This window comes from Pseudopipra pipra, chromosome W (assembly GCF_036250125.1).
Source record: "Pseudopipra pipra isolate bDixPip1 chromosome W, bDixPip1.hap1, whole genome shotgun sequence".
Classification (NCBI taxonomy): domain Eukaryota; kingdom Metazoa; phylum Chordata; class Aves; order Passeriformes; family Pipridae; genus Pseudopipra; species Pseudopipra pipra.
This window is the reverse complement of record NC_087580.1, coordinates 15,783,507-15,853,707: the sequence shown is the minus strand read 5'-3', so window position 1 is coordinate 15,853,707 and position 70,201 is coordinate 15,783,507. Positions and strand designations below refer to the sequence as shown.

Genomic DNA, 70,201 nt, shown 5'->3' with positions numbered 1-70,201 from the left:
CAGTAAAGACGCCAAGCTGGAAAGGCGGGGGGCGAAGAGGAAGGGGGGCTCTGAGCCAGGGCCTGCCATCAAGATCAAGGCTCCCGCAGCCGGGGCTGGGGCAGGAAGATTGGCTTAGGCCTGTTAAAGGGATAGGTCGTTTGGGGACCTATCCCTGTTTGAGGGATAGGTCGTTTGGGGACCTATCCCAGGTTGAGGCATAGATCGTTTGGGGATCTATGCCAGTTGGAGGGATAGATCGTTTGGGGATCTATCCCAGCGGGAGGGAGGGAGGGTGTTTATGTGGGGAAGATGTAGATAGAGATGTAGGGAAGATGTAGAGATAGATGTAGACGTAGATGTCGGTGGACAGAAATTGTGTGAACAATTTCAGTTGCATTTCTGAGACCTTCCCCTTGGCATGGCTGGGTGCAGAGAGTAAAAAATACTGCGCCACTAATATGGCGCAGGCCTTGTGCCAAGGTGAAGGAGGAGTTGTTCTGGCAGGAAAACAAGGCTTATGGACACCTGCTGATATCCAATTAGTACTGTACACCACAGTATGTTTGCCTTATGTATCCAATGTAACCTGGGGAAGAACCACATGTCTGTGTGTCGCAGGCAGCATATGAGCTGTCTGTCCTCTAATAAAGCGGACATTTTTGCCAATCCTGTTGATTTGTGTGCATTTCTGTCTGACCCCCTCCGCCGTTCCGTAGATATAGTTAACAGTTTTCTTCTGGTTACGGAAGAAAAGATTTTATTCCAACACCTGCCTGTGTCTGCCTGGAATGGGGAGGGAGTGCAGGGTGGCCCCAGCAAATGGCAGCAAGCAGATCCAGCAAGGCCCAAAGGGCACCAAGGGCACCCAAAGGGCACCCCGGGCCTGAGTCACTGCCAGAGGTGCAGGCTCTCACGCAGGGTCACTCCCCTGTCCCCTTCGCCTGGGGAAGCAGCCCTTTGGCGTGGCAGCCAGGACACATGGGTCCCGTGCAGGACTCGCGCAGACGGCCCCACGCCCAAAGCAGCCCTGAGCAGAGCCTGGGCACCATCCTGCCGCTCTGGGGCTTTGGAAGGCTGCTCCCAGTGAGCCCACCGTGTCCCCGGTCACCCCAGCGCAGCCTCAGACAGGGCTCCTCCGGGCTGCCCTGGGGCTGCATTGGACAGGGCCCATAAGGGAGAGGGAAGAATGCGCTGGCAACCACATGCGGGGCCTCACAGGAGCCCAGGGAGACGACATCCGTAGATCTCGGGGAGGTGACACTCGGAAGGTCTCGACCTCTGTCTTGGGGGGGATGGCGAGCCACTCAGGAGTTGATGGGTCAGGATCAAAGGGCGGGCAGGCTGGGAATGGGCACACTGCTGTGGGGGTTTGCTCCAGGCCTCCTGAGCAGGAGCAAGATGGGGAGGAGACCTCTACAGGCAGCTTGAAGCAGCCTCCAGGTCACAGTCCCTGCTTCTCGTGGAGACTTCAACTGCCCTGGTGCTTTCCCCGGAGGGTGGTCGGGCACTGGAACGGGCTGCCCAGGGCAGTGGTCACGGCCCCAAGGCTGCCAGAGCTCAAGGAGCGTTTGGACAACGCTCTCAGGCACACGGTGGGATGGCTGTGCTGTCCTGCACAGGGCCAGGAGTTGGACTGGGCGACCCTTGTGGGTCCCTTCCAAGGCAGGATGTTATGTGATTCGAGCTCTTTGGTTAAGCCTTCCTCTGGCCAGGAAGAGCTGGCAAAGCTGTTGGGGGTGGGGCAGAAGAAGGGAAGTGTGGCAGGAAGAATGTAGCAATGAACCATGGGAGTTGTGGTCTCCCGGGTTCTCAGACAATATTTGATTGTCTTTGGTTAGAGGGTCACGTGACATGTTCAGGCGTGGTATTTAAACCTGGGCAGTTTGAATAAATGGTATTTCTGCTCTGGCACTTGTTCGTGTCAGAGTGGGGTTCGTGCCTTGAACAGCACCTCAAATGGAGCCCGAACAGGGTCTTCAGCAGGTTACCGGCAACCAGGAGCAGAAGCTCTGGGGAACCTGTCCGGGGGTGTCCATATCGCCAAAACCAAAAGGAAGAAAAGAAAGAATTCAGCGCGCTGGGTTACCTCTGCAAAAAGGAACAAAAAAGGAAGAAAAAAGGACCAGAAGAAAGGACAACAGAGCTTCCGCACAGAGGTAACCAAAAATTGGCGAATATGGGAGGGTGGTTTACCCGTCAGGAGGGAATTACTCCAAAAATCAAACAAACAGCAGAAGCTGTCTCTCAACTTTTACAAGAACAACCATAGAAGAAAGTAAGTTATGGGACTTGTTATATTGGATTTCGTTGCCTGAACCTGCATTCCCTCTGACTGGACCTTGTCAAGTGTCATCTTGGAGGAAAATAGGGAACAAAATTATTGAAAAAGCCAGTGAGGGAAAAACAGACGCCCTCAAGAATTTGCCTACATGGAAAGACATTATGATAGCCTTGAATAAGCACTACAGAAAGGCAAATGCACCCGGGAGAGTGGACTTCCCCCCCCTTCACTCCTTTCCCCTCAACCCCCCCCCCTTCAACCCCAGCCCCCCCACCGACCGAGTGGGGCAGGGGGGGAATGCACGTTGGTCAGGGGGGATGAGGGGGAGGGGGAGCCCTTGGGGGGAACAGTGCAGTGGCAGCGTGTGGTGTGAAGGAGCATGGCTTGGGGGCTGGCAGCATGAGCATGGCAGCCGGGGGGGATGCTGGCTTTATGCCAGCGCCCATGGCTGCAGCTGAGACCATGCCATACAGAGCAGCAAGCAGTGCTGTTGGAGCCGAGGACCATTACAGAGCAGCGCCGACCCCTGGACCGTTACGGGGCGACCGCTACACGGTGGTTGCACAGTCAATGTGCAGAAGGAGAGTGGCACCGGAGGCACCGCCATGTTGCCCCTGCCGTGTGCCGGAAGTGAAGCCGCCACCCCCAGGTTCAGGCATTTCGCCGGGAAGGGGGGAGGATGACTGTGACGGACAAATAGACAGCGAGTCTATAGAGGACACAGAAGAGAATCTGCTAGCTCCCTTTAGCCAGGGCGCTCCACTAACACCCTTTGGCTGCGCAGCGACCATGAGACCGCTGCAGAACAACCACGCAGCAACATGGATGCAGCAAGCTTACTCCGGCCGTGAGGCGGAAGTGAAAGTGCCTCTTCCGTCACCACCAGTTCAACCAACTCACAACAAATGCACAACAGTTAAAGCATCACTGTGGCTCTCCTACCCAGAAACCAACCCACAGCCCTCACCAGCCTCAGAACAGCTTCTATGCCGAAGATGGCCTGATGGAGGAGGAAGAAGAGATATTGACTCCCTAGAAAGCTTAGCTGAGCTGTGGCAAACTGAACTCAGTGAGACAAGAGAACCAGAAAAAGGACAAGCAGTTTTGAATCCTGCAAAAGAGGAAGAACAGCAAACATGGCTACGGCTACTACTTCAGCTCGAGGAAGAAGATGTAGACTGGGAAAGCACACAGAACATCTGCCTACCCAAGCCCAGACCATCAGCAAAGTCAAAGCTACCAACGTTGAAGTGGACAGCACGTGTACTGACGGCGTTGCTGGCAATGACAGTGGTTGGTTTTGTACTGCGAGAATTTCAGCTGGGACAACACCATCCACCTCCTGACAGAACCAACAACCTAGAGGTAGCATTGCAAAACCCAGCAGACATACAGCTATCAACTACCATGTTTAATTTTCTAAGTCACAGAAGGGCAACTTTACTAATTGACAGATGATCTGCTATTATAAAAAGTTCTTTTGTGTTACAGAGGGTAAGAATAATAATAAGAGGGGCCCCAAATCAAGTATTTACTTCTCACTATTTTAAAATGCTGTTAGACAAGATGCCATACACAACATGGAAAGCCAAACTTAAACAAGTAGCAAACAAACAACCAGTTACAATTTCAACTGCAGAAACACATAACTCTTTATACACAGTCACTGCAAGAGCCTTGAGAAAGCAAAACAAACAAAACCTTCATACAACACAAGCCCAAAGATGCTCCACAAAGTTGCAACATACAGCAATACACACCTCTAGATCTACTCAAAACACAAACATGCATAAATTGACCTATACCCAAATTGAACAATTAGAATGGGAGGCAAAGACAGGAATATCAAACATCCTGATAGCAGCAAAACACGGGACTGAACTACAATCCACCTTGACTGCCTTAACTGACGCCATCCAAAAAGCAGGTCTGCAGCTTGCCCCAGAAAAAATTCAACGCACCCAACCTTGGACCTACCTCGGATGGAGGATCACTCAACAGGAAATCATGCCACAACCAGTGACTTTCAAAGTAACGGACACTATGACCCTGAATGATTTGCAAGGGCTTTTAGGAGCCATTAACTGGCTGAGGCCTGTCTTGGGCATCACAACAGAGGAATTGCACCCCCTCTTCGAGCTACTTAAAGGCAACCCAACTCTCACATCTATTCGATCCCTAACCCCAGAAGCAAAACAAGCTCTGGAAGTATGCTCCCAAGCTGTCGAAAACAGGCAAAGCAGACGACAACCCCCTGACCTGCACATTCGCCTCGCCATCATATCCAGCAAGTTCCAACCTTTTGCTGTCCTTTTCCAATGGGATCAGGCAGAATCTGACCCTTTGAGAATTCTAGAATGGTTATTTCTTCCCCACTCTCCACCTAAGACTGTTTGGACCGTTAATGACATGCTTGCTAAGCTCATTATGAAAGGTAGAGGACATCTGCAGGAGATGGATGGAAGGGATCCTGAGACGATCTACATTCCAGCCACAAAAGACAACTTAGACTGGCTTCTTGCAGAGGACGCTGGGTTTCAGACTGCATTAGCGGACTTCCACGGTAATATTTCCATTCACTTCCCGAAACATAAACTCTGGGCGGAAATAGGAAATCTACCCCTGATGGCCACGCGTCGCTGCAAACTACGACCAGTAAATGGAGTCACAGTCTTCACTGATGCATCTGGACGATCGAAAAAAGCCATCGTGACATGGAAGAACCCTGCCACAGGACAATGGGACAATAAGGTACAAACCTTGGACCAAGGTTCTGTACAGGTTTTAGAACTAGCAGCTATCCGCATGGCATTTGAATTGTTCCATGATCAACCTATGAATGTTGTCACAGATTCTCACTATGCAGCAGGGTTGGTCTCACGTCTCGAAGCCTCCTTCCTTCGAGATGTCACTAATCCTCACTTATTTACAGAAATTCGTACCATATGGTTTCTTATCAACCACAGAACATTTGATTTTTACATAATGCACACTCGGTCACACACAGAACTTCCAGGACCCATAGCAGAGGGCAATCAAAAAGCTGATGCAACTGCTATGGCAACTACAGTTCCCAAAATTCTGGAACAGGCTAAAGTCTCACACCAGTTCTTCCACCAAAATGCACGTTCATTAAAGAGACAATTCCAAATTACAATAAACCAGACCAGAGACATAATTATGTCATGCTCTGACTGCCAGCGAATTACCCCCATGCCAGCTAAGGAAGGGGTTAATCCCAGGGGCATAACAGCCAATGAAATCTGGCAGACAGACCTTACACATATAGCTGAATTCGGTAAACTAAAATATGTCCATGTTACAGTAGACATGTATTCCAGATACATTAATGCAACAGCACACACGGGAGAAAAAGCCAAAGACGTTATCAGACACTGGCTCAGTTGTTTCGCAATCCTAGGAATTCCAAAAACCATAAAAACCGACAATGGCCCTGCTCATTGTTCTGAAAAAATCAAAACATTTCTCACAGATTGGGGAATACTCCATTCCATAGGTATACCGCATTCACCCACAGGACAAGCGATTGTAGAAAGAGCTCACCGTACACTAAAAGAAATGCTTCAAAGACAAAAAAGAGGGGAGTCGGTATATAGCCCCCAGGAACGCTTACGGAAAGCGTCATATGTTCTAAATTTCTTAAACTGTGATGATACAGACCATAGCAGGTATGAACGCCAACAGAAAACTCAAATACTTTCATCTTCCAAACCACCAGTTATGATCAAAGATCTAATATCTGGGCAATGGTCAGGACCAGTAGATCTCATAACATGGGGAAGGGGATATGCCTGTGTATCCAAGGGTACCAAATTACAATGGGTCCCTTCTAGATGTGTCAGGCCTTATATTAGCCCTCCACCACAACAGGAGCAACCACCAGAAGAAATAAGTGAAGGATTTGGATTAGAAGAAACACGACCAACAATAGTAAACACATCACACAGTGGGGAGAAAAAAAAAAAAAAAAAAAAAGGGGAAAAGAGATATGGGTCTGTTCCCTATGTGTGTAAATCTACATTAACATTTCCTTAAAACAGGGAGAATCACAAAGAAGCAGTAAATGATACAACAGAACCAAAAGAAACATATAAACAGTAACCAAGGCAGAACCAAAAGAAACACATAAACAGTAACCAATACAGAACCAAAACTCCATGAGTCAAACACAATAAAGGGTTTAAGAGTGCATTGTAAGGAGAGAATGAAACGGTGGCCACCGGAGTATGAATGAGAAAGTTGAGTGGAAGCATGTATTTGTGTGTGAAAGCAAGTACACTTTATAGCAAGACATCTTAAACACTACTTCAGACAACACCACCTCAGACACAACATCTACAACCCAACACATTTCCCTTTTAAATAAAGATGATGCCATTACACAAAGTCACCCTCAGATAAAAGGTTATCCACACCTACAAACCCTGGGTAATTTGAGATTGCTTGAATATTGCACGAACCAATAAAGTTGTCAACAGTTCAATAAAGGCCTTGTGACGATAGGCCCTGTTTTTTATAATTAGTTGAAATAAGATTGGTTCTAATAAGAATGTTAAAAACATAGTGTTTCTCAACTTGTTAATAAAAAGAGGAGGGAGATGTGGCAGGAAGAATGTAGCAATGAACCATGGGAGTTGTGGTCTCCCGGGTTCTCAGACAATATTTGATTGTCATTGGTTAGAGGGTCACGTGACATGTTCAGGCGTGGTATTTAAACCTGGGCAGTTTGAATAAACGGTAATTCTGCTCTGGCACTTGTTCGTGTCAGAGTGGGGTTCGTGCCTTGAACAGCACCTCAGGGAAGCCCCAGCATTACTGCTGTCTCTATGACACAATGGGAGGCCCGACATTCCATCCCTGGAGACGCTCCAAGAGGAGCATCCAGACCTGTGTCCAGTCAACAGAAGCGACCGGCCACCGAGCGTGACGGACCATGGCCCTGTCAGCTCTGTGGCGCCGCTCTGTGAGCTGGAGATCAGCCCTGACCCGGCTCGTGCAGCTCTTCCGCTCCCCCCAAAGCTCCGGCACCAAAGGTGAGGACAGAGCCTGACCCCGAAAGCCCCGCAGTGCACGGTGGGGACATTCACAGCCCTTCCTCCCCTGCACCTCGCCCTCCTCCTCCTCCTCCTCAGTCCTCTCAGCGCCTGATGGCCCCAGCTCGGGATGTGACTTCCAGGCTTTGCTCTTTCTCACAGGCTCAGCCAACCTGCCTCCACCAGCCCCACTGGCAAGCAGCCCTGGCGTTGCTGTAACATCCAACACTGCCCGGGGGGGGCCCCAGGGCAGTGGGAAGCCCCTGGCTGGGGCAGACCAACGTGCCCCCCAGGGTCAACTGCAGCCCTACCACCATCAGGGGAGAGCAGTGGCCCCGGTCCCAGCAGCGCGGCACAGCCAGCGCAGCCCTGCCAGTTCAGCCAACCCCTCCGGGACACCCCTGGGCAGTGGCAACCCCCCAGACGGGAGCACCCCCATGGATGTGGACGTCACCCCGGCACTTAACATCAGCCTGGCCAGTGACGTCTCCATGGAGGAGGACGCCCCCCGCGGCTGCGACCTCTCACTGGCCACCGACGTCTCCATGGAGGAGGACGCCCCCCGAGGCTGCGACCTCTCGCTGGCCAGCGATGTCGCCATGGAGGAGGACACCGCCCGCGGCTGCGACCTCTCGCTGGCCAGCGACGTCTCCATGGAGGAGGACGCCCCCCGAGGCTGCGACCTCTCGCTGGCCAGCGATGTCGCCATGGAGGAGGACACCTCCCCGCCCAGGCACACCACCGCCAGCCCCTCAGCCGCACCCCAGCTCCAAGCCACCAGGGAGCCTGGGGTGACTCCAACCAGCCGCGCTCTGCTGAGTGGGAAGGTCCTGCCGCAGGGGACTCAGGGGCACTTGGCTTCCTCCCCGGGGGCTGCAGGGACCAGCCAGGATGGTGGCAGCAGCGTCCCCGCGCCCACGAACAGTGGAGACGCCAAGCTGGAAAGGCGGGGGGCGAAGAGGAAGGGGGGCTCTGAGCCAGGGCCTGCCATCAAGATCAAGGCTCCCGCAGCCGGGGCTGGGGCAGGAAGATTGGCTTAGGCCTGTTAAAGGGATAGGTCGTTTGGGGACCTATCCCTGTTTGAGGGATAGGTCGTTTGGGGACCTATCCCAGGTTGAGGCATAGATCGTTTGGGGATCTATGCCAGTTGGAGGGATAGATCGTTTGGGGATCTATCCCAGCGGGAGGGAGGGAGGGTGTTTATGTGGGGAAGATGTAGATAGAGATGTAGGGAAGATGTAGAGATAGATGTAGACGTAGATGTCGGTGGACAGAAATTGTGTGAACAATTTCAGTTGCATTTCTGAGACCTTCCCCTTGGCATGGCTGGGTGCAGAGAGTAAAAAAATACTGCGCCACTTCTATGGCTGCAGGCCTTGTGCCAAGGTAAAGGAGGAGTTGTTCTGGCAGGAAAACAAGGCTTATGGACACCTGCTGATATCCAATTAGTACTGTACACCACAGTATGTTTGCCTTATGTATCCAATGTAACCTGGGGAAGAACCACATGTCTGTGTGTCGCAGGCAGCATATGAGCTGTCTGTCCTCTAATAAAGCGGACATTTTTGCCAATCCTGTTGATTTGTGTGCATTTCTGTCTGACCCCCTCCGCCGTTCCGTAGATATAGTTAACAGTTTTCTTCTGGTTACGGAAGAAAAGATTTTATTCCAACACCTGCCTGTGTCTGCCTGGAATGGGGAGGGAGTGCAGGGTGGCCCCAGCAAATGGCAGCAAGCAGATCCAGCAAGGCCCAAAGGGCACCAAGGGCACCCAAAGGGCACCCCGGGCCTGAGTCACTGCCAGAGGTGCAGGCTCTCACGCAGGGTCACTCCCCTGTCCCCTTCGCCTGGGGAAGCAGCCCTTTGGCGTGGCAGCCAGGACACATGGGTCCCGTGCAGGACTCGCGCAGACGGCCCCACGCCCAAAGCAGCCCTGAGCAGAGCCTGGGCACCATCCTGCCGCTCTGGGGCTTTGGAAGGCTGCTCCCAGTGAGCCCACCGTGTCCCCAGTCACCCCAGCGCAGCCTCAGACAGGGCTCCTCCGGGCTGCCCTGGGGCTGCATTGGACAGGGCCCATAAGGGAGAGGGAAGAATGCGCTGGCAACCACATGCGGGGCCTCACAGGAGCCCAGGGAGACGACATCCGTAGATCTCGGGGAGGTGACACTCGGAAGGTCTCGACCTCTGTCTTGGGGGGGATGGCGAGCCACTCAGGAGTTGATGGGTCAGGATCAAAGGGCGGGCAGGCTGGGAATGGGCACACTGCTGTGGGGGTTTGCTCCAGGCCTCCTGAGCAGGAGCAAGATGGGGAGGAGACCTCTACAGGCAGCTTGAAGCAGCCTCCAGGTCACAGTCCCTGCTTCTCGTGGAGACTTCAACTGCCCTGGTGCTTTCCCCGGAGGGTGGTCGGGCACTGGAACGGGCTGCCCAGGGCAGTGGTCACGGCCCCAAGGCTGCCAGAGCTCAAGGAGCGTTTGGACAACGCTCTCAGGCACACGGTGGGATGGCTGTGCTGTCCTGCACAGGGCCAGGAGTTGGACTGGGCGACCCTTGTGGGTCCCTTCCAAGGCAGGATGTTATGTGATTCGAGCTCTTTGGTTAAGCCTTCCTCTGGCCAGGAAGAGCTGGCAAAGCTGTTGGGGGTGGGGCAGAAGAAGGGAAGTGTGGCAGGAAGAATGTAGCAATGAACCATGGGAGTTGTGGTCTCCCGGGTTCTCAGACAATATTTGATTGTCTTTGGTTAGAGGGTCACGTGACATGTTCAGGCGTGGTATTTAAACCTGGGCAGTTTGAATAAATGGTATTTCTGCTCTGGCACTTGTTCGTGTCAGAGTGGGGTTCGTGCCTTGAACAGCACCTCAAATGGAGCCCGAACAGGGTCTTCAGCAGGTTACCGGCAACCAGGAGCAGAAGCTCTGGGGAACCTGTCCGGGGGTGTCCATATCGCCAAAACCAAAAGGAAGAAAAGAAAGAATTCAGCGCGCTGGGTTACCTCTGCAAAAAGGAACAAAAAAGGAAGAAAAAAGGACCAGAAGAAAGGACAACAGAGCTTCCGCACAGAGGTAACCAAAAATTGGCGAATATGGGAGGGTGGTTTACCCGTCAGGAGGGAATTACTCCAAAAATCAAACAAACAGCTGAAGCTGTCTCTCAACTTTTACAAGAACAACCATAGAAGAAAGTAAGTTATGGGACTTGTTATATTGGATTTCGTTGCCTGAACCTGCATTCCCTCTGACTGGACCTTGTCAAGTGTCATCTTGGAGGAAAATAGGGAACAAAATTATTGAAAAAGCCAGTGAGGGAAAAACAGACGCCCTCAAGAATTTGCCTACATGGAAAGACATTATGATAGCCTTGAATAAGCACTACAGAAAGGCAAATGCACCCGGGAGAGTGGACTTCCCCCCCCTTCACTCCTTTCCCCTCAACCCCTCCCCCTTCAACCCCAGCCCCCCCACCGACCGAGTGGGGCAGGGGGGGAATGCACGTTGGTCAGGGGGGATGAGGGGGAGGGGGAGCCCTTGGGGGGAACAGTGCAGTGGCAGCGTGTGGTGTGAAGGAGCATGGCTTGGGGGCTGGCAGCATGAGCATGGCAGCCGGGGGGGATGCTGGCTTTATGCCAGCGCCCATGGCTGCAGCTGAGACCATGCCATACAGAGCAGCAAGCAGTGCTGTTGGAGCCGAGGACCATTACAGAGCAGTGCCGACCCCTGGACCGTTACGGGGCGACCGCTACACGGTGGTTGCACAGTCAATGTGCAGAAGGAGAGTGGCACCGGAGGCACCGCCATGTTGCCCCTGCCGTGTGCCGGAAGTGAAGCCGCCACCCCCAGGTTCAGGCATTTCGCCGGGAAGGGGGGAGGATGACTGTGACGGACAAATAGACAGCGAGTCTATAGAGGACACAGAAGAGAATCTGCTAGCTCCCTTTAGCCAGGGCGCTCCACTAACACCCTTTGGCTGCGCAGCGGCCATGAGACCGCTGCAGAACAACCACGCAGCAACATGGATGCAGCAAGCTTACTCCGGCCGTGAGGCGGAAGTGAAAGTGCCTCTTCCGTCACCACCAGTTCAACCAACTCACAACAAATGCACAACAGTTAAAGCATCACTGTGGCTCTCCTACCCAGAAACCAACCCACAGCCCTCACCAGCCTCAGAACAGCTTCTATGCCGAAGATGGCCTGATGGAGGAGGAAGAAGAGATATTGACTCCCTAGAAAGCTTAGCTGAGCTGTGGCAAACTGAACTCAGTGAGACAAGAGAACCAGAAAAAGGACAAGCAGTTTTGAATCCTGCAAAAGAGGAAGAACAGCAAACATGGCTACGGCTACTACTTCAGCTCGAGGAAGAAGATGTAGACTGGGAAAGCACACAGAACATCTGCCTACCCAAGCCCAGACCATCAGCAAAGTCAAAGCTACCAACGTTGAAGTGGACAGCACGTGTACTGACGGCGTTGCTGGCAATGACAGTGGTTGGTTTTGTACTGCGAGAATTTCAGCTGGGACAACACCATCCACCTCCTGACAGAACCAACAACCTAGAGGTAGCATTGCAAAACCCAGCAGACATACAGCTATCAACTACCATGTTTAATTTTCTAAGTCACAGAAGGACAACTTTACTAATTGACAGATGATCTGCTATTATAAAAAGTTCTTTTGTGTTACAGAGGGTAAGAATAATAATAAGAGGGGCCCCAAATCAAGTATTTACTTCTCACTATTTTAAAATGCTGTTAGACAATATGCCATACACAACATGGAAAGCCAAACTTAAACAAGTAGCAAGCAAACAACCAGTTACAATTTCAACTGCAGAAACACATAACTCTTTATACACAGTCACTGCAAGAGCCTTGAGAAAGCAAAACAAACAAAACCTTCATACAACACAAGCCCAAAGATGCTCCACAAAGTTGCAACATACAGCAATACACACCTCTAGATCTACTCAAAACACAAACATGCATAAATTGACCTATACCCAAATTGAACAATTAGAATGGGAGGCAAAGACAGGAATATCAAACATCCTGATAGCAGCAAAACACGGGACTGAACTACAATCCACCTTGACTGCCTTAACTGACGCCATCCAAAAAGCAGGTCTGCAGCTTGCCCCAGAAAAAATTCAACGCACCCAACCTTGGACCTACCTCGGATGGAGGATCACTCAACAGGAAATCATGCCACAACCAGTGACTTTCAAAGTAACGGACACTATGACCCTGAATGATTTGCAAGGGCTTTTAGGAGCCATTAACTGGCTGAGGCCTGTCTTGGGCATCACAACAGAGGAATTGCACCCCCTCTTCGAGCTACTTAAAGGTGACCCAACTCTCACATCTATTCGATCCCTAACCCCAGAAGCAAAACAAGCTCTGGAAGTATGCTCCCAAGCTGTCGAAAACAGGCAAAGCAGACGACAACCCCCTGACCTGCACATTCGCCTCGCCATCATATCCAGCAAGTTCCAACCTTTTGCTGTCCTTTTCCAATGGGATCAGGCAGAATCTGACCCTTTGAGAATTCTAGAATGGTTATTTCTTCCCCACTCTCCACCTAAGACTGTTTGGACCGTTAATGACATGCTTGCTAAGCTCATTATGAAAGGTAGAGGACATCTGCAGGAGATGGATGGAAGGGATCCTGAGACGATCTACATTCCAGCCACAAAAGACAACTTAGACTGGCTTCTTGCAGAGGACGCTGGGTTTCAGACTGCATTAGCGGACTTCCACGGTAATATTTCCATTCACTTCCCGAAACATAAACTCTGGGCGGAAATAGGAAATCTACCCCTGATGGCCACGCGTCGCTGCAAACTACGACCAGTAAATGGAGTCACAGTCTTCACTGATGCATCTGGACGATCGAAAAAAGCCATCGTGACATGGAAGAACCCTGCCACAGGACAATGGGACAATAAGGTACAAACCTTGGACCAAGGTTCTGTACAGGTTTTAGAACTAGCAGCTATCCGCATGGCATTTGAATTGTTCCATGATCAACCTATGAATGTTGTCACAGATTCTCACTATGCAGCAGGGTTGGTCTCACGTCTCGAAGCCCCCTTCCTTCGAGATGTCACTAATCCTCACTTATTTACAGAAATTCGTACCATATGGTTTCTTATCAACCACAGAAAATTTGATTTTTACATAATGCACACTCGGTCACACACAGAACTTCCAGGACCCATAGCAGAGGGCAATCAAAAAGCTGATGCAACTGCTATGGCAACTACAGTTCCCAAAATTCTGGAACAGGCTAAAGTCTCACACCAGTTCTTCCACCAAAATGCACGTTCATTAAAGAGACAATTCCAAATTACAATAAACCAGACCAGAGACATAATTATGTCATGCTCTGACTGCCAGCGAATTACCCCCATGCCAGCTAAGGAAGGGGTTAATCCCAGGGGCATAACAGCCAATGAAATCTGGCAGACAGACCTTACACATATAGCTGAATTCGGTAAACTAAAATATGTCCATGTTACAGTAGACATGTATTCCAGATACATTAATGCAACAGCACACACGGGAGAAAAAGCCAAAGACGTTATCAGACACTGGCTCAGTTGTTTCGCAATCCTAGGAATTCCAAAAACCATAAAAACCGACAATGGCCCTGCTTATTGTTCTGAAAAAATCAAAACATTTCTCACAGATTGGGGAATACTCCATTCCATAGGTATACCGCATTCACCCACAGGACAAGCGATTGTAGAAAGAGCTCACCGTACACTAAAAGAAATGCTTCAAAGACAAAAAAGAGGGGAGTCGGTATATAGCCCCCAGGAACGCTTACGGAAAGCGTCATATGTTCTAAATTTCTTAAACTGTGATGATACAGACCATAGCAGGTATGAACGCCAACAGAAAACTCAAATACTTTCATCTTCCAAACCACCAGTTATGATCAAAGATCTAATATCTGGGCAATGGTCAGGACCAGTAGATCTCATAACATGGGGAAGGGGATATGCCTGTGTATCCAAGGGTACCAAATTACAATGGGTCCCTTCTAGATGTGTCAGGCCTTATATTAGCCCTCCACCACAACAGGAGCAACCACCAGAAGAAATAAGTGAAGGATTTGGATTAGTAGAAACACGACCAACAATAGTAAACACATCACACAGTGGGGAGAAAAAAAAAAAAAAAAAAAAGGGGGAAAAGAGATATGGGTCTGTTCCCTATGTGTGTAAATCTACATTAACATTTCCTTAAAACAGGGATAATCACAAAGAAGCAGTAAATGATACAACAGAACCAAAAGAAACATATAAACAGTAACCAAGGCAGAACCAAAAGAAACACATAAACAGTAACCAATACAGAACCAAAACTCCATGAGTCAAACACAATAAAGGGTTTAAGAGTGCATTGTAAGGAGAGAATGAAACGGTGGCCACCGGAGTATGAATGAGAAAGTTGAGTGGAAGCATGTATATGTGTGTGAAAGCAAGTACACTTTATAGCAAGACATCTTAAACACTACTTCAGACAACACCACCTCAGACACAACATCTACAACCCAACACATTTCCCTTTTAAATAAAGATGATGCCATTACACAAAGTCACCCTCAGATAAAAGGTTATCCACACCTACAAACCCTGGGTAATTTGAGATTGCTTGAATATTGCACGAACCAATAAAGTTGTCAACAGTTCAATAAAGGCCTTGTGACGATAGGCCCTGTTTTTTATAATTAGTTGAAATAAGATTGGTTCTAATAAGAATGTTAAAAACATAGTGTTTCTCAACTTGTTAATAAAAAGAGGAGGGAGATGTGGCAGGAAGAATGTAGCAATGAACCATGGGAGTTGTGGTCTCCCGGGTTCTCAGACAATATTTGATTGTCATTGGTTAGAGGGTCACGTGACATGTTCAGGCGTGGTATTTAAACCTGGGCAGTTTGAATAAACGGTAATTCTGCTCTGGCACTTGTTCGTGTCAGAGTGGGGTTCGTGCCTTGAACAGCACCTCAGGGAAGCCCCAGCATTACTGCTGTCTCTATGACACAATGGGAGGCCCGACATTCCATCCCTGGAGACGCTCCAAGAGGAGCATCCAGACCTGTGTCCAGTCAACAGAAGCGACCGGCCACCGAGCGTGACGGACCATGGCCCTGTCAGCTCTGTGGCGCCGCTCTGTGAGCTGGAGATCAGCCCTGACCCGGCTCGTGCAGCTCCTCCGCTCCCCCCAAAGCTCCGGCACCAAAGGTGAGGACAGAGCCTGACCCCGAAAGCCCCGCAGTGCACGGTGGGGACATTCACAGCCCTTCCTCCCCTGCACCTCGCCCTCCTCCTCCTCCTCCTCCTCAGTCCTCCAAGCGCCTGACGGCCCCAGCTCGGGATGTGACTTCCAGGCTTTGCTCTTTCTCACAGGCTCAGCCAACCTGCCTCCACCAGCCCCACTGGCAAGCAGCCCTGGCGTTGCTGTAACATCCAACACTGCCCGGGGGGGGCCCCAGGGCAGTGGGAAGCCCCTGGCTGGGGCAGACCAACGTGCCCCCCAGGGTCAACTGCAGCCCTACCACCATCAGGGGAGAGCAGTGGCCCCGGTCCCAGCAGCGCGGCACAGCCAGCGCAGCCCTGCCAGCTCAGCCAACCCCTCCGGGACACCCCTGGGCAGTGGCAGCCCCCCAGACGGGAGCACCCCCATGGATGTGGACGTCACCCCGGCACTTAACATCAGCCTGGCCAGTGACGTCTCCATGGAGGAGGACGCCCCCCGCGGCTGCGACCTCTCACTGGCCACCGACGTCCCCATGGAGGAGGACACCGCCCGCGGCTGTGACCTCTCGCTGGCCAGCGACGTCTCCATGGAGGAGGACGCCCCCCGAGGCTGCGACCTCTCGCTGGCCAGCGATGTCGCCATGGAGGAGGACACCTCCCCGCCCAGGCACACCACCGCCAGCCCCTCAGCCGCACCCCAGCTCCAAGCCACCAGGGAGCCTGGGGTGACTCCAACCAGCCGCGCTCTGCTGAGTGGGAAGGTCCTGCCGCAGGGGACTCAGGGGCACTTGGCTTCCTCCCCGGGGGCTGCAGGGACCAGCCAGGATGGTGGTAGCAGCGTCCCCGCGCCCACGGACCGCAGAGACACCAAGCTGGAAAGGCGGGGGGCGAAGAGGAAGGGGGGCTCTGAGCCAGGGCCTGCCATCAAGATCAAGGCTCCCGCAGCCGGGGCTGGGGCAGGAAGATTGGCTTAGGCCTGTTAAAGGGATAGGTCGTTTGGGGACCTATCCCTGTTTGAGGGATAGGTCGTTTGGGGACCTATCCCAGGTTGAGGCATAGATCGTTTGGGGATCTATGCCAGTTGGAGGGATAGATCGTTTGGGGATCTATCCCAGCGGGAGGGAGGGAGGGTGTTTATGTGGGGAAGATGTAGATAGAGATGTAGGGAAGATGTAGAGATAGATGTAGACGTAGATGTCGGTGGACAGAAATTGTGTGAACAATTTCAGTTGCATTTCTGAGACCTTCCCCTTGGCATGGCTGGGTGCAGAGAGTAAAAAATACTGCGCCACTTCTATGGCGCAGGCCTTGTGCCAAGGTGAAGGAGGAGTTGTTCTGGCAGGAAAACAAGGCTTATGGACACCTGCTGATATCCAATTAGTACTGTACACCACAGTATGTTTGCCTTATGTATCCAATGTAACCTGGGGAAGAACCACATGTCTGTGTGTCGCAGGCAGCATATGAGCTGTCTGTCCTCTAATAAAGCGGACATTTTTGCCAATCCTGTTGATTTGTGTGCATTTCTGTCTGACCCCCTCCGCCGTTCCATAGATATAGTTAACAGTTTTCTTCTGGTTACGGAAGAAAAGATTTTATTCCAACACCTGCCTGTGTCTGCCTGGAATGGGGAGGGAGTGCAGGGTGGCCCCAGCAAATGGCAGCAAGCAGATCCAGCAAGGCCCAAAGGGCACCAAGGGCACCCAAAGGGCACCCCGGGCCTGAGTCACTGCCAGAGGTGCAGGCTCTCACGCAGGGTCACTCCCCTGTCCCCTTCGCCTGGGGAAGCAGCCCTTTGGCGTGGCAGCCAGGACACATGGGTCCCGTGCAGGACTCGCGCAGACGGCCCCACGCCCAAAGCAGCCCTGAGCAGAGCCTGGGCACCATCCTGCCGCTCTGGGGCTTTGGAAGGCTGCTCCCAGTGAGCCCACCGTGTCCCCGGTCACCCCAGCGCAGCCCCAGACAGGGCTCCTCCGGGCTGCCCTGGGGCTGCATTGGACAGGGCCCATAAGGGAGAGGGAAGAATGCGCTGGCAACCACATGCGGGGCCTCACAGGAGCCCAGGGAGACGACATCCGTAGATCTCGGGGAGGTGACACTCGGAAGGTCTCGACCTCTGTCTTGGGGGGGATGGCGAGCCACTCAGGAGTTGATGGGTCAGGATCAAAGGGCGGGCAGGCTGGGAATGGGCACACTGCTGTGGGGGTTTGCTCCAGGCCTCCTGAGCAGGAGCAAGATGGGGAGGAGACCTCTACAGGCAGCTTGAAGCAGCCTCCAGGTCACAGTCCCTGCTTCTCGTGGAGACTTCAACTGCCCTGGTGCTTTCCCCGGAGGGTGGTCGGGCACTGGAACGGGCTGCCCAGGGCAGTGGTCACGGCCCCAAGGCTGCCAGAGCTCAAGGAGCGTTTGGACAACGCTCTCAGGCACACGGTGGGATGGCTGTGCTGTCCTGCACAGGGCCAGGAGTTGGACTGGGCGACCCTTGTGGGTCCCTTCCAAGGCAGGATGTTATGTGATTCGAGCTCTTTGGTTAAGCCTTCCTCTGGCCAGGAAGAGCTGGCAAAGCTGTTGGGGGTGGGGCAGAAGAAGGGAAGTGTGGCAGGAAGAATGTAGCAATGAACCATGGGAGTTGTGGTCTCCCGGGTTCTCAGACAATATTTGATTGTCATTGGTTAGAGGGTCACGTGACATGTTCAGGCGTGGTATTTAAACCTGGGCAGTTTGAATAAATGGTATTTCTGCTCTGGCACTTGTTCGTGTCAGAGTGGGGTTCGTGCCTTGAACAGCACCTCAAATGGAGCCCGAACAGGGTCTTCAGCAGGTTACCGGCAACCAGGAGCAGAAGCTCTGGGGAACCTGTCCGGGGGTGTCCATATCGCCAAAACCAAAAGGAAGAAAGAAAAGAATTCAGCGCGCTGGGTTACCTCTGCAAAAAGGAACAAAAAAGGAAGAAAAAAGGACCAGAAGAAAGGACAACAGAGCTTCCGCACAGAGGTAACCAAAAATTGGCGAATATGGGAGGGTGGTTTACCCGTCAGGAGGGAATTACTCCAAAAATCAAACAAACAGCAGAAGCTGTCTCTCAACTTTTACAAGAACAACCATAGAAGAAAGTAAGTTATGGGACTTGTTATATTGGATTTCGTTGCCTGAACCTGCATTCCCTCTGACTGGACCTTGTCAAGTGTCATCTTGGAGGAAAATAGGGAACAAAATTATTGAAAAAGCCAGTGAGGGAAAAACAGACGCCCTCAAGAATTTGCCTACATGGAAAGACATTATGATAGCCTTGAATAAGCACTACAGAAAGGCAAATGCACCCGGGAGAGTGGACTTCCCCCCCCTTCACTCCTTTCCCCTCAACCCCCCCCCTTCAACCCCAGCCCCCCCACCGACCGAGTGGGGCAGGGGGGGAATGCACGTTGGTCGGGGGGATGGGGGGGAGGGGGAGCCCTTGGGGGGAACAGTGCAGTGGCAGCGTGTGGTGTGAAGGAGCATGGCTTGGGGGCTGGCAGCATGAGCATGGCAGCCGGGGGGGATGCTGGCTTTATGCCAGCGCCCATGGCTGCAGCTGAGACCATGCCATACAGAGCAGCAAGCAGTGCTGTTGGAGCCGAGGACCATTACAGAGCAGCGCCGACCCCTGGACCGTTACGGGGCGACCGCTACACGGTGGTTGCACAGTCAATGTGCAGAAGGAGAGTGGCACCGGAGGCACCGCCATGTTGCCCCTGCCGTGTGCCGGAAGTGAAGCCGCCACCCCCAGGTTCAGGCATTTCGCCGGGAAGGGGGGAGGATGACTGTGACGGACAAATAGACAGCGAGTCTATAGAGGACACAGAAGAGAATCTGCTAGCTCCCTTTAGCCAGGGCGCTCCACTAACACCCTTTGGCTGCGCAGCGGCCATGAGACCGCTGCAGAACAACCACGCAGCAACATGGACGCAGCAAGCTTACTCCGACCGTGAGGCGGAAGTGAAAGTGCCTCTTCCGTCACCACCAGTTCAACCAACTCACAACAAATGCACAACAGTTAAAGCATCACTGTGGCTCTCCTACCCAGAAACCAACCCACAGCCCTCACCAGCCTCAGAACAGCTTCTATGCCGAAGATGGCCTGATGGAGGAGGAAGAAGAGATATTGACTCCCTAGAAAGCTTAGCTGAGCTGTGGCAAACTGAACTCAGTGAGACAAGAGAACCAGAAAAAGGACAAGCAGTTTTGAATCCTGCAAAAGAGGAAGAACAGCAAACATGGTTACAGCTACTACTTCAGCTCGAGGAAGAAGATGTAGACTGGGAAAGCACACAGAACATCTGCCTACCCAAGCCCAGACCATCAGCAAAGTCAAAGCTACCAACGTTGAAGTGGACAGCACGTGTACTGACTGCGTTGCTGGCAATGACAGTGGTTGGTTTTGTACTGCGAGAATTTCAGCTGGGACAACACCATCCACCTCCTGACAGAACCAACAACCTAGAGGTAGCATTGCAAAACACAGCAGACATACAGCTATCAACTACCATGTTTAATTTTCTAAGTCACAGAAGGACAACTTTACTAATTGACAGATGATCTGCTATTATAAAAAGTTCTTTTGTGTTACAGAGGGTAAGAATAATAATAAGAGGGGCCCCAAATCAAGTATTTACTTCTCACTATTTTAAAATGCTGTTAGACAATATACCATACACAACATGGAAAGCCAAACTTAAACAAGTAGCAAGCAAACAACCAGTTACAATTTCAACTGCAGAAACACATAACTCTTTATACACAGTCACTGCAAGAGCCTTGAGAAAGCAAAACAAACAAAACCTTCATACAACACAAGCCCAAAGATGCTCCACAAAGTTGCAACATACAGCAATACACACCTCTAGATCTACTCAAAACACAAACATGCATAAATTGACCTATACCCAAATTGAACAATTAGAATGGGAGGCAAAGACAGGAATATCAAACATCCTGATAGCAGCAAAACACGGGACTGAACTACAATCCACCTTGACTGCCTTAACTGACGCCATCCAAAAAGCAGGTCTGCAGCTTGCCCCAGAAAAAATTCAACGCACCCAACCTTGGACCTACCTCGGATGGAGGATCACTCAACAGGAAATCATGCCACAACCAGTGACTTTCAAAGTAACGGACACTATGACCCTGAATGATTTGCAAGGGCTTTTAGGAGCCATTAACTGGCTGAGGCCTGTCTTGGGCATCACAACAGAGGAATTGCACCCCCTCTTCGAGCTACTTAAAGGTGACCCAACTCTCACATCTATTCGATCCCTAACCCCAGAAGCAAAACAAGCTCTGGAAGTATGCTCCCAAGCTGTCGAAAACAGGCAAAGCAGACGACAACCCCCTGACCTGCACATTCGCCTCGCCATCATATCCAGCAAGTTCCAACCTTTTGCTGTCCTTTTCCAATGGGATCAGGCAGAATCTGACCCTTTGAGAATTCTAGAATGGTTATTTCTTCCCCACTCTCCACCTAAGACTGTTTGGACCGTTAATGACATGCTTGCTAAGCTCATTATGAAAGGTAGAGGACATCTGCAGGAGATGGATGGAAGGGATCCTGAGACGATCTACATTCCAGCCACAAAAGACAACTTAGACTGGCTTCTTGCAGAGGACGCTGGGTTTCAGACTGCATTAGCGGACTTCCACGGTAATATTTCCATTCACTTCCCGAAACATAAACTCTGGGCGGAAATAGGAAATCTACCCCTGATGGCCACGCGTCGCTGCAAACTACGACCAGTAAATGGAGTCACAGTCTTCACTGATGCATCTGGACGATCGAAAAAAGCCATCGTGACATGGAAGAACCCTGCCACAGGACAATGGGACAATAAGGTACAAACCTTGGACCAAGGTTCTGTACAGGTTTTAGAACTAGCAGCTATCCGCATGGCATTTGAATTGTTCCATGATCAACCTATGAATGTTGTCACAGATTCTCACTATGCAGCAGGGTTGGTCTCACGTCTCGAAGCCTCCTTCCTTCGAGATGTCACTAATCCTCACTTATTTACAGAAATTCGTACCATATGGTTTCTTATCAACCACAGAAAATTTGATTTTTTACATAATGCACACTCGGTCACACACAGAACTTCCAGGACCCATAGCAGAGGGCAATCAAAAAGCTGATGCAACTGCTATGGCAACTACAGTTCCCAAAATTCTGGAACAGGCTAAAGTCTCACACCAGTTCTTCCACCAAAATGCACGTTCATTAAAGAGACAATTCCAAATTACAATAAACCAGACCAGAGACATAATTATGTCATGCTCTGACTGCCAGCGAATTACCCCCATGCCAGCTAAGGAAGGGGTTAATCCCAGGGGCATAACAGCCAATGAAATCTGGCAGACAGACCTTACACATATAGCTGAATTCGGTAAACTAAAATATGTCCATGTTACAGTAGACATGTATTCCAGATACATTAATGCAACAGCACACACGGGAGAAAAAGCCAAAGACGTTATCAGACACTGGCTCAGTTGTTTCGCAATCCTAGGAATTCCAAAAACCATAAAAACCGACAATGGCCCTGCTTATTGTTCTGAAAAAATCAAAACATTTCTCACAGATTGGGGAATACTCCATTCCATAGGTATACCGCATTCACCCACAGGACAAGCGATTGTAGAAAGAGCTCACCGTACACTAAAAGAAATGCTTCAAAGACAAAAAAGAGGGGAGTCGGTATATAGCCCCCAGGAACGCTTACGGAAAGCGTCATATGTTCTAAATTTCTTAAACTGTGATGATACAGACCATAGCAGGTATGAACGCCAACAGAAAACTCAAATACTTTCATCTTCCAAACCACCAGTTATGATCAAAGATCTAATATCTGGGCAATGGTCAGGACCAGTAGATCTCATAACATGGGGAAGGGGATATGCCTGTGTATCCAAGGGTACCAAATTACAATGGGTCCCTTCTAGATGTGTCCAGGCCTTATATTAGCCCTCCACCACAACAGGAGCAACCACCAGAAGAAATAAGTGAAGGATTTGGATTAGTAGAAACACGACCAACAATAGTAAACACATCACACAGTGGGGAGAAAAAAAAAAAAAAAAAAAAGGGGGAAAAGAGATATGGGTCTGTTCCCTATGTGTGTAAATCTACATTAACATTTCCTTAAAACAGGGATAATCACAAAGAAGCAGTAAATGATACAACAGAACCAAAAGAAACATATAAACAGTAACCAAGGCAGAACCAAAAGAAACACATAAACAGTAACCAATACAGAACCAAAACTCCATGAGTCAAACACAATAAAGGGTTTAAGAGTGCATTGTAAGGAGAGAATGAAACGGTGGCCACCGGAGTATGAATGAGAAAGTTGAGTGGAAGCATGTATATGTGTGTGAAAGCAAGTACACTTTATAGCAAGACATCTTAAACACTACTTCAGACAACACCACCTCAGACACAACATCTACAACCCAACACATTTCCCTTTTAAATAAAGATGATGCCATTACACAAAGTCACCCTCAGATAAAAGGTTATCCACACCTACAAACCCTGGGTAATTTGAGATTGCTTGAATATTGCACGAACCAATAAAGTTGTCAACAGTTCAATAAAGGCCTTGTGACGATAGGCCCTGTTTTTTATAATTAGTTGAAATAAGATTGGTTCTAATAAGAATGTTAAAAACATAGTGTTTCTCAACTTGTTAATAAAAAGAGGAGGGAGATGTGGCAGGAAGAATGTAGCAATGAACCATGGGAGTTGTGGTCTCCCGGGTTCTCAGACAATATTTGATTGTCATTGGTTAGAGGGTCACGTGACATGTTCAGGCGTGGTATTTAAACCTGGGCAGTTTGAATAAACGGTAATTCTGCTCTGGCACTTGTTCGTGTCAGAGTGGGGTTCGTGCCTTGAACAGCACCTCAGGGAAGCCCCAGCATTACTGCTGTCTCTATGACACAATGGGAGGCCCGACATTCCATCCCTGGAGACGCTCCAAGAGGAGCATCCAGACCTGTGTCCAGTCAACAGAAGCGACCGGCCACCGAGCGTGACGGACCATGGCCCTGTCAGCTCTGTGGCGCCGCTCTGTGAGCTGGAGATCAGCCCTGACCCGGCTCGTGCAGCTCCTCCGCTCCCCCCAAAGCTCCGGCACCAAAGGTGAGGACAGAGCCTGACCCCGAAAGCCCCGCAGTGCACGGTGGGGGACATTCACAGCCCTTCCTCCCCTGCACCTCGCCCTCCTCCTCCTCCTCCTCCTCAGTCCTCCAAGCGCCTGACGGCCCCAGCTCGGGATGTGACTTCCAGGCTTTGCTCTTTCTCACAGGCTCAGCCAACCTGCCTCCACCAGCCCCACTGGCAAGCAGCCCTGGCGTTGCTGTTCCATCCAACACTGCCCGGGGGGGGCCCCAGGGCAGTGGGAAGCCCCTGGCTGGGGCAGACCAACGTGCCCCCCAGGGTCAACTGCAGCCCTACCACCATCAGGGGAGAGCAGTGGCCCCGGTCCCAGCAGCGCGGCACAGCCAGCGCAGCCCTGCCAGCTCAGCCAACCCCTCCGGGACACCCCTGGGCAGTGGCAGCCCCCCAGACGGGAGCACCCCCATGGATGTGGACGTCACCCCGGCACTTAACATCAGCCTGGCCAGTGACGTCTCCATGGAGGAGGACGCCCCCCGCGGCTGCGACCTCTCACTGGCCACCGACGTCCCCATGGAGGAGGACACCGCCCGCGGCTGTGACCTCTCGCTGGCCAGCGACGTCTCCATGGAGGAGGACGCCCCCCGAGGCTGCGACCTCTCGCTGGCCAGCGATGTCGCCATGGAGGAGGACACCTCCCCGCCCAGGCACACCACCGCCAGCCCCTCAGCCGCACCCCAGCTCCAAGCCACCAGGGAGCCTGGGGTGACTCCAACCAGCCGCGCTCTGCTGAGTGGGAAGGTCCTGCCGCAGGGGACTCAGGGGCACTTGGCTTCCTCCCCGGGGGCTGCAGGGACCAGCCAGGATGGTGGCAGCAGCGTCCCCGCGCCCACGGACCGCAGAGACACCAAGCTGGAAAGGCGGGGGGCGAAGAGGAAGGGGGGCTCTGAGCCAGGGCCTGCCATGAAGATCAAGGCTCCCGCAGCCGGGGCTGGGGCAGGAAGATTGGCTTAGGCCTGTTAAAGGGATAGGTCGTTTGGGGACCTATCCCTGTTTGAGGGATAGGTCGTTTGGGGACCTATCCCAGGTTGAGGCATAGATCGTTTGGGGATCTATGCCAGTTGGAGGGATAGATCGTTTGGGGATCTATCCCAGCGGGAGGGAGGGAGGGTGTTTATGTGGGGAAGATGTAGATAGAGATGTAGGGAAGATGTAGAGATAGATGTAGACGTAGATGTCGGTGGACAGAAATTGTGTGAACAATTTCAGTTGCATTTCTGAGACCTTCCCCTTGGCATGGCTGGGTGCAGAGAGTAAAAAATACTGCGCCACTTCTATGGCGCAGGCCTTGTGCCAAGGTGAAGGAGGAGTTGTTCTGGCAGGAAAACAAGGCTTATGGACACCTGCTGATATCCAATTAGTACTGTACACCACAGTATGTTTGCCTTATGTATCCAATGTAACCTGGGGAAGAACCACATGTCTGTGTGTCGCAGGCAGCATATGAGCTGTCTGTCCTCTAATAAAGCGGACATTTTTGCCAATCCTGTTGATTTGTGTGCATTTCTGTCTGACCCCCTCCGCCGTTCCATAGATATAGTTAACAGTTTTCTTCTGGTTACGGAAGAAAAGATTTTATTCCAACACCTGCCTGTGTCTGCCTGGAATGGGGAGGGAGTGCAGGGTGGCCCCAGCAAATGGCAGCAAGCAGATCCAGCAAGGCCCAAAGGGCACCAAGGGCACCCAAAGGGCACCCCGGGCCTGAGTCACTGCCAGAGGTGCAGGCTCTCACGCAGGGTCACTCCCCTGTCCCCTTCGCCTGGGGAAGCAGCCCTTTGGCGTGGCAGCCAGGACACATGGGTCCCGTGCAGGACTCGCGCAGACGGCCCCACGCCCAAAGCAGCCCTGAGCAGAGCCTGGGCACCATCCTGCCGCTCTGGGGCTTTGGAAGGCTGCTCCCAGTGAGCCCACCGTGTCCCCGGTCACCCCAGCGCAGCCCCAGACAGGGCTCCTCCGGGCTGCCCTGGGGCTGCATTGGACAGGGCCCATAAGGGAGAGGGAAGAATGCGCTGGCAACCACATGCGGGGCCTCACAGGAGCCCAGGGAGACGACATCCGTAGATCTCGGGGAGGTGACACTCGGAAGGTCTCGACCTCTGTCTTGGGGGGGATGGCGAGCCACTCAGGAGTTGATGGGTCAGGATCAAAGGGCGGGCAGGCTGGGAATGGGCACACTGCTGTGGGGGTTTGCTCCAGGCCTCCTGAGCAGGAGCAAGATGGGGAGGAGACCTCTACAGGCAGCTTGAAGCAGCCTCCAGGTCACAGTCCCTGCTTCTCGTGGAGACTTCAACTGCCCTGGTGCTTTCCCCGGAGGGTGGTCGGGCACTGGAACGGGCTGCCCAGGGCAGTGGTCACGGCCCCAAGGCTGCCAGAGCTCAAGGAGCGTTTGGACAACGCTCTCAGGCACACGGTGGGATGGCTGTGCTGTCCTGCACAGGGCCAGGAGTTGGACTGGGCGACCCTTGTGGGTCCCTTCCAAGGCAGGATGTTATGTGATTCGAGCTCTTTGGTTAAGCCTTCCTCTGGCCAGGAAGAGCTGGCAAAGCTGTTGGGGGTGGGGCAGAAGAAGGGAAGTGTGGCAGGAAGAATGTAGCAATGAACCATGGGAGTTGTGGTCTCCCGGGTTCTCAGACAATATTTGATTGTCATTGGTTAGAGGGTCACGTGACATGTTCAGGCGTGGTATTTAAACCTGGGCAGTTTGAATAAATGGTATTTCTGCTCTGGCACTTGTTCGTGTCAGAGTGGGGTTCGTGCCTTGAACAGCACCTCAAATGGAGCCCGAACAGGGTCTTCAGCAGGTTACCGGCAACCAGGAGCAGAAGCTCTGGGGAACCTGTCCGGGGGTGTCCATATCGCCAAAACCAAAAGGAAGAAAGAAAAGAATTCAGCGCGCTGGGTTACCTCTGCAAAAAGGAACAAAAAAGGAAGAAAAAAGGACCAGAAGAAAGGACAACAGAGCTTCCGCACAGAGGTAACCAAAAATTGGCGAATATGGGAGGGTGGTTTACCCGTCAGGAGGGAATTACTCCAAAAATCAAACAAACAGCAGAAGCTGTCTCTCAACTTTTACAAGAACAACCATAGAAGAAAGTAAGTTATGGGACTTGTTATATTGGATTTCGTTGCCTGAACCTGCATTCCCTCTGACTGGACCTTGTCAAGTGTCATCTTGGAGGAAAATAGGGAACAAAATTATTGAAAAAGCCAGTGAGGGAAAAACAGACGCCCTCAAGAATTTGCCTACATGGAAAGACATTATGATAGCCTTGAATAAGCACTACAGAAAGGCAAATGCACCCGGGAGAGTGGACTTCCCCCCCCTTCACTCCTTTCCCCTCAACCCCCCCCCCTTCAACCCCAGCCCCCCCACCGACCGAGTGGGGCAGGGGGGGAATGCACGTTGGTCGGGGGGATGGGGGGGAGGGGGAGCCCTTGGGGGGAACAGTGCAGTGGCAGCGTGTGGTGTGAAGGAGCATGGCTTGGGGGCTGGCAGCATGAGCATGGCAGCCGGGGGGGATGCTGGCTTTATGCCAGCGCCCATGGCTGCAGCTGAGACCATGCCATACAGAGCAGCAAGCAGTGCTGCTGGAGCCGAGGACCATTACAGAGCAGCGCCGACCCCTGGACCGTTACGGGGCGACCGCTACACGGTGGTTGCACAGTCAATGTGCAGAAGGAGAGTGGCACCGGAGGCACTGCCATGTTGCCCCTGCCGTGTGCCGGAAGTGAAGCCGCCACCCCCAGGTTCAGGCATTTCGCCGGGAAGGGGGGAGGATGACTGTGACGGACAAATAGACAGCGAGTCTATAGAGGACACAGAAGAGAATCTGCTAGCTCCCTTTAGCCAGGGCGCTCCACTAACACCCTTTGGCTGCGCAGCGGCCATGAGACCGCTGCAGAACAACCACGCAGCAACATGGACGCAGCAAGCTTACTCCGACCGTGAGGCGGAAGTGAAAGTGCCTCTTCCGTCACCACCAGTTCAACCAACTCACAACAAATGCACAACAGTTAAAGCATCACTGTGGCTCTCCTACCCAGAAACCAACCCACAGCCCTCACCAGCCTCAGAACAGCTTCTATGCCGAAGATGGCCTGATGGAGGAGGAAGAAGAGATATTGACTCCCTAGAAAGCTTAGCTGAGCTGTGGCAAACTGAACTCAGTGAGACAAGAGAACCAGAAAAAGGACAAGCAGTTTTGAATCCTGCAAAAGAGGAAGAACAGCAAACATGGTTACAGCTACTACTTCAGCTCGAGGAAGAAGATGTAGACTGGGAAAGCACACAGAACATCTGCCTACCCAAGCCCAGACCATCAGCAAAGTCAAAGCTACCAACGTTGAAGTGGACAGCACGTGTACTGACTGCGTTGCTGGCAATGACAGTGGTTGGTTTTGTACTGCGAGAATTTCAGCTGGGACAACACCATCCACCTCCTGACAGAACCAACAACCTAGAGGTAGCATTGCAAAACACAGCAGACATACAGCTATCAACTACCATGTTTAATTTTCTAAGTCACAGAAGGACAACTTTACTAATTGACAGATGATCTGCTATTATAAAAAGTTCTTTTGTGTTACAGAGGGTAAGAATAATAATAAGAGGGGCCCCAAATCAAGTATTTACTTCTCACTATTTTAAAATGCTGTTAGACAATATACCATACACAACATGGAAAGCCAAACTTAAACAAGTAGCAAGCAAACAACCAGTTACAATTTCAACTGCAGAAACACATAACTCTTTATACACAGTCACTGCAAGAGCCTTGAGAAAGCAAAACAAACAAAACCTTCATACAACACAAGCCCAAAGATGCTCCACAAAGTTGCAACATACAGCAATACACACCTCTAGATCTACTCAAAACACAAACATGCATAAATTGACCTATACCCAAATTGAACAATTAGAATGGGAGGCAAAGACAGGAATATCAAACATCCTGATAGCAGCAAAACACGGGACTGAACTACAATCCACCTTGACTGCCTTAACTGACGCCATCCAAAAAGCAGGTCTGCAGCTTGCCCCAGAAAAAATTCAACGCACCCAACCTTGGACCTACCTCGGATGGAGGATCACTCAACAGGAAATCATGCCACAACCAGTGACTTTCAAAGTAACGGACACTATGACCCTGAATGATTTGCAAGGGCTTTTAGGAGCCATTAACTGGCTGAGGCCTGTCTTGGCATCACAACAGAGGAATTGCACCCCCTCTTCGAGCTACTTAAAGGTGACCCAACTCTCACATCTATTCGATCCCTAACCCCAGAAGCAAAACAAGCTCTGGAAGTATGCTCCCAAGCTGTCGAAAACAGGCAAAGCAGACGACAACCCCCTGACCTGCACATTCGCCTCGCCATCATATCCAGCAAGTTCCAACCTTTTGCTGTCCTTTTCCAATGGGATCAGGCAGAATCTGACCCTTTGAGAATTCTAGAATGGTTATTTCTTCCCCACTCTCCACCTAAGACTGTTTGGACCGTTAATGACATGCTTGCTAAGCTCATTATGAAAGGTAGAGGACATCTGCAGGAGATGGATGGAAGGGATCCTGAGACGATCTACATTCCAGCCACAAAAGACAACTTAGACTGGCTTCTTGCAGAGGACGCTGGGTTTCAGACTGCATTAGCGGACTTCCACGGTAATATTTCCATTCACTTCCCGAAACATAAACTCTGGGCGGAAATAGGAAATCTACCCCTGATGGCCACGCGTCGCTGCAAACTACGACCAGTAAATGGAGTCACAGTCTTCACTGATGCATCTGGACGATCGAAAAAAGCCATCGTGACATGGAAGAACCCTGCCACAGGACAATGGGACAATAAGGTACAAACCTTGGACCAAGGTTCTGTACAGGTTTTAGAACTAGCAGCTATCCGCATGGCATTTGAATTGTTCCATGATCAACCTATGAATGTTGTCACAGATTCTCACTATGCAGCAGGGTTGGTCTCACGTCTCGAAGCCCCCTTCCTTCGAGATGTCACTAATCCTCACTTATTTACAGAAATTCGTACCATATGGTTTCTTATCAACCACAGAAAATTTGATTTTTACATAATGCACACTCGGTCACACACAGAACTTCCAGGACCCATAGCAGAGGGCAATCAAAAAGCTGATGCAACTGCTATGGCAACTACAGTTCCCAAAATTCTGGAACAGGCTAAAGTCTCACACCAGTTCTTCCACCAAAATGCACGTTCATTAAAGAGACAATTCCAAATTACAATAAACCAGACCAGAGACATAATTATGTCATGCTCTGACTGCCAGCGAATTACCCCCATGCCAGCTAAGGAAGGGGTTAATCCCAGGGGCATAACAGCCAATGAAATCTGGCAGACAGACCTTACACATATAGCTGAATTCGGTAAACTAAAATATGTCCATGTTACAGTAGACATGTATTCCAGATACATTAATGCAACAGCACACACGGGAGAAAAAGCCAAAGACGTTATCAGACACTGGCTCAGTTGTTTCGCAATCCTAGGAATTCCAAAAACCATAAAAACCGACAATGGCCCTGCTCATTGTTCTGAAAAAATCAAAACATTTCTCACAGATTGGGGAATACTCCATTCCATAGGTATCCCGCATTCACCCACAGGACAAGCGATTGTAGAAAGAGCTCACCGTACACTAAAAGAAATGCTTCAAAGACAAAAAAGAGGGGAGTCGGTATATAGCCCCCAGGAACGCTTACGGAAAGCGTCATATGTTCTAAATTTCTTAAACTGTGATGATACAGACCATAGCAGGTATGAACGCCAACAGAAAACTCAAATACTTTCATCTTCCAAACCACCAGTTATGATCAAAGATCTAATATCTGGGCAATGGTCAGGACCAGTAGATCTCATAACATGGGGAAGGGGATATGCCTGTGTATCCAAGGGTACCAAATTACAATGGGTCCCTTCTAGATGTGTCAGGCCTTATATTAGCCCTCCACCACAACAGGAGCAACCACCAGAAGAAATAAGTGAAGGATTTGGATTAGTAGAAACACGACCAACAATAGTAAACACATCACACAGTGGGGAGAAAAAAAAAAAAAAAAAAAAGGGGGAAAAGAGATATGGGTCTGTTCCCTATGTGTGTAAATCTACATTAACATTTCCTTAAAACAGGGATAATCACAAAGAAGCAGTAAATGATACAACAGAACCAAAAGAAACATATAAACAGTAACCAAGGCAGAACCAAAAGAAACACATAAACAGTAACCAATACAGAACCAAAACTCCATGAGTCAAACACAATAAAGGGTTTAAGAGTGCATTGTAAGGAGAGAATGAAACGGTGGCCACCGGAGTATGAATGAGAAAGTTGAGTGGAAGCATGTATATGTGTGTGAAAGCAAGTACACTTTATAGCAAGACATCTTAAACACTACTTCAGACAACACCACCTCAGACACAACATCTACAACCCAACACATTTCCCTTTTAAATAAAGATGATGCCATTACACAAAGTCACCCTCAGATAAAAGGTTATCCACACCTACAAACCCTGGGTAATTTGAGATTGCTTGAATATTGCACGAACCAATAAAGTTGTCAACAGTTCAATAAAGGCCTTGTGACGATAGGCCCTGTTTTTTATAATTAGTTGAAATAAGATTGGTTCTAATAAGAATGTTAAAAACATAGTGTTTCTCAACTTGTTAATAAAAAGAGGAGGGAGATGTGGCAGGAAGAATGTAGCAATGAACCATGGGAGTTGTGGTCTCCCGGGTTCTCAGACAATATTTGATTGTCATTGGTTAGAGGGTCACGTGACATGTTCAGGCGTGGTATTTAAACCTGGGCAGTTTGAATAAACGGTAATTCTGCTCTGGCACTTGTTCGTGTCAGAGTGGGGTTCGTGCCTTGAACAGCACCTCAGGGAAGCCCCAGCATTACTGCTGTCTCTATGACACAATGGGAGGCCCGACATTCCATCCCTGGAGACACTCCAAGAGGAGCATCCAGACCTGTGTCCAGTCAACAGAAGCGACCGGCCACCGAGCGTGACGGACCATGGCCCTGTCAGCTCTGTGGCGCCGCTCTGTGAGCTGGAGATCAGCCCTGACCCGGCTCGTGCAGCTCTTCCGCTCCCCCCAAAGCTCCGGCACCAAAGGTGAGGACAGAGCCTGACCCCGAAAGCCCCGCAGTGCACGGTGGGGACATTCACAGCCCTTCCTCCTCTGCACCTCGCCCTCCTCCTCCTCCTCCTCCTCAGTCCTCCAAGCGCCTGATGGCCCCAGCTCGGGATGTGACTTCCAGGCTTTGCTCTTTCTCACAGGCTCAGCCAACCTGCCTCCACCAGCCCCACTGGCAAGCAGCCCTGGCGTTGCTGTAACATCCAACACTGCCCGGGGGGGGCCCCAGGGCAGTGGGAAGCCCCTGGCTGGGGCAGACCAACGTGCCCCCCAGGGTCAACTGCAGCCCTACCACCATCAGGGGAGAGCAGTGGCCCCGGTCCCAGCAGCGCGGCACAGCCAGCGCAGCCCTGCCAGTTCAGCCAACCCCTCCGGGACACCCCTGGGCAGTGGCAGCCCCCCAGACGGGAGCACCCCCATGGATGTGGACGTCACCCCGGCACTTAACATCAGCCTGGCCAGTGACGTCTCCATGGAGGAGGACGCCCCCCGCGGCTGCGACCTCTCACTGGCCACCGACGTCTCCATGGAGGAGGACACCGCCCGCGGCTGCGACCTCTCGCTGGCCAGCGACGTCTCCATGGAGGAGGACGCCCCCCGAGGCTGCGACCTCTCGCTGGCCAGCGATGTCGCCATGGAGGAGGACACCTCCCCGCCCAGGCACACCACCGCCAGCCCCTCAGCCGCACCCCAGCTCCAAGCCACCAGGGAGCCTGGGGTGACTCCAACCAGCCGCGCTCTGCTGAGTGGGAAGGTCCTGCCGCAGGGGACTCAGGGGCACTTGGCTTCCTCCCCGGGGGCTGCAGGGACCAGCCAGGATGGTGGCAGCAGCGTCCCCGCGCCCACGGACCGCGGAGACGCCAAGCTGGAAAGGCGCGGGGCGAAGAGGAAGGGGGGCTCTGAGCCAGGGCCTGCCATGAAGATCAAGGCTCCCGCAGCCGGGGCTGGGGCAGGAAGATTGGCTTAGGCCTGTTAAAGGGATAGGTCGTTTGGGGACCTATCCCTGTTTGAGGGATAGGTCGTTTGGGGACCTATCCCAGGTTGAGGCATAGATCGTTTGGGGATCTATGCCAGTTGGAGGGATAGATCGTTTGGGGATCTATCCCAGCGGGAGGGAGGGAGGGTGTTTATGTGGGGAAGATGTAGATAGAGATGTAGGGAAGATGTAGAGATAGATGTAGACGTAGATGTCGGTGGACAGAAATTGTGTGAACAATTTCAGTTGCATTTCTGAGACCTTCCCCTTGACATGGCTGGGTGCAGAGAGTAAAAAATACTGCGCCACTTCTATGGCGCAGGCCTTGTGCCAAGGTGAAGGAGGAGTTGTTCTGGCAGGAAAACAAGTCTTATGGACACCTGCTGATATCCAATTAGTACTGTACACCACAGTATGTTTGCCTTATGTATCCAATGTAACCTGGGGAAGAACCACATGTCTGTGTGTCACAGGCAGCATATGAGCTGTCTGTCCTCTAATAAAGCGGACATTTTTGCCAATCCTGTTGATTTGTGTGCATTTCTGTCTGACCCCCTCCGCCGTTCCATAGATATAGTTAACAGTTTTCTTCTGGTTACGGCATAAAAGATTTTATTCCAACACCTGCCTGTGTCTGCCTGGAATGGGGAGGGAGTGCAGGGTGGCCCCAGCAAATGGCAGCAAGCAGATCCAGCAAGGCCCAAAGGGCACCAAGGGCACCCAAAGGGCACCCCGGGCCTGAGTCACTGCCAGAGGTGCAGGCTCTCACGCAGGGTCACTCCCCTGTCCCCTTCGCCTGGGGAAGCAGCCCTTTGGCGTGGCAGCCAGGACACATGGGTCCCGTGCAGGACTCGCGCAGACGGCCCCACGCCCAAAGCAGCCCTGAGCAGAGCCTGGGCACCATCCTGCCGCTCTGGGGCTTTGGAAGGCTGCTCCCAGTGAGCCCACCGTGTCCCCGGTCACCCCAGCGCAGCCCCAGACAGGGCTCCTCCGGGCTGCCCTGGGGCTGCATTGGACAGGGCCCATAAGGGAGAGGGAAGAATGCGCTGGCAACCACATGCGGGGCCTCACAGGAGCCCAGGGAGACGACATCCGTAGATCTCGGGGAGGTGACACTCGGAAGGTCTCGACCTCTGTCTTGGGGGGGATGGCGAGCCACTCAGGAGTTGATGGGTCAGGATCAAAGGGCGGGCAGGCTGGGAATGGGCACACTGCTGTGGGGGTTTGCTCCAGGCCTCCTGAGCAGGAGCAAGATGGGGAGGAGACCTCTACAGGCAGCTTGAAGCAGCCTCCAGGTCACAGTCCCTGCTTCTCGTGGAGACTTCAACTGCCCTGGCGGCAGCTGGAGAAGCAACACAGCCAAGCACCAAGAGTCCAGCAAGTTCCCGGAAAGCGGTGACGACAACTTCCTGGCCCAGGGGGCTGGAGCCTCTGACAAGCCAAAGGAACGCTGTGCTGCTCCACCTCTTCCTAACACACAGCAAAGACCTTGTTGGAGATGGGAAGGTGCGGGACAGCCGGGGCTGTAGAGACCATGGGATTGTGGTCGTCTGAAATTCCAGCCAGTGGGAAACACAGAAATAGCCAGGAGATCGAGGAGCCGACGAAAAAAAATAAACTTTTATTGCAATAAAAGGGAGACTTCACTGGACAAACCGCAGTGAGGTGGCTCAGCTCAGTGGAGGTCGCAGCCCCCTTTTAGCCCCTTTGAGTGGCGGTCTGAAAAATAAAAGCTAGACACAATCCCAGTATGGGGAACTGGAATAGTTTATTGAACACGAGAACACTATTGTAAAGGCATCTGGGGCTGTATGTTAATGAAGGGGACAACCTATGTTAATTGGGGAGTTACACAAATTTTTACTGCAATTTCCAAACAGTTAATTTTTCTTCTAGTAGGATTACATGGGGGACAGAGGGATTACAGGGGTTTAGACATGGTTTGATACAATCATCTGAAACGTCCTTTCTGATTTCTGCTGGAGCCAAGCTTGATCCATGAGGTAGAACTTTAACAGGTCTTCTGAGAAGGGTCCAGCTCCTTCAGATCACGAGGTTTTTGTCAGCCTATGTTTTCCTTTGCTGAAAGCTGGGTTTGGGTTCCCACACCTTTGCCCCTTTTTTTTTTATTTTTCTAAAAAAATAAATGCCATCCCGGGACACGGCTTTGATGGCCACCTGCAAGCCAAGGGGAAGGGCGGGTTGAGCTCGCCGCCCGTCCCGCCCTCCTCCTCCTCCTCCTTCTCCTCCTCCTGCTGCACTCACCGGGGCTCCGTCCGCCAGGCAGGTCCCCGCGTAGACGCGGCCGAAGCCGCCGCTGCCCAGCAGCGAATGCAGCCGGTAGCGCTCGTGCAGCGGCTCCTTGGCCTTCGGTGCGGGCGAGACGTGGCCGTCAGCGTTGGGGCCGGGGCCCGGCACGGCCCCCGAGCGCCCCTCAAGCGGCCCGGGCCGGGCTTCCCCAGCCGCAACGGGCAGCGGCGGCTCGCTGCCGGCGGCCGGGCTGGCGAGCGGCGGAGCTCTGGCCGGGGAAGCCGCCGAGGAGGCGGCAGCGGCCGCGGCGCCCGCGGCCCCCGCCGGCCCCGGCAGGCGCCGGGCTCGAGCCAGGCGGAGCCAAGGGGCGGCGAGGCCGAGCCCGTCCCACAGCCAGCCCCACAGGAGCGCCCAGCAGCGCCACAGCCGGCGCGCCGGGAGCCGGGCGAGGGCGAGACCGCGCCGGGCCGCCCAGGGCCGGGGACGGGGCGGCCCCGCCCGGCACAGGGGAACGGCCGGGGCCATGGCCCGGGCCGGCAAGGGGAGGGGGGACCGGGAACGGGACAGGGACAGCGGGAGTGGGACACTGGCACAGGGACACCGGCACAGGGACACCAGCACAGGGACACTGGGACAGCGGGACACCGGGAGAGGGAGAGGAGGACGAAGAGCTCGAGCAAGGAGAGCCCGAACAAGAGTCAGAGCGAGAGCGCGTCGCTACAGTCGCTGCTGCTGCCGAAGCGCAGGGGCTGTTGGTCCGTTGGTCCGTTTGTCCGTTCCCCGTTGGCCCCCGCGAGCCCCGGGGGCAGCCCCGGCCGCTCCGCTCCCAACCAGCCCCGGCCGCAGTCACGGAGCTCCCCTTCCTCCCGCCCCCACGCCAAGACCACGGCCTTTTGGAGCTGCTTCACTTTAGTTCAACTTCTTGGCTGCCAAGTTTGCAACTTCCCGCCGCTGCTCGGACCCCATCCCGCCCGCTCGGCCCGCGCTGCTGTCACTTCCTCCCAGGCCAGCCGGGCTCGGCACTTGCCCCTCAACTTTGGCAAGGGCTTTGCTCAGTGAGGAGCCCCGGCACGTCCGGCCAGCGCCAGGCAGAGCCAGCCCCGGGGGAGGGCAGAGCAGGACGATCGGCAGGGGAAATGCAGCCCTTTGGGGTCAGCGCTGCTCCCCGACCACACCAGGGCTCTTCCTGTTTTCCCGCCTGGTTTGAGGGAAAATCGGCGGCTGCAGAGAGGATCAAGCAGAAGAGAATTAGAAGACTCTTCTTGCTGCCTTTTGGATGCCAGTCCCTCCTAAGAAATGCAGGCTTAATTTGGAATGGACACGATGGAGCAGCTTTTTCAGCACCCAATACTTAACAGCTGCCTTTCAGGGGACAATGGGAAAAGGGGGGAGAACGGGAGAAAAGGGGGGCTGGGACCTCCAAAGTGAGCGAGGAGGGGGCTGAGACTGTGAAACCGAGCAGGGCACGGGGAAGAAACACCCCCAAACCGAGCTGGGGGGGAGCTGGGGACGGTGGGGATGATGGGAAAGGGGTGGGAGAGGGGAGAAAAGGGGTGTTGGACAGTGGGCAGGGGGACAGAGGGCAGGGGGTTCCCACATGGGTCTCCCCTGCCCCCCATCACTTGAGCCCTGGAGCGGTTCCCTGGGGCTCTGGGAGGGGGCAGATCCACCCTGGGAATGTCCACTGCTTCTGTAACCCTTTGTGTGCTTGCTCTGGTGACAATTGTGCACAGGTGCCCAACCCCCCTGTCCGTCCCTGGGGGGCTGATGGGGGGACTCCCCCACTCAGTAACTGGTGCTGCAGCAGCTGTGGGGCAGAGGGGGGTGGGAAAGGGGGGTCCGGGGTGGCCCCCTGAGCTCCCAACCTGCTGGGGGGGCTGAGGGCTGCTGGGGGGGCACCCCCTGCCCTGTGTCCCTGCACACCCAGGGCTGTTCCAGGTCCTGGGAAAAGCCGAGTGAACGGCCCCGACCGGGAGAGGTTCCTGCCCGGGTACATCTCCAACTGGGAGCAGCTCAGGCACTTCAGCAGAGATTTGGGCACCTGGGGGGACACCCCGTGTGGGGAGACCCAGGCCAGGCACTGGAACAGCCAAGGGGAGTTCCTGGAGAACAGACAGGATCAGGGGACATGAACTGCTGGCACAACTACGACAATGTGGCCCTGTTTGCCCGGCCTGGGAACCCCCATTTTTGGGGTAATCTCCCCCACATCCCACCAGAAACTCCAAATCCTCCCAAATATTCCCCTGGATCTCCAAATGACCCCAAATGCCAGTAAAATGGTGGGGCTTTAGATGTCTTTGTTGAATGTCTTTGTTTTAAATTCAACAAATCAGCTCTTCCCACTGAATTTTCCAGGTCAGTTTGTGACCCCATGGATGTTTCTCCCACTGTGTTCACCCAGGTGCCTGTGGGGAACCAGGAGGATGTGGAGACCACCAGCCAGGTGTCTTCCCAATGTGGGAAGACATCACTCCTCCAGTGGGTGATGGAGTTGGAGCAGCAGACAAAGCTCTTCCCACAGTCAAGGCACCTTTAGGGCTTCCCTTACTGGTGGGTCCGTTGGTGTGAGGTCAAGGCAGAGCTCTGGCTGAAGCTCTTCCCACACTCCCCACACTTGTAGGGCCTGTTCCCGCTGTGGATGTGCCAGTGGGTGACGAGGTGGGAGTTCTGGTTGAAGCTCTTCCCACAGTGGGTGCAGAGGAAGGGCCTCTCCCCTGTGTGTGTCCGCTCATGCAGGAGGAGATTCCCGCTGGTCTGAAACCTCTTCTTGCGTTCCAAGCACTTGTAGGGCCGTTCTCCAGTGTGGGTGCACTGGTGGCAGATCAGGTTGGAGCTGCAGATGAAGCTCTTCCCACATTCCCCACACATGTAGGGCCGTTCCCCGGTGTGGGTGCGCTGGTGGCAGATCAGGTGGGAGCTCTGGCTGAAGCTCTTCCAACAGTCCAAGCACTTGAAGGGCTTTTTCCTGGTGTGAGGCTGCTCATGGACATCCAGGTCAGGGCTCTGGCTCAAGCTCTCGTTGCCTTCCTGGCACAGGGTGGGTCTTTCCTCCTCAGAGCACCCTGGGCTGGCTTTGGAGACCCTCCTCCTGGGGTACCTTCGTGGCTTTCCCTCCCCGCTGCCTTCCTGCGCCGTGGAGCCCTTCAAAACGGCCTCTCCCACCAGGCTCTGCCGGGGGGATTTGTCCTCCGGGCTCTCCGTCCTCAGCTCGGGGCCTGGGGCAGGAGGGAAGAAGGACAGGGAGGGGATTTGCCTCCGGCCCACAGGGAAGGCCAAGGACATCCCCCCAACTCCGGCCCCGGCAGGACGGTGGCGGCAGCGGGGTTGTCCTGCAGCCGGGGGCGATGCTCAGCTGGGAGATACAGGACAAGACAGGGGCAAAGGGGCACTGACTTCCTCCTCACCTGCCTGGGGGTCCTGGGGCATCTTCCTCTTCCTCGCAGCCTCCTCCTCTATTCGGCCAAGCTTTGGGAAGGAGAAATCCTGCTGTGTGGGGAAAAACAAAGGATGAGTGCTTTGGCTGGGGGTTCCTCCTGCCCAAGGCCATCTCTAGATGTTACTGGGCGGCTTCTGGCCAAGAAAACCTCCAAACCACCAAGATTCAGCCCAAAACAACCCTCTCAGCAGTGGAGTTCCCCCTCGCTGGTCCATCCACTTTGGGGTTCTGGGGTCCCTCCTGGGTGGGCTGCTGGAGGTCTCACATGCATTGGGGAACCCCCTCTCCAGGGTTCCCGCCCTCTCTGGGCTGCCGGAGATCCCGGGAATCCCAGGGGTCCTTCCTTTATGGGCTCCTCACTTTGCCATTCTGGGGATCCCCCTTCTCTGGGCTGCTGGGGGTCCCGGGGGTCCCGGGGGCTCCCCTCTCCGGGGTCCCTTTTAGGGTGGTCGGGGGGTTTCGGGGTCCCAGGGTCCCTTCTCCCCTGACTCTCGCCTTCGGGGTGCTGGCGATCCCAAGGTGTCCAGCCCTCTCTCCAGGCTGCCGGGGGTCCCGGCTCCCCCCACAGCCCTCGCTGCTCCCCCCTCCTCTCCAGACTGCCGGGAGCTCCCCCTCTCCGGGCCCCCGTTTCAGATTCCAACCCCCGCCTGTCCCAGGGGTCCCCAAAGCCGGTGGGTTTGTCCCGTGTCCCCCCCACTCCCCGCCGGTATCCGGCGATCGCCACGTGGCTCCGGGGACCCAACATCCCCCTGCTCATCGTCGGGGCTGTGCCGGGAACCCACCCCGGGACCCCAAAAAACACCTCCCGGGGATCCCCAATATCCCCCCAAGGGGCATTTGCGGCTCAGCTTGGGGGTCCTGCAAGATCCAAACATCCCCCCGCCCCCCCAAAAAAAAATGCCAGAGTGCCTCAAGATATTTGGGGCGAGCTCCCCCTCCCCGGTCACCTGCGGGATGCGGGGGGCGATGCTCCCGGGACGCGGGGGCTGCGGATACAGCGGGCCGTGCATCCACGTGCGTTCTTTCTCCTCCTCCTCCTTCCCCTCCTCCCCCTCTCCCTCCTCCTCTCCCTCCTTCTCTTTCTCCTCCCCTCCTATTCCCACTCCTCCCATTCCCGTGGGAGCTGGGGCAGGTCGGGATGGGGCAGCGCTGGGCTCTTGGCCGCTCCCGCCCGCACTCGGCCCCCGCCGCAGCCGCCACGGCCGGGACGGCGCGGGGGGGCCCGGCCTGGGCACCCCCCACCTCCCCTTTGCCCAAATTCCCGTCCCGGGGGGCGCTGGGGCCGAGGGGGGACCCTGGGGGGGTCCGGGGAGCGCTGGGCGCTGCGGGTCTGGCTGGCAACTGATGAGTCATCAGCGCTGCGCGCTCGGATTGGCTGAGCACTGCTTTGGGGGTGGGGCTGCAGGAAAGGGGGTTCTTTGCAGGGAAGACATTTGGAGCTGGAAGGACTCCAAAGCTGAGCCGCAAATGCCCCTGGGGGGGATCGTGGGGGGTCCGCGGGAGGGGATTTGGTTTTGGGGGTGTACCGGTGGCGGTTCCCGGCAGAGCCCCGGCGGTGGGCGGGGGGATGCGGGGTCCCCCCCGCGGTGGGGGTTGGTCTTGTTGGAAATGATCCAACTTGCCTCAAATTTTAGTCAGTGGCAGCAGCTGACCGGGTTTCTTTTCACGGGCTCTTGTCGGTTTGATCTTTAAAGCACCCAAACTTGGAGTTTCTCTGCACTGGCTCTGATGAGCTTCCATAAACAAAGCCCGAGGGAGCTGAAGATTGGACATCTGGGATCTTAAATTCCTGGTCCTTCAAGGACCTGTTGGAGGAACCAGAAGGTCCAAAGGGGATTAACAAAGACATTGCAGCCTGAGAGTTGGAGACTCTGTGTCTGAGGAGGAGGGCTAAGAGGACCAAAGAACGTGGACCAAATTAGCCAGTTAAGGATAGACTACTAATTAGAGTCTTAATTAATGAAGAGAATTCATTAGTTCATTAATTGGGGTAAATTAGAAGCAATGAACATGAATTTGTTTGTTTGTTCAAATGTAGAAATGTGTGAAAAGTCTGGAAAGGGACAGGTGGGGCTGGAATGATTGGCTCCCTGTCTCTGGGAGCCAGAACAAAGCAGTGCCTGGCTCACCAACACTTCCCAGGGGCGTTGGAGGGTTTCATTTCTTCCCAACGCTTTTCAGGGACAATTCTTGGTGAGCCAGGTGGGACAATGCTGTCGACCCTCCAGGGATTCCGGGACCCTGAGGACTCCAGCGAGCAGTGAAAATATTCTTCTGGGAGATCTCAGTCCCTGGATCTGGTGAGTTCAAAGCAAGATCCCTGGAATTTTATTAAGGCATTGCTGAGCATAGAAAAGGTATACCTAAGCATCCTAGAAATGGAGCTCTAGAACAGAATAGAATAGAATTGGGTTGTGAAAGTGATGCTAGAACTGTAAAAGAAGGAGTGTGATATTTGGCTTATGAGAAGAAATCCCTACTGACTGAGTGAAAGGGGTGGGTTCCAGGCCCCAGGTGTGGTTCAGGGGGTGGGTTCCAGGCCCCAGGTGTGGTTCAGGGGGTGGGTTCCAGGCCCCAGGTGTGGGTCAGGGGGTGGGTTCCAGGCCCCAGGTGTGGTTCAGGGGGTGGGTTCCAGGCCCCAGGTGTGGGTCAGGGGGTGGGTTCCAGGCCCCAGGTGTGGGTCAGGGGGTGGGTTCCAGGCCCCCCGTGTGCTTTGCCCACAGATCAGTCACACACAGAGCTCTTGCCCATAGAGCTGCTTTGGGGAGGGCTTTGCTCAGGGAACTGTGTTTGTCAAAGCCAATGGTCAGTGCTGGAGAAAGTGAAGTGTTTGGGGAGTGTGTGTTACTGGGAGTGTGTGTTATAGTATTAGAATCCTGTCTGACTCGGGGATGCCCATAATAGATATAAAAAAGAAAAAATTCACTTGCTGTAAGTGTTAAATGCAGTAGTTTGTTCTTGGGTGCATTTTAAAGCATTTGATGCACATTAAATATTTGAAGGAAGGTAAATTGCCACAGCAGCTGTTAAGCTGGGATTGTGTGTTCAGAGCATTCTTTAGTGTCAGCTTTAGTGTTTGCAGGGGTTGGATTTGTGTTAATTGTGCCGATATTCCATTAGTGATTAGTGAATTAGAGATTCAGTTTGTGGATTATAATACGTTTTTTCAGTTGCTGTTGTTTTGTCAGAGAAAAGAGAAGTGAACTGAAATCTCTAGATTTGTTCTTTGAACTGAGCAATAGTCAGGGTTTGGGAAGGTGTGGTTTGATGCCAGGGAGCAGCAGCAGCTGGGGAGGTTCCTCCAGCTGCAGGGGAAGGAGGCAGAAATGGTCCCAGTGAGAGAGGAGCAGAGGAAAGGATTTGGGTTTGGAAAGCTTTGGAGGGTTTAGTGTGAGAGCAGGGATTTGGAATGTGCGTGGGGAAGGGACAAACAGGAGCTGCCACAGCCTGGACTCCCCCCAGGGCTCCCGGCCAGGCAGGAAGGCTCCTGCCCTTGGAAGGTGTGTGGGGGCCCAGAGGTGTCATCCCCAGCTGAACCTCTGCTCCATGGACACTGGGGAGGGAGAACATGGATTTCTTGGGAGATCCTGGAGTGGCGTGTTGGGTTTGAAAGAGGAGGAAAGGACAATTTAGTCAGAAACAATTCCTGTTGTTGGTGGCACAGGGCAAAAGGAAAATGGGCCTTTCTTTCAACCATTAAAATTTGGAATTGGTAAATGGGTGTTGGCCCTTCAAATTCTTTCTGTGCCTGACTGTGCTGTACCATTCCTAGGCAAGAGATGGATTTAGTGAGTTAAATGACATTTGAAAAAGGGAAAATCCAAGTTAGTGGGTGCAGCTGCTCTGTCATTCCTGGGTTTTGGTGTCATTGTGTCACTCAGGGATCCTGAGGAGGGTGAAGCCCTTCTGTGCAGGACATGGAGATGGTCCCTGGCTTGTCCAAATGCATTAAATGCTGCTGCTGAAGGAGCCCCCCCAGTGATTTTATCTGCATTGACCCCCTGGAGCCCACGGGCACCTGCTCCTGCCTGGACAGAAACCAGGAGTTTCCTTGGACTGGTGTCCCCCAGGAAGGACGTTTTCCCCCCTGTTTCTGAGGCTTTTAATAGTCTTTGATCAATAAATATTTCTCCATGTGATTTCTCCTGTGGTGTCTTCTTGAAGCCTGAAGCAAGCAGAGGAGGGGATGCCAAAGATCCGCCCTCCCCTCTCTATTGTCACTCTGCACCCCCCAGGCCCTTCCTCTGCAGTGTCCTGTCTCCCTGGACATCCCCCCTGGAACTTGTGCCCTTCCCTGCTGGCACGGGTGGGCACACCCCCCATCCAGTCATGTTCCCAAGCGCTGCCAGGGCCACCTGGGTGACCAGCAGGACATGAGTGGGGGTGGCTTGTGAGGGAGTCCCCAAACTCTCCCTGTCCCCAGAGAGCAGAGCCACGGGGACCAGGGCAGGTCCCCCAGCAGGTCCCACTGCAAATGGCCTGGTTTGTGCTCCAGGAAGGAACAGGCACGGACCCAGCTTGGGAGAAGATGCTCCAGGAAAGGACCAAGAGGGTCCAAGACACAGGATTTGGGGCAGGAACACACCTTAGTGCCCCCTCACATACATGTGGTGTGAGTGAGAACAGCCCAGGGCAGAAACACCCACCTGCCCGGGGGCCCCAGCAGTGGGTCAGCACCAGGCTGCAAACAGGGCAGGGCAAAACTTGGCCCTGCAGACCCCACAACTGAGGCCAAAGAGAGACCAGCCAGGCCACCACCCCCAGCCCAGCCTATTGCACCTCCGGCCACAAGAGTGGGGACCAAAGCTGTGCTTCTCCTTCCTCCTCTGCACCCAGGAGCCACAGCCCGGGGCACGATCCTGCCCCCAGCAGCACAGACTGCCAGGTCCCTGAGCCCCTGGGGCAGGAGCTCCTCGGGGTGCAGCCCCTGGGCCCTGCAGCACCACAACCTCCTGTAGGGCTGCCCCTGCCTGGGCTCCAACTGCCCAGCACGAGGGAAACCAGGAGCCAGAGAGCAGAGCTGGGGGCCTGCAGAACATCAGCATTCCCTGCCCTGCACAGCCAGGACAGTTTTCCAGAGCTCACTTAAAACAGCCCCTCCAGAACTTTCAGGGTGTTCCACAGGGCCCAGTCAGTCCCAGCGTGATCCCAGTCAGCCCTGGTCTCTCCCAGTATATCCCAGTTGCCCCCAGCTGCCCCCCCACCCCGAGCTGCCGTCGGACGCCGCCCCCCAAGATGCTGACGGGGGTCGGGGGCTCCGTGCTGGGGTTCCTCTGCCTGGGCCTGCATGGAATGAAGGGGCCAAGGTGACACTGCAGGGCCTCCTGGAACCAAAGAACCCTGAGACATTTGGGAACCTCCTGCAATCAAGGGACAATTGGGAGCCTGCAGGGCCTCCTGGAAAAAAGGGACCCTGAGACACTGTGGAAACTCCTGGAATCCAGGGGCCTTTGTGACATGGGGGCCTCATGGAACCAAAGGAACCTGGAAACATTTGGGAAGTTGTGGAATCAAGGGACCATTGTGACACTGCAGGGCCTGATGGAATTACAGGCACACTGGGACACTGTGGCAGGACATTCCCCCCTGGAATGGGACCAAGACAATGCCCTATTTGCAAATGTATCAGTGCTGGGCTGAGAGGGGCCCAGGCCAGGCCAGGAGATGTTGGAACCAGTCTGGGTTCAACCCTGAATTAACATCCTGATGGTGAGGCAACCCCTGGAGTCCAAGGGCTGTCAGTCCATCACTTTATACTATAAAGTTCCAGTCCCCTTTCCCAGGGGCAGGTTCTTCCAACATAACCCCTCTTGGGGTGTATGGTTGGAGATTCCCCCCTTGGCTGGGGAACCCCCCCCAAGGTCAGTCCTCGAGGGTGAGCAAAAGAGATCTCCCCAGGAGCCTTGGTCTGGGGGAGTTACATCACATGTCTACTTAATAATCATTTATTTTTTGCCAGTTTTAGTATAATTCCTTCAATTATATTGTACTTATCCTGTACTACTGGTGGTTTTAGTGTTTATATTGTGTAGTAAATAATTCTGATTAAAATTTTTTGTCTGTTCATCTGTGATAATGATGAGTTCATTTTATATCAATATATCTGATTTTCCATCATTAAAACCTGCAGGACAAAAGTGGTTCAATCACAGCTCTGTAATTCCTTAAATTCCAACCCTTGGCATAATCCAGGACTGAGATTGGATCCAGCCGCCCCCAGGCTCCTCTCTGAGCAGGAGTTTAGAAAGCCAGGGAGTCCTTTCTGCACCTCGGGACTCAAGGGCAGGACTTCTTTAATGAACTTTGTCTAAGCCTTCCACTCCCCCCGGCAACAGGGGATGACAGGGAAAAGGGAGGGGAAAGGAGAGAAAAGGTGGGAAAAGGGGGTGGGACCCCTTCAGCTGAGCGGTTGAGGGGGTGGGACCCCCAGAGCAGAGCACGGGGAAGCTGTGGTTTGATGGGATGATCAGAAAGGGGTGGGAGAGAAGGGAAAAGGGGTGGGATCCCCAAAACTGAGTGTGAGGGGGGTTGCGACCCCCAGCCTAAGTGGGAGGGGTTGGGAGCCCCTGGCTGAGCACGGAGGGGGTCTGGAAACTGGGGGGACGTTGGGAAAGAGGAGGGAGAGGGGGGAAGAGGGAGGTGGGACAGAAGGTCGAGGGGTCCCTTTGTGTCCCCCATCACATGAGGCTTGGAGGGATTCCCTGGAGCTCAGGGGGGTTGGATCCACACTGGGGGAGTCCCTGTCCATCCCTGGGGGTCTGATGGGACACGTCACAAGACCCTGCCCTTAAAATGTGGGGCTTTTCTCGTATAAAGTGCTGGACTGTCAGTCAGGTGTGTCCAGGCTGTGCCAGCCCAGCAGCCTTGGAGAAGTTCTCAGGGGTGAATTAGGAATGTTGTCCCATGGAATTAGGGGACCGTTGTGACACTGCAGGGCCCCAGGGAACTCTTTTGCCCGCGACGAGGGTCAGCACAAGAGACACCGACACCAACTTTGGAGAACAAGTGTGTAATTTTCCTGCAGTGCAGAGCAGCAAAGAATGTCAAAAGGCTGAGCTCAGTAACGCACCTCATCCTTCCTACCAAGAGTGCCTGGAGTGAGTAGAAAAGCTCCCTGCCCAGTTGCCCTCATCTGTTCCCCTCAGCCAGGCCCGCCCGGCAGCGGGGGAGCCCCGGTCGCAGCCAAGGGTTGGAGAACCCCTCCCGGGCACGGGGAATCCCACCCAGGGCGTCCACTCCTAGGGGAGGGCTCCATCTCTGCTGGGAGGGGGTCCAGCTTTTCTGGCCTTGCAGAAACAAGCTCACAGAGCTACGAGTGTGCAAAACCATCTGGCTCCCTTCTCCTCCTGGGTTCCACCCACAGCCTGGCCAGGGCTTAAGGGGAAAACCCAGGCAGTCAACCTGCCCCATCTGCTGCCAAACAAGGCCACACATCCACTGCCAGGGCCTTGACCACTCTCTAAAGACAGGAAGATAAAGATCACATTTTGCTCACAATCAGACATAAGATTTGATTAAGGAACACATACAAATATCATTCACTAATGAGCTGAGACTCACAGATCTCACTAATAAGCACATTTATTTTGTTCAGGGGCAGGTACACGGGGAGTCTTTCCACACTACATCTTTGACCAACAAACATACAGAGTTTTAGCTAAGGAGCAAATACAGGGATAAACAGACTGTTAGGTTGGAAGGTTCATCTAGAGCTCAGCTTTGGCTCAGGGCCTGTTGTTCAGCCTCAGCACTTCAGTGACAGCCACACAGGGCTTTACATGACACACACAGTTTCCAGATTCATTAGATATTCTCCCTTACTTAAGACATAGATGTTACTTTGCTTTACACAATCACCCCCCCTATTGCAAGTCCTTAGTTGGTCCTTTGGGGTCTCCTTCAGGGCTCTCTGGTGGGTTTTTTGGCATCTGGTGCCCCCCAAAGTTGAGGTGTCCACTTCTTGACCTCGGTTCTGAGCAGACACAGTGTCATTACCTTTCACCACAAAGACTGGAACGTTTGGGTTTGATCTTCTCTGGGCCCACAGAGCTCAGCTTCCATCCTGTTTGCTTAGTTACATCCCTGATCCAGTTCTCCAGGACCTCTCCAAGATTACAGTTCTCCTTCCTTGGCCATAGAGAAATGTTGGGAGCAGTCTTCTATATCCCACATCAAATCCCCCTTTTTTCAGACTAAGCTCCTGAAGGGATGGAGTGTCTTAGGAGCTTTATTTCATTTTACAGCTCAAGGCATTAGAACAGCTACAGCACTGAATCCTGATGCAAGCTGAAATACAAATGCCCTTCCAGCTTTGGGGCAACCCTTCCCAGGTGTTATTTCCACACACCAATCCCACCCCGTTCCTTTGGGGACCGGCCAAGGATCAGTCATTTCCCCAGCAGGAAGGGTTTGAGGACATTGGGGTGATTTCCCACAAACGGGCCCCTCTCATTAACACAATCCACTTGTCCTGTTCCTTTAGTGGGGGTTACAGCTTTGGACACAGGCAGGATTGTCAGAGGTGGTGGGGGGTACTTGCACACTGACTGCTGGTCTACTTTTTGGGGAACACAAGTGCTCACCCAGTGACCAGGAATCATTTCTGCCAGAACAGGGAAGGCAGAAATGGTGAATGGCTTCCTTGTCTTTTCAGGTAAAGGAGTGCACACCCAGCAATCCCTTGGAGGCAACACTTGGGTCACGTTTGAGACTGAAAGGAGATGTAAATTTTGCTCCCAAGTCAAGACCCAATTAACTATTGTCAGGAGAGCCAAAGCAGACTTAAGCATTTGGTTTCTTCTCAGACAACCTCTCAATTACCCAAGGGGCTCTGGCCTTTGGAATTCTGCAATAATGCATCCCTGATTTGACTTGCTGTACCACTTCTACAATCAAGTGAGCTCCTCTGTCTGATGACATTCCCAAATGTACCTCGAATCCAGGGATTCTTGGATTCAACAATATTCCACTCACTTCCCCAGCCCAGTTGGTGTGACAAGGAACAGCCTCTGGCCACCCAGAGAAGGTATCCCCCAAGACCAGGAGATCTTTACACCCCCATTTTCTGGGCAATTCAGTCACATCCATCTGCCAACATTCACCTGCAGCATTTCTACATTTTCCATCACCTGTTCCCACTCCAGTGGCAGGGTTTGGATTATTTCTCTTCCACACACCACACTGTTGACTCACTGCTTGTACAGCTGGGGTCAGTTTTGGACCAAGAACCCACTTGGACAAATGTTACAGTGCAGAAACAAATACAAACACAAAACAAGGATCAGTGGAGAAAACAAAGCCAGAGACCAAATGGGGGAACACCAAATAACCCACCCAAAGAGCTGGAAGATCCACACGTCTTAGAGGGACAGGATTCCCCAAAAGAATGCCTTATTATCCAATGGGATCTTCCCCCATCCCAGACCAGTCCAGGGATCTGTGGTCTTCTCCAGGAAAGTCCTGGGGCCGGCGTGAAGATCCAGAGATCCCTCGGATCCACGGGAGATCAGGCAGAGGGTCCCATCTGGGGCCAGAAATGGTGCCCAAAAGCAGCAGAAAGCAAGTCCTTAACCCCAGCTGGGAGGTGTTAAGAAGCAGGCATTCTTTAGGGCAGCGTGCTGGACGCCTGCAGGAGAGTTCTTCTAATCCAGCCTGCTCAGGGACACAGGCAGGGCTTGGGATTACACACACTGATTCCAGAGGCATTGGATATTCCCCCTTACTGAACACATGTCCATTACTGTGCTTTACACAGTCACACCCCTATTGCAAGTCCCTACTTGGTCATTTGGGGTCTTCTCTGGGGGTCTCTGGTGGGTTTTTTGGCATCTGGTGCCCCCCAAAGCTCAGGTGTCTGCTTCTTGACCTCGGTTCTCAGCATCACTGCTTTTCCCCACAGAGACCGTCATGTTTGGTTTGATCTTCTCTGGGTCCCCAGAGCTCAGCTCACATCCTGTTTGCTTGAGTTCCAGCCCTGATCCAATTCTCCAGGACTTCTCTAAGATTCTGTTGTTCCTTATTTGGCCAGAGCAGAATCTTGGGAGCAATGTTCTACTTCTCCCAAACCAAGGCTCCCCCTGCACCAGCCACTGCCAAACAAGGCCAGACATCGACTGCCATGGCCTCCACCACTCTCCAGATACAGAAAGATCAGATTTTGCTCACAATCAGACATCTTTTGTTAAGGAACAGATACAAACAGGATTCACTGATGAGCCCAGACTAACAGATCTTCCTAAGAAGCACACCTGTTTGGTTCAGGAGCAGATACACAGGTGGAGTCCCATCCCACCACATTTGTACCAACAAATAGACCCAGTTTTAGCTCAGGAGCAGATACATGGAGACACAGCCCATTAGGTTGGAAGGTTCATCTAGAGCTCAGCTTTGGCTCAGGGGCTGTTGTTCAGCCTCAGCACTTCAGTGACAGCCACACAGGGCTTTACATTACACACACAGTTTCCAGATTCCTTACAGAGTCTTGCTTACTTAATACAGACACTTGTGGGCAACACTTGGATCACCTTTGGCACTAAAAAGACATGTAAATTTTCCTCCCACGTCAACAGTGTTTGAACTGTTGTCAGAAGAGCAAAACAAGAGTGAAGCATTTTGTTTCTGCAGTCAAGTGGGAACCTCTGTCTGATGACATTCCCAAAGGCATCCCAAATACAGGGAGGATTGCACTGAACAGGATTGCAGTCTCTTTCCCAACCTGCTTAGTGCAACAAGGAACAGCCTCTGGCCACCCAGAGAAGGTATCCCCCAAGACCAGGAGATCTTTACACCCCCCTTTTCTGGGCAATTCAGTCACATCCATCTGCCAACATTCACCTGCAGCATTTCTACATTTTCCATCACCTGTTCCCACTCCAGTGGCAGGGTTTGGATTATTTCTCTTCCACACACCACACTGTTGACTCACTGCTTGTACAGCTGGGGTCAGTTTTGGACCAAGAACCCACTTGGACAAATGTTACAGTGCAGAAACAAATACAAACACAAAACAAGGATCAGTGGAGAAAACAAAGCCAGAGACCAAATGGGGGAACACCAAATAACCCACCCAAAGAGCTGGAAGATCCACACGTCTTAGAGGGACAGGATTCCCCAAAAGAATGCCTTATTATCCAATGGGATCTTCCCCCATCCCAGACCAGTCCAGGGATCTGTGGTCTTCTCCAGGAAAGTCCTGGGGCCGGCGTGAAGATCCAGAGATCCCTCGGATCCACGGGAGATCAGGCAGAGGGTCCCATCTGGGGCCAGAAATGGTGCCCAAAAGCAGCAGAAAGCAAGTCCTTAACCCCAGCTGGGAGGTGTTAAGAAGCAGGCATTCTTTAGGGCAGCGTGCTGGACGCCTGCAGGAGAGTTCTTCTAATCCAGCCTGCTCAGGGACACAGGCAGGGCTTGGGATTACACACACTGATTCCAGAGGCATTGGATATTCCCCCTTACTGAACACATGTCCATTACTGTGCTTTACACAGTCACACCCCTATTGCAAGTCCCTACTTGGTCATTTGGGGTCTTCTCTGGGGGTCTCTGGTGGGTTTTTTGGCATCTGGTGCCCCCCAAAGCTCAGGTGTCTGCTTCTTGACCTCGGTTCTCAGCATCACTGCTTTTCCCCACAGAGACCGTCATGTTTGGTTTGATCTTCTCTGGGTCCCCAGAGCTCAGCTCACATCCTGTGAGCTTGAGTTCCAGCCCTGATCCAATTCTCCAGGACTTCTCTAAGATTCTGTTGTTCCTTATTTGGCCAGAGCAGAATCTTGGGAGCAATGTTCTACTTCTCCCAAACCAAGGCTCCCCCTGCACCAGCCACTGCCAAACAAGGCCAGACATCGACTGCCATGGCCTCCACCACTCTCCAGATACAGAAAGATCAGATTTTGCTCACAATCAGACATCTTTTGTTAAGGAACAGATACAAACAGGATTCACTGATGAGCCCAGACTAACAGATCTTCCTAAGAAGCACACCTGTTTGGTTCAGGAGCAGATACACAGGTGGAGTCCCATCCCACCACATTTGTACCAACAAATAGACCCAGTTTTAGCTCAGGAGCAGATACATGGAGACACAGCCCATTAGGTTGGAAGGTTCATCTAGAGCTCAGCTTTGGCTCAGGGGCTGTTGTTCAGCCTCAGCACTTCAGTGACAGCCACACAGGGCTTTACATTACACACACAGTTTCCAGATTCCTTACAGAGTCTTGCTTACTTAATACAGACACTTGTGGGCAACACTTGGATCACCTTTGGCACTAAAAAGACATGTAAATTTTCCTCCCACGTCAACAGTGTTTGAACTGTTGTCAGAAGAGCAAAACAAGAGTGAAGCATTTTGTTTCTGCAGTCAAGTGGGAACCTCTGTCTGATGACATTCCCAAAGGCATCCCAAATACAGGGAGGATTGCACTGAACAGGATTGCAGTCTCTTTCCCAACCTGCTTAGTGCAACAAGGAACAGCCTCTGGCCACCCAGAGAAGGTATCCCCCAAGACCAGGAGATCTTTACACCCCCCTTTTCTGGGCAATTCAGTCACATCCATCTGCCAACATTCACCTGCAGCATTTCTGCATTTTCCATCACCTGTTCCCACTCCAGTGGCAGGGTTTGGATTATTTCTCTTCCACACACCACACTGCTGACTCACTGCTTGTACAACTGGGGTCAGTTTTGGACCAAGAACCCACTTGGGCAAATGTTTCAATAATTTGCTTCACTCCAAGGAATCCCCTCATGTTCCCCATCCACCAGGTCACAGGAGATTGGCTCAGGGACTATTATTTGCCCACTTGGGGGAACTGCCCAGCCTCCTGGAGCAAAGTTTGCTCTACGGTTTCAAGGAGTTGACAATCCTTAGCACTAGACTCATTTTCTTCTACTGGGAGAAGGATCTCTGTCAGGATCTCTGACCTGGTGGTGGGGAGTTCTGTGCATCCAGAGAATTGTTTTCCATGCCGGACAAAGCTGCCCCCACTGGGAAACAATTCCCAACCAGGACTTTCCAAGGGGCTGTCTCCTAAGTCAGCTCTGCCCCAATACACTTCTCCTCTAGTCTGGAAGCAATCCCGCTCTGGGCTTCCTTTGCTGGGGCTGGGGCAGTTGACAGGTTGCTTCTTTCCTTCCTGGCCCAGCCTCCCTTGTCCTTGGAGAATTCCAAAGCCCACGGAGGCTCCTGGGCTCTGGACTACTTGCACTTTGTGTTTGGGATACCCCATATCCACTCAGCCCAAGGAAATTCCACAGGGCCACAGTCTGACCCCAACGTTGCTGCTCAGCATCAGTGGCATCAAAAGATCATCCCCACACTGCAATAAGGCTCCAAGAGGGTGGGTTTGGACTTCTCCATTCCTCCAGTCCCTTTGCCAATTGAGTTCCAAATATTGGGGCCTATTTTTAAACCCCTGCAAGAGGACCACCAAAGTCAGATGGGTTTTCCTCCCCGGCTTTGCATTTTCCCATTGGAAAGCAAAAAGCTCTTGACTTTCCCAACTCAAAGGGAGACACAAAAAGGCAGTTTTCAAACCTAATGCTGTGAAACATATTAAACCCTCATTTAGGGGAGTTAGCAAAGTGTAAGGATTCACTATGACTGCTTGTATATCTTCTACTCTGTTCTTTACAGCTCTAAGGTCTTGGACTAACTGGCATAGCCTTCCATTTGCCTGCTTGACTGGCAAAACTGGAGCATTCCATTTAGATTCACATTCTTTTCACAAGCAAAATTTCATCAATTGTTCTACAAAGGGTGAGAATCCCTTACAACTTTCTATTTGCAAAGGACATTGCTTTGGCCTCACCAACCCCACTCCAGGTTTCTCTGGAATTCTCACGGGTTCTGCTCTCTTGGATCATGGAGGCACCTCTCCAGCCCATCCTGTTGGAACCACTGCATCCCCAAGTGATGGTGGCAGATGGATTACTTCTGCTTTGGGAGACTCTCATGCAAAACTAGAAACTTCCACAGAATTAGGCTCTGCAATAATAACCTATATTGGACCATTTTTCAATTGGATTGTGGCATTTCATTTTGCCAAGAGATCTCTCCCAAGCAGAGGCTTTGGGGAATTGGGGAAATACAAAAACTGGGGAGCCAACCACTGTTTTCCCAATTTCAAAGCCACAGCATTAAAAATGGCCCAGTTTCCCAATTCCCTGGCACACCAGACAATTGTTCTAGAATTGTCCCTTGAGTTTCATTTCCCTGGATTTAACACAGAGGAACAAGTTCCCACAGCCACAAACAATTGTGCTTAGCTTGGCTGGAACCAGATGTTCTGATGGGGAAGAATCCTCTGGTGCCCCCTCAGTCGTCTTCAGTGATGCCACGAGAGGGTTCGGAGGGTTCTGAAGTTTCAGTTGTGGACAATCCCATTTCCAGTGTCCATCTTTCTTACAGGATGCACAGGGACTGCTCCCAAGTCTCCTGGGGGGATGTTTGAAGCAGGCTGCCCATGCTCTCGTCCTCTTCCTCTCCCCGGGGGCACCATTTCCTCAGGGATTTCTTCCAGAACTGCAACTCCAACCTCCAACAATGTCCCCAAATTAGACTGATCTTGTCCCTCAGCTTGATTTTCCTTTCCGGGCTCACACCAAGGGCTCTGAGGGCGCTGCATTCACACCACAATCTTTCTGCCCTTTCACACGTTCTGCAAAGGGAAAAACACAGCACCAGACATAACCTCCTTCCACTTCTGTTCCCCTTCTCAAACAGCATCAGCTGGAACAATGGATTCTAATTCAGTGTTCCAGAACAGCCACCCATTGATTCCAACACTCCATTAAATTCTCTCTGGGAGCTGTTCCTCCGGGGGGGCCGCCAATCTTCATCCAATATTGCAAAATGCAACTAAGGGGGGACTTCTTCCAAATTCCCCCTTCAGATTGCCCACTTCCCAGCTCTAAACAGTAGACCCAAAATGGTACAATACAGAAACAAATACAAGTACAGAACAATAGTGATCGATAAAACAAAGCCAGAGACCAAATTCCAGAATACCAAAGAACCCACCCAAAGTGCTGGAAGATCCACAGGTCTCAGATGAGCAGGATTCCCAAAATACCAAAGAACCCCCCAGTGCACTGAAAGATCCATACGTTTGACATGGGCAGGATTCCCCAAAAGAATGCCTTGTTATCCACTGGGATCTTACCTGTGTCCCAGACTGGGCTGGGGATCTGTGCTCTTCTGCAGCAAAGTCCTGGTGCTGGCGTGAAGATCCAGAGATCCCTCGGATCCGCGGGAGATCAGGCAGAGGTGTCCTGTCTGGGGGCCAAAAATGACACTGAAAAGCAGCAGAAACAAACTTCTTCACCCCAATTTGGAGATGTTAAAAAGAGCATTCTTCTTTATTCAGCATGCTGGGCGTTCAGAGGAGAGCTCCTCTAATGCACCGTGCCAAAGGACAGACAGGGCTGTTTATTACACACACTGTTTACATGTGCATTCAATAGTCTGGCTTACTTAATACAGATTCAGTACTTTGCTTTACACAGCCACACCCCTATTGGAAGTCCTTTTCTGGGCCTTCCGGGCCTTCTCTGTCATCCTGACCTCAGTTCTTGAGCAGCACAGCACCATTGTGTTTCACCACCAAAAATAAAGTTTGTTCTTTCATTATCTGGGTACCCAGAGCTTAGTTTGCATCCTGCTGGTTTGGGACATCCCTTATCTAATTCTCTAGGACTTCTCCAGGATTACATTGTTCCTCATTTGGGCACTCCGGGGGACTGTGAGTTTCTATTTCTTCTCTCAGTGGTTTGATGGAGACCATGAGGAGCTGGGAACTCATTGCAGGGACAGGAGGGAGCAGTTGGGAAGTACTAGGCAGGTGGGGGAGAGAAGTGTTCAGAGAACAGCTGAGATACAGCTCGAGCAAGCTGAAAACTAAACTGTCATTTGGGGTCATCCCAGATCGATTGGATTTCAGCAATTACTCAACACAGGTGCCACCTCCTCCAGCCAAGCCCAGGAGATCAACCTCCTCAGCAGCTGCAAGAGCGGGATGTTCATGTGCCTGCTGCCATCTCCCCAAAGCCATTATCCCACTGCTGCTGACAAGATGGGCAAGATGAGCATCTACCTCCCAAGATCTGCTGCTGCAAGAAGAGCATGTCCCAAAGGATGTCCTCAGCCTTCTCAGAGGGGACGTCAGATCCTCTCCAGGGATGGTCCCAGCCCTTCCCAACCCGGACTGGGCACCAGCTCCAACTCTTCCCTGGAAAACAAACAACAAATTCATGAACAGAGATTACAAACCAAAAGTGGAAACAAGAAAAAAAGGTAAAATGTTAACCTTCTGTCAGGGTTCTGAGGAAGGCCCAAGCCCTGCAGGCCAAAGGAAAACCCCACCTCCTCCAGCTGAGGAAAACCCAGGCCTTCTCCCTGCCCTGCAGCACTGGCCCAAAGAAAGGCTCCTAAGCCAAGGCAGCCCAAGCCTTTCCTGGCCTGCAGCCCAAAGCAGCTGGTGTTCTGCAGCCCTGCCTTTGCTCCCCCCACGGGGGTTTGTTTTTGGCAGGCTGGCTGCCCCTGCCCCAGCCCCGCCCAGCAAAGGGGCAGTGGCAGAGGCTGGGGGCAGAGCCGGGCTCCCATTTCACAGCCAGCCCAGAGCACCCGCCCGCCCTCCTGCCAAGAAGCAGCTTGGCAGCCGGCTGAAGAATTCCTCAGGTTCCCCATCAGCAAAGGGGGAACCTTCGGTGCCCAGCCAGGCTGAGCAATGCCCGTGTCCGGGAGCACCCCCTGGGTGTGGACTCATCTGCAAACGGCGTGTGGAGCACGGCTTGGAGGAAGGGGCCAGAATCAAAGGCCATCCTCTTCAGCTCGCCGGCGTCCAGGTCAACTGAGAGCTTGTCATCCCTGACGTCGTCCTCGATGTCTCCAGCAGCAGGCCCACCCGGCACAGCTTCTCCAGAGGCCCCTTCTCCTTCCCTGGGGGCCAGACCAGGCTGTCAGCGTTCTGCCGAGGGCCCAGCTGTCTGTGAAGCGGGACGAGCAAAACCAGGTTGGATGGTGGCCACCAGCACTTGGGAGACCGGGTCTGCAGCCCAGCTCCAGCACAAAGAGGGGCATGTTCCCATGGGATGACCCCCCCCCAGTGCTACAGGCTGACAAAAAAGTCTGGTTTCCTTTGCTTCTTATTGCCAAGAGATGTGTGGAGGTGTTACCTGCCAGGCCCCGGGATCAAAGGGAGCACGTGGATCTCTCCCGTCTTCTAGGGCAGGGGAATGCCCTGCACCCAAGGATGGCACAACAGGTCTTCCAGTGCTGGCCTGTCCGAGGGGCGGATGGACAAACACCACCTGATAAGGTGCTGGCAGCCTGGGGGGAAAATGGCCGGTCAGTTGGAGAAGGATCCTGTCCCCTCTGTCCCACTGTCCACGTGCCCAGGCTGTGCTGGCTGTGCTCAGAGCTGTGCCCAAACTTCTCCATCGATTCTCCCTTTTGGAGGAGAGCAGGATGGCAGGACACAGGCCACCTCCTCCAGCCACCCATGGGACACAAACAGCTTCAAGAGCGGCGTCCTCGTGAGCCCGCTGCCCTCTCCCAACACCGTTATTCCCCCCGTGCCACAAAGATTGGTATCCACCTGGAGAGACCCGTGCTGGGAACGGGAGCTGGGCCCAGATGGTGTTGGGGCCTTTGCGGAAAGGGTGCTTCCCGCAGACCATCTGGTAGAGCAGGATGCCCAGGGACCAGATGGTCGCCTCCTCGCCGTGGTAGCGCTTGAGGTAGATCCACTCTGGCGGGCTGTATGACAGTGTTCCTACGGAATACAGACGCAGTTCAGCAGGTGGATGCTGCCTGCTCCCAGAGCCTCACCCCAGCAGCCCTGGCAATGTGGGGCCTGCCCCAGTGGCACACGCTGTGACCCACTGCCTTCTCGCCGGCCCCTGACTCTTGGTTACAAACTCTGGGTTGGAGAAGAAGCCGCTGGTGTCCAAGAGGGCAGCGGAAGCCCTGGCAAGGCCCAACCATTTCATGCAAGGGAAAAACCCACCCAGTGGTGGGGAAAAGCCGTGCCTTCTCCCCGCCCCACTGCACTGCCTCAACAATTCATCATAAGCCAAGGCAAACAAGGCGAGCAGAGCAGCCCAAGCCCTTCCTCGCCTGCACACCAAGCCAGCTGGTGCACAGTTCTGACCCCCTTCTCTGCTACCCTCATGGGGGTTTTGGTCAGGCTGGCTCCCCCCTGCCCCAGACCCAGCCCGGGACAGGGTGGGTGGCACAGGCTGTCGCCAAGGCCGGGGCCTGTCTCACTGTAACCCCCCAGCCCCATCCAAAAGCAACTTGGCTGAAGAACTAATCCTGTTCCCCCTCGGCCAAAGGGGCAATCTCCACTGCCACACCCGGGCATGGCCATGCGATGCCCGGCACCAGGAGCATCCCCCGGCTGTGGGCTCACCTGCAAACTGGGTGTAGACCGTGTCCTTAAGGAAGGTGCCACATCCAAAGTCGAGGAGCTTGGCCTCGCCGGTGGCCAGGTGGAGGAGGATGTTCTGGGGCTTGATGTCCCGGTGCAGGACGCCGCAGCTGGTGCAGTGCCGCACGGCCTGCAGCACCTGGCGGAACAGCCCCCACGCCATCTCCTCCGGCAGGAACCCCCACGCCCTCAGTAAGCGAGAGAGGTCCTGAGACGGCTCCGGATGCTCCATCACCAACAGGAACCCGTTGGGGAGCTCGAACCACTCCAGGAGCTGGATGACCCCAGGGAAGCCATTGGACACCTTGTCCAGCAGCACGATCTCCAGGGGGGCCCGGGTGCCGTCGGGCTGCGGGGGGACCACGGGGTCGTCAGTGGGGCTGATGCCGTGCCTGTCTGCCTGCTCCCCCTCGGCCAGCCCTGGATGCTCCCCGTCCCCCACCGAGCCCACGGCCACTCTCCCTCCAGGTGTCCCGGCGGCTTCCACCCTGCCGGGCCTCGGCTCGTCCCCGCCCGTCCCGCCCCGCTTTCTGCCGCTGGCCCCGCTCGCTCACCAGCTCGCCCCAGCGCCGGATGCCATCCCGGGACACGGCTTTGATGGCCACCTGCAAGCCGAGGGGAAGGGCGGGTTGAGCTCGCCGCCCGTCCCGCCCTCCTCCTCCTCCTCCTCCTCCTCCTCCTGCTGCACTCACCGGGGCTCCGTCCGCCAGGCAGGTCCCCGCGTAGACGCGGCCGAAGCCGCCGCTGCCCAGCAGCGAATGCAGCCGGTAGCGCTCGTGCAGCGGCTCCTTGGCCTTCGGTGCGGGCGAGACGTGGCCGTCAGCGTTGGGGCCGGGGCCCGGCACGGCCCCCGAGCGCCCCTCAAGCGGCCCGGGCCGGGCTTCCCCAGCCGCAGCGGGCAGCGGCGGCTCGCTGCCGGCGGCCGGGCTGGCGAGCGGCGGAGCTCTGGCCGGGGAAGCCGCCGAGGAGGCGGCAGCGGCCGCGGCGCCCGCGGCCCCCGCCGGCCCCGGCAGGCGCCGGGCTCGAGCCAGGCGGAGCCAAGGGGCGGCGAGGCCGAGCCCGTCCCACAGCCAGCCCCACAGGAGCGCCCAGCAACGCCACAGCCGGCGCACCGGGAGCCGGGCGAGGGCGAGACCGCGCCGGGCCGCCCAGGGCCGGGGACGGGGCGGCCCCGCCCGGCACAGGGGAACGGCCGGGGCCATGGCCCGGGCCGGCAAGGGGAGGGGGGACCGGGAACGGGACAGGGACAGCGGGAGTGGGACACTGGCACAGGGACACCGGCAATGGGACACCGGCACAGGGACACTGGGACAGCGGGACACCGGGAGAGGGAGAGGAGGACGAAGAGCTCGAGCAAGGAGAGCCCGAACAAGAGTCAGAGCGAGAGCGCGTCGCTACAGTCGCTGCTGCCGCCGCTGCTGCTGCCGAAGCGCAGGGGCCGTTGGTCCGTTGGTCCGTTTGTCCGTTCCCCGTTGGCCCCCGCGAGCCCCGGGGGCAGCCCCGGCCGCTCCGCTCCCAACCAGCCCCGGCCGCAGTCACGGAGCTCCCCTTCCTCCCGCCCCACGCCAAGACCACGGCCTTTTGGAGCTGCTTCACTTTAGTTCAACTTCTTGGCTGCCAAGTTTGCAACTTCCCGCCGCTGCTCGGACCCCATCCCGCCCGCTCGGCCCGCGCTGCTGTCGCTTCCTCCCAGGCCAGCCGGGCTCTGCACTTGCCCCTCAACTTTGGCAAGGGCTTTGCTCAGTGAGGAGCCCCGGCACGTCCGGCCAGCGCCAGGCAGAGCCAGCCCCGGGGGAGGGCAGAGCAGGAGCATCGGCAGGGGAAATGCAGCCCTTTGGGGTCAGCGCTGCTCCCCGACCACACCAGGGCTCTTCCTGTTTTCCCGCCTGGTTTGAGGGAAAATGGGCAGCTGCACAGAGGATCAAGCAGAAGAGAATTAGAAGACTCTTCTTGCTGCCCTTTGGATGCCAGTCCCTCCTAAGAAATGCAGGCTTAATTTGGAATGGACACGATGGAGCAGCTTTTTCAGCACCCAATATTTAACAGCTGCCTTTCAGGGGACAATGGGAAAAGGGGGGAGAACGGGAGAAAAGGGGGGCTGGGACCTCCAAAGTGAGCGAGGAGGGGGCTGAGACTGTGAAACCGAGCAGGGCACGGGGAAGAAACACCCCCAAACCGAGCTGGGGGGGAGCTGGGGACGGTGGGGATGATGGGAAAGGGGTGGGAGAGGGGAGAAAAGGGGTGTTGGACAGTGGGCAGGGGGACAGAGGGCAGGGGGTTCCCACATGGGTCTCCCCTGTCCCCCATCACTTGAGCCCTGGAGCGGTTCCCTGGGGCTCTGGGAGGGGGCAGATCCGCCCTGGGAATGTCCACTGCTTCTGTAACCCTTTGTGTGCTTGCTCTGGTGACGATTGTGCACAGGTGCCCAAGCCCCCTGTCCGTCCCTGGGGGGCTGATGGGGGGACTCCCCCACCCAGTAACTGGTGCTGCAGCAGCTGTGGGGCAGAGGGGGGTGGGAAAGGGGGGTCCGGGGTGGCCCCCTGAGCTCCCAACCTGCTGGGGGGGCTGAGGGCTGCTGGGGGGGCACCCCCTGACCTGTGTCCCTGCACACCCAGGGCTGTTCCAGGTCCTGGGAAAAGCCGAGTGAACGGCCCCGACCGGGAGAGGTTCCTGCCCGGGTACATCTCCAACTGGGAGCAGCTCAGGCACTTCAGCAGAGATTTGGGCACCTGGGGGGGACACCCCGTGTGGGGAGATCCAGGCCAGGCACTGGAACAGCCAAGGGGAGTTCCTGGAGAACAGACAGGATCAGGGGACATGAACTGCTGGCACAACTACGACAATGTGGCCCCGTTTGCCCGGCCTGGGAACCCCCATTTTGGGGTAATCTCCCCCACATCCCACCAGAAACAACAAATCCTCCCAAATATTCCCCTGGATCTCCAAATGACCCCAAATCCCAGTAAAATGGTGGGGCTTTAGATGTCTTTGTTGAATGTCTTTGTTTTAAATTCAACAAATCAGCTCTTCCCACTGAATTTCCCAGGTCAGTTTGTGACCCCATGGATGTTTCTCCCACTGTGTTCACCCAGGTGCCTGTGGGGAACCAGGAGGATGTGGAGACCACCAGCCAGGTGTCTTCCCAATGTGGGAAGACATCACTCCTCCAGTGGGTGATGGAGTTGGAGCAGCAGACAAAGCTCTTCCCACAGTCGAGGCACCTTTAGGGCTTCCCTTACTGGTGGGTCCGTTGGTGTGAGGTCAAGGCAGAGCTCTGGCTGAAGCTCTTCCCACACTCCCCACACTTGTAGGGCCTCTCCCCGCTGTGGATGTGCCGGTGGCTGACGAGGTGGGAGTTCTGGATGAAGCCCTTCCCACAGTGGGTGCAGAGGAAGGGCCTCTCCCCTGTGTGTGTCCGCTCATGCAGGAGGAGATTCCCGCTGGTCTGAAACCTCTTCTTGCATTCCAAGCACCTGTAGGGCCGTTCTCCAGTGTGGGTGCGCTGGTGGCAGATCAGGTGGGAGCTCTGGCTGAAGCTCTTCCAACAGTCCAAGCACTTGAAGGGCTTTTTCCTAGTGTGAAGCTGCTCATGGACGTCCAGGTCAGGGCTCTGGCTCAAGCTTTCGTCCCCTTCCCGGCACAGGGTGGGTCTTTCCTCCTCAGAGCATCCTGGGCTGGCTTTGGAGACCCTCCTCCTGGGGCACCTTCGTGGCTTTCCCTCCCCGCTGCCTTCCTGCGCCGTGGAGCCCTTCAAAACGGCCTCTCCCACCAGGCTCTGCCGGGGGGATTTGTCCTCCGGGCTCTCCGTCCTCAGCTCGGGGCCTGGGGCAGGAGGGAAGAAGGACAGGGAGGGGATTTGCCTCCGGCCCAGAGGGAAGGCCAAGGACATCCCCCCAACTCCGGCCCCGGCAGGACGGTGGCGGCAGCGGGGTTGTCCTGCAGCCGGGGGCGATGCTCAGCTGGGAGATACAGGACAAGACAGGGCAAAGGGGCACTGACTTCCTCCTCACCTGCCTGGGGGTCCTGGGGCATCTTCCTCTTCCTCGCAGCCTCCTCCTCCATCTGGCCAAGCTTTGGGAAGGAATTATTCTATGTAAACTCATTCCCTTCTGCCCAGAGTAACTCAAACTAATACACATATATCAGACTTACAGGCTCATGCCATAGAGTTTAGAGACAGACTTCCCAAAGGGATGAATTTTTCCTGGTTTAGGAGGGAAAACAAGGTGTGGGTGCATTGGGTTGGCGGTCCCTCTGTTACAACCCACCCCAGGAAAAGAGGGGGGGGTAACCCAGGTTTTATCAATAATTCCTTTGGGGTGGATTAAAGCAAAACGACACTAAATAATCGGTGTCTGAAAACATATATTGACAAGATTTATTTTCACAATTTTGTATCAATAGGGATGTTAACATTTTGGGTGCTGTCATAACCTTTCGGGGGAGGAGGAAAACAAATGCCTAGGGCAGAGAAAGACAGGGTAAGAGTAAGGGAGAGCAAGAGAAAAAAAAGGAAAGGTGAGAGTGGTATAATCACCACCCACTGGATCCAGCGACGTCTTGATCCGCAGGCGGTGGGGGAGAAGAAGAAGAAAAACCCCGCCAAAACCCCCAAAGTCACCAGTCAGTATCTATATCCTTTGCAGCTCCCCCAAGGCGGGGAGTTGTTTCCATAGGGTGCTGTCTCCCTTTTTGGCGCGGAGTTCGTGGTCTCTTCCCACCTTTTCTTTTCGGGGCTTGACATCTTCTGCACTGGAGGAGGGGGGATGGGCCCAGTTGCCCATCAGAAAGTCAAAAGCCTGCAGAAGTCTCTTAGAATGCAGAAATCATTAACTGTTCCAGTCTCTGACACCCTCCTGCCCAGCTCCATCTCTAGAAGTCACCTGGAATCACCAGGAATCACCTCCAAACCACCAAGATTCAGCCCAAAACAACCCTCTCAGCAGTGGAGTTCCCCCTCGCTGGTCCATCCACTTTGGGGTTCTGGGGTCCCTCCTGGGTGGGCTGCTGGAGGTCTCACATGTATTGGGGAACCCGCTCTCCAGGGTTCCCGCCCTCTCTGGGCTGCCGGAGATCCCGGGAATCCCAGGGGTCCTTCCTTTATGGGCTCCTCACTTTGCCATTCTGGGGATCCCCCTTCTCTGGGCTGCTGGGGGTCCCGGGGGTCCCGGGGGCTCCCCTCTCCGGGGTCCCTTTTAGGGTGGTCGGGGGGTTTCGGGGTCCCAGGGTCCCTTCTCCCCTGACTCTCGCCTTCGGGGTGCTGGCGATCCCAAGGTGTCCAGCCCTCTCTCCAGGCTGCCGGGGGTCCCGGCTCCCCCCACCGCCCTCGCTGCTCCCCCCTCCTCTCCAGACTGCCGGGAGTTCCCCCTCTCCGGGCCCCCGTTTCAGATTCCAACCCCCGCCTGTCCCAGGGGTCCCCAAAGCCGGTGGGTTTGTCCCGTGTCCCCCCCACTCCCCGCCGGTATCCGGCGATCGCCACGTGGCTCCGGGGACCCAACATCCCCCTGCTCATCGTCGGGGCTGTGCCGGGAACCCACCCCGGGACCCCAAAAAACACCTCCCGGGGATCCCCAATATCCCCCCAAGGGGCATTTGCGGCTCAGCTTTGGGGTCCTGCAAGATCCAAACATCCCCCTCAAGATATTTGGGGCGAGCTCCCCCTCCCCGGTCACCTGCGGGATGCGGGGGGCGATGCTCCCGGGACGCGGGGGCTGCGGATACAGCGGGCCGTGCATCCACGTGCGTTCTTTCTCCTCCTCCTCCTTCCCCTCCTCCCCCTCTCCCTCCTCCTCTCCCTCCTTCTCTTTCTCCTCCCCTCCTATTCCCACTCCTCCCATTCCCGTGGGAGCTGGGGCAGGTCGGGATGGGGCAGCGCTGGGCTCTTGGCCGCTCCCGCCCGCACTCGGCCCCCGCCGCAGCCGCCACGGCCGGGACGGCGCGGGGGGGCCCGGCCTGGGCACCCCCCACCTCCCCTTTGCCCAAATTCCCGTCCCGGGGGGCGCTGGGGCCGAGGGGGGACCCTGGGGGGGTCCGGGGAGCGCTGGGCGCTGCGGGTCTGGCTGGCAACTGATGAGTCATCAGCGCTGCGCGCTCGGATTGGCTGAGCACTGCTTTGGGGGTGGGGCTGCAGGAAAGGGGGTTCTTTGCAGGGAAGACATTTGGAGCTGGAAGGACTCCAAAGCTGAGCCGCAAATGCCCCTGGGGGGGATCGTGGGGGGTCCGCGGGAGGGGATTTGGTTTTGGGGGTGTACCGGTGGCGGTTCCCGGCAGAGCCCCGGCGGTGGGCGGGGGGATGCGGGGTCCCCCCCGCGGTGGGGGTTGGTCTTGTTGGAAATGATCCAACTTGCCTCAAATTTTAGTCAGTGGCAGCAGCTGACCGGGTTTCTTTTCACGGGCTCTTGTCGGTTTGATCTTTAAAGCACCCAAACTTGGAGTTTCTCTGCACTGGCTCTGATGAGCTTCCATAAACAAAGCCCGAGGGAGCTGAAGATTGGACATCTGGGATCTTAAATTCCTGGTCCTTCAAGGACCTGTTGGAGGAACCAGAAGGTCCAGAGGGGATTAACAAAGACATTGCAGCCTGAGAGTTGGAGACTCTGTGTCTGAGGAGGAGGGCTAAGAGGACCAAAGAACGTGGACCAAATTAGCCAGTTAAGGATAGACTACTAATTAGAGTCTTAATTAATGAAGAGAATTCATTAGTTCATTAATTGGGGTAAATTAGAAGCAATGAACATGAATTTGTTTGTTTGTTCAAATGTAGAAATGTGTGAAAAGTCTGGAAAGGGACAGGTGGGGCTGGAATGATTGGCTCCCTGTCTCTGGGAGCCAGAACAAAGCAGTGCCTGGCTCACCAACACTTCCCAGGGGCGTTGGAGGGTTTCATTTCTTCCCAACGCTTTTCAGGGACAATTCTTGGTGAGCCAGGTGGGACAATGCTGTCGACCCTCCAGGGATTCCGGGACCCTGAGGACTCCAGCGAGCAGTGAAAATATTCTTCTGGGAGATCTCAGTCCCTGGATCTGGTGAGTTCAAAGCAAGATCCCTGGAATTTTATTAAGGCATTGCTGAGCATAGAAAAGGTATACCTAAGCATCCTAGAAATGGAGCTCTAGAACAGAATAGAATAGAATTGGGTTGTGAAAGTGATGATAAAACTGTAAAAGGAGGAGTGTGATATTTGGCTTATGAGAAGAAATCCCTACTGACTGAGTGAAAGGGGTGGGTTCCAGGCCCCAGGTGTGGGTCAGGGGGTGGGTTCCAGGCCCCAGGTGTGGTTCAGGGGGTGGGTTCCAGGCCCCAGGTGTGGTTCAGGGGGTGGGTTCCAGGCCCCAGGTGTGGGTCAGGGGGTGGGTTCCAGGCCCCAGGTGTGGGTCAGGGGGTGGGTTCCAGGCCCCAGGTGTGGGTCAGGGGGTGGGTTCCAGGCCCCAGGTGTGCTTTGCCCACAGATCAGTCACACACAGAGCTCTTGCCCATAGAGCTGCTTTGGGGAGGGCTTTGCTCAGGGAACTGTGTTTGTCAAACCCAATGGTCAGTGCTGGAGAAAGTGAAGTGTTTGGGGAGTGTGTGTTACTGGGAGTGTGTGTTATAGTATTAGAATCCTGTCTGACTCGGGGATGCCCATAATAGATATAAAAAAGGAAAATTCACTTGCTGTAGAGTGTTAAATGCAATAGTTTGTTCCTGTGTGCATTTTAAAGCATTTGGTGCACATTAAATATTTGAAGGAAGGTAAATTGCCACAGCAGCTGTTAAGCTGGGATTGTGTGTTCAGAGCATTCTTTAGTGTCAGCTTTGGTGTTTGTAAGGGTTGGATTTGTGTTAATTGTGCCGATATTCAATTAGTGATTAGTGAATTAGAGATTCAGTTTGTGGATTATAATACGGTTTTTCAGTTGCTGTTGTTTTGTCAGAGAAAAGAGAAGTGAACTGAAATCTCTAGATTTGTTCTTTGAACTGAGCAATAGTCAGGGTTTGGGAAGGTGTGGTTTGATGCCAGGGAGCAGCAGCAGCTGGGGAGGTTCCTCCAGCTGCAGGGGAAGGAGGCAGAAATGGTCCCAGTGAGAGAGAAGCAGAGGAAAGGATTTGGGTTTGGAAAGCTTTGGAGGGTTTAGTGTGAGAGCAGGGATTTGGAATGTGCGTGGGGAAGGGACAAACAGGAGCTGCCACAGCCTGGACTCCCCCCAGGGCTCCCGGCCAGGCAGGAAGGCTCCTGCCCTTGGAAGGTGTGTGGGGGCCCAGAGGTGTCATCCCCAGCTGAACCTCTGCTCCATGGACACTGGGGAGGGAGAACATGGATTTCTTGGGAGATCCTGGAGTGGCGTGTTGGGTTTGAAAGAGGAGGAAAGGACAATTTAGTCAGAAATGATTCCTGTTGTTGGTGGCACAGGGCAAAAGGAAAATGGGCCTTTCTTTCAACCATTAAAATTTGGAATTGGTAAATGGGTGTTGGCCCTTCAAATTCTTTCTGTGCCTGACTGTGCTGTACCATTCCTAGGCAAGAGATGGATTTAGTGAGTTAAATGACATTTGAAAAAGGAAAAATCCAAGTTTTTCGGTGCAGCTGCTCTGTCATTCCTGGGTTTTGGTGTCATTGTGTCACTCAGGGATCCTGAGGAGGGTGAAGCCCTTCTGTGCAGGACATGGAGATGGTCCCTGGCCTGTCCAAATGCATTAAATGCTGCTGCTGAAGGAGCCCCCCCAGTGATTTTATCTGCATTGACCCCCTGGAGCCCACGGGCACCTGCTCCTGCCTGGACAGAAACCAGGAGTTTCCTTGGACTGGTGTCCCCCAGGAAGGACGTTTTCCCCCCTGTTTCTGAGGCTTTTAATAGTCTTTGATCAATAAATATTTCTCCATGTGATTTCTCCTTGTGGTGTCTTCTTGAAGCCTGAAGCAAGCAGAGGAGGGGATGCCAAAGATCCGCCCTCCCCTCTCTATTGTCACTCTGCACCCCCCAGGCCCTTCCTCTGCAGTGTCCTGTCTCCCTGGACGTCCCCCCTGGAACTTGTGCCCTTCCCTGCTGGCACGGGTGGGCACACCCCCCATCCCAGTCATGTTCCCAAGCACTGCCAGGGCCACCTGGGTGACCAGCGGGACATGAGTGGGGGTGGCTTGTGAGAGAGTCCCCAAAGGCTCCCTGTCCCCAGAGAGCAGAGCCACGGGGACCAGGGCAGGTCCCCCAGCAGGTCCCACTGCAAATGGCCCGGTTTGTGCTCCAGGGAGGAGGTTTTATCACAAGCAGGGGTTTCCAGGGCTGCCTCGTGCGCAGACACCTGGGGGCCATTTTGTTTGGAAAGCTGAGGAGCCATTTTGTGGTCAGGGACTGGTGGGCTGCTTGTGGTTCTGCTTAAAGTTCCTGATTGCTGCTGCTTACAGTCCTGCCTACCTGCTGCTCCACACAGCTCTGTTGGGGTTGCCCATTGCTGCTCATTGTTGCCTACTGCTCCTGACAGTTCTGCTTCCTCACTGCTGCAGTGCCAAGGTGAGCCGGGAAGAACGTGAGGTGGTGGGAGCAGCCTGGGCTCACTGCCAAGGGACCGTGCGGCCGGGGCAGGGAAACAACCTGACAGGGGGATGGGGACAACCAAGGGACTGCAGCAGAAAGCAAAGATGGCCTGTGAAGGAAGAAAAGAGCGAGGCCTGGCATGGGAGGAGCGAGGGAGTGGTTCTGCAAATCGAAGGGTCTTAAAAGGGCTCGTCCCTCCCATCCTGGGGGTGCTGGAACCTGGTCACGAGTTGGGTGCACCCAACGCTGTTAATAAAGTTCTTTGTTTCACTTATTTGGCCATCTCCGAAATTTTAATGAGAGCTATTTCTCCCAGGGCAGGAGAACACACCTTAGTGCCCCCTCACATACATGTGGTGTGAGTGAGAACAGCCCAGGGCAGAAACACCCACCTGCCCGGGGGCCCCAGCAGTGGGTCAGCACCAGGCTGCAAACAGGGCAGGGCAAAACTTGGCCCTGCAGACCCCACAACCGAGGCCAAAGAGAGACCAGCCAGGCCACCACCCCCAGCCCAGCCTATTGCACCTCCGGCCACAAGAGTGGGGACCAAAGCTGTGCTTCTCCTTCCTCCTCTGCACCCAGGAGCCACAGCCCGGGGCACGATCCTGCCCCCAGCAGCACAGACTGCCAGGTCCCTGAGCCCCTGGGGCAGGAGCTCCTCGGGGCGCAGCCCCTGGGCCCTGCAGCACCACAACCTCCTGTAGGGCTGCCCCTGCCTGGGCTCCAACTGCCCAGCACGAGGGAAACCAGGAGCCAGAGAGCAGAGCTGGGGGCCTGCAGAACATCAGCATTTCCTGCCCTGCACAGCCAGGACAGTTTTCCAGAGCTCACTTAAAACAGCCCCTCCAGAACTTTCAGGGTGTTCCACAGGGCCCAGTCAGTCCCAGGATGATCCCAGTCAGTCCCAGGATGATCCCAGTCAGTCCCAGGATGACCCCAGTCACTCCTGGTCTCTCCCAGTATATCCCAGTTGCCCCCAGCTGCCCCCCCACCCCGAGCTGCCGTCGGACGCCGCCCCCCAAGATGCTGACGGGGGTCGGGGGCTCCGTGCTGGGGTTCCTCTGCCTGGGCCTGCATGGAATGAAGGGGCCAAGGTGACACTGCAGGGCCTCCTGGAACCAAAGAACCCTGAGACATTTGGGAACCTCCTGCAATCAAGGGACAATTGGGAGCCTGCAGGGCCTCCTGGAAAAAAGGGACCCTGAGACACTGTGGAAACTCCTGGAATCCAGGGGCCTTTGTGACATGGGGGCCTCATGGAACCAAAGGAACCTGGAAACATTTGGGAAGTTGTGGAATCAAGGGACCATTGTGACACTGCAGGGCCTGATGGAATTACAGGCACACTGGGACACTGTGGCAGGACATTCCCCCCTGGAATGGGACCAAGACAATGCCCTATTTGCAAATGTATCAGTGCTGGGCTGAGAGGGGCCCAGGCCAGGCCAGGAGATGTTGGAACCAGTCTGGGTTCAACCCTGAATTAACATCCTGATGGTGAGGCAACCCCTGGAGTCCAAGGGCTGTCAGTCCATCACTTTATACTGTAAAGTTCCAGTCCCCTTTCCCAGGGGCAGGTTCTTCCAACATAACCCTTCTTGGGGTGTATGGTTGGAGATTCCCCCCTTGGCTGGGGAACCCCCCCCAAGGTCAGTCCTCGAGGGTGAGCAAAAGAGATCTCCCCAGGAGCCTTGGTCTGGGGGAGTTACATCAAATGTCAACTTAATAGTTATTCATTTTTTGCCAGCTTTAGTATAATTCCTTCAATTATATTGTACTTATCCTGTACTACCGGTAGTTTTAGTGTTTAGATTGTGTAGTAAATAATTCTGATTAAAATTTTTTGTCTGTTCATCTGTGATAATGATGAGTTCATTTTATATCAATATATCTGATTTTCCATCATTAAAACCTGCAGGACAAAAGTGGTTCAATCACAGCTCTGTAATTCCTTAAATTCCAACCCTTGGCATAATCCGGGGCTGAGATTGGATCCAGCTGCCCCCAGGCTCCTCTCTGAGCAGGAGTTTAGAAAGCCAGGGAGTCCTTTCTGCACCTCGGGACTCAAGGGCAGGACTTCTTTAATGAACTTTGTCTAAGCCTTCCACTGCCACCGGCAACAGGGGGTGACAGGGAAAAGGGAGGGGAAAGGGGAGAAAAGGTGGGAAAAGGGGGTGAGACCCCTTCAGCTGAGCGGTTGAGGGGGTGGGACCCCCAGAGCAGAGCACGGGGAAGCTGTGGTTTGACGGGATGATCAGAAAGGGGTGGGAGAGAAGGGAAAAGGGGTGGGATCCCCAAAACTGAGTGTGAGGGGGGTTGCGACCCCCAGCCTAAGTGGGAGGGGTTGGGAGCCCCCGGTTGAGCACGGAGGGTCTGGAGATTGGGGGGACGTTGGGAAAGAGGAAGGAGAGGGTGGAAGAGGGAGGTGGGACAGAAGGTCGAGGGGTCCCTTTGTTTCCCCCATCACATGAGGCTTGGAGGGATTCCCTGGAGCTCAGGGGGGTTGGATCCACACTGGGGGAGTCCCTGTCCATCCCTGGGGGTCTGATGGGACACGTCACAAGACCCTGTCCTTAAAATGTGGGGCTTTTCTCGTATAAAGTGCTGGACTGTCAGTCAGGTGTGTCCAGGCTGTGCCAGCCCAGCAGCCTTGGAGAAGTTCTCAGGGGTGTCACCTTTGTTCCTTTGCCCGGGGATTTTCCCAGCTCTGCCACATCTTCCCCTCTCTCTCAGGATGTTTCCCTTTGGAATTGAGGAGTCAGGCTGGTTTCAGCATTATTCAACCCAAAAGCAGCGTGACTCCCCTTCTTCATTTCCTGCCGGGGGTTTTGCAAACAGGGCCTTGTTGGAGTTGTTTTACCCCGTTCCAGGCAGAGCATCCTGCTACAGGACCCCCATGGGACCCCCTATGCCCTTTCTCACCCTTTCCCTCACTGTCCCACCTGTTTCCCACCCTCCCTGCAATCCTCTACTCCCCCCACAGCTCGGTTTGGGGGTGGCCCCCTCCCCCCCCCCTGCTCAGTTCAAGGTCTCAGCCCCTTCTCACTCACTTTGACGATGCAAAGCTCGTCCCTTTTCCCCCCTCTCCCACCCCTTTCCCATCAGACCCCCAAACTCCAGCTGCCCCAGTTGCTCCCACTAAATCTGGGAGTCCTACCTCCCCCTTTCTCTCAGTTTTGTGGGTCCCACCCCCCTCCTTCTCCATTTGGGGACCCCAGCTGTTCCGATCCGCTTCGATGCAGAGGGGAACCAGGTTCTAAAACACTCCCATAAGCCAGGTTAAGGCACAAACGAGGCCAGATGCTGGATCCCAAAACGAGAATTCCACTTTGTTTTGGAACACAAAAGAGCAGAGAGAAAGAAGGGAGATAGGGCAGTGGGACAAGCTAAGGGGAACTGTTAAAAGCACAGGACAGGAGTTAGCAGCACCAGGAAGTGCCGCTGCCTTGCAAGCTGGTAGATCTCTGCTGGGCTTCTGCCCTGGTCGCCTTGTAGCCTCCGAGGAACAAACCCAACCCGCAGGGGAAGGGGGTGGCAGCAGCTCCCGCAGCAGTCCTGCAACAGCTCCCCACAGTCCCCGGGCACGGCCTTAAATCCCCTCGCCGTGGGACCCCTGGATGCCCCCTGGCCCCTTCACCAGGATCCA

The 70,201-nt window shown here is 54.1% G+C and overlaps 2 protein-coding genes and 1 long non-coding RNA gene across 3 annotated transcripts; all 3 read right to left on the bottom strand.

Annotated features, from left to right (window-relative positions):
• Window positions 1-48,774: 48,774 nt before the first annotated feature.
• On the bottom strand, window positions 48,775-56,406 carry LOC135406140 (uncharacterized). The gene is made up of 4 exons (XR_010426158.1): window positions 55,791-56,406; window positions 54,710-55,601; window positions 53,780-53,892; window positions 48,775-53,275 (listed from the first exon to the last, which is right to left on the bottom strand). It is a non-coding gene; the product is annotated as an uncharacterized LOC135406140 (long non-coding RNA).
• A 473-nt stretch (window positions 56,407-56,879) lies between these two features.
• On the bottom strand, window positions 56,880-59,923 carry LOC135404881 (serine/threonine-protein kinase pim-2-like). Its single transcript, XM_064639609.1, has 3 exons — window positions 59,885-59,923; window positions 57,601-58,440; window positions 56,880-57,395 (listed from the first exon to the last, which is right to left on the bottom strand). The coding sequence occupies exons 1-3, from the start codon at window positions 59,921-59,923 to the stop codon at window positions 56,880-56,882; spliced, it is 1,395 nt and encodes a 464-aa protein (XP_064495679.1).
• LOC135406087 (oocyte zinc finger protein XlCOF15-like) lies at window positions 59,008-61,385 on the bottom strand. Its single transcript, XM_064640643.1, has 2 exons — window positions 61,057-61,385; window positions 59,008-60,868 (listed from the first exon to the last, which is right to left on the bottom strand). Exons 1-2 carry the CDS (start codon window positions 61,106-61,108, stop codon window positions 60,282-60,284), a joined length of 639 nt encoding a protein of 212 aa, XP_064496713.1. The 5' UTR covers window positions 61,109-61,385; the 3' UTR covers window positions 59,008-60,281.
• Window positions 61,386-70,201: the final 8,816 nt, after the last annotated feature.

Bases quoted from the DNA above. Each gene is read 5' to 3' on its own strand.
- LOC135404881 (XM_064639609.1), bottom strand. From the start codon at position 59,923: ATGGGGGTTCCCAGGCCGGGCAAACGGGGCCACATTGTC. The intron at 58,441-59,884 runs GTAGTTGTGCCA...CAGCGACTGTAG, and splicing joins GCAAACGGGGCCACATTGTC to CGACGCGCTCTCGCTCTGAC. The intron at 57,396-57,600 runs GTGAGCGAGCGG...GTCCCCCCGCAG, and splicing joins TCCGGCGCTGGGGCGAGCTG to CCCGACGGCACCCGGGCCCC.
- LOC135406087 (XM_064640643.1), bottom strand. From the start codon at position 61,108: ATGGAGGAGGAGGCTGCGAGGAAGAGGAAGATGCCCCAGGACCCCCAG. The intron at 60,869-61,056 runs GTGAGGAGGAAG...CTCCTGCCCCAG, and splicing joins GCCCCAGGACCCCCAGGCAG to GCCCCGAGCTGAGGACGGAG.